Source organism: Boleophthalmus pectinirostris, unplaced genomic scaffold, assembly GCF_026225935.1.
Source record: "Boleophthalmus pectinirostris isolate CB_2022bp ecotype Guang Dong unplaced genomic scaffold, ASM2622593v1 HiC_scaffold_3, whole genome shotgun sequence".
Taxonomy (NCBI): Eukaryota; Metazoa; Chordata; class Actinopteri; order Gobiiformes; family Gobiidae; genus Boleophthalmus; species Boleophthalmus pectinirostris.
In genome coordinates, this window is record NW_026571299.1 from 37,960,124 (window position 1) to 38,032,212 (window position 72,089).

The window sequence follows — 72,089 nt, forward strand, 5'->3', positions numbered from 1 at the left end:
TGTTAGAGTTTGACAGCACCAATCTATCAAACTTCAGGACGTGCTAAAGCGATACTGAGTTTGTTGTTTTGCATTATTCATTTGTCGTCAAGCCAGAGTCGCCTGAAATGTGGTTTCCAATCTTTGCCTATGGTCACAAAGGCATTCAGACATGGCCAACACGGGTGAAGTGTCTTGACAAAGGATCCCCATATACTGCCTAGGTTTGAGCAGCCAGCCTTCAAGTCTGTCCACAGAATGTTTTTAAGGCTTTATATTGACAAACTATTGAATGTTCAAGTGCATTTTTGGAGACATATTTTGAAGCTCTTGGTAACAAATTTGGAAGTGAATTGATTTGACTTTCTGGGAAGCATTAGGCTTAGGTGTCATTCAATAGCACAACAATGATTTTTGGGAATCACAAGCAGTTTATAATTTAAAATGTTCAATAAAAGGCCCCTGCAATTTCCAAGTCTACAATTAAATAACTCACTACAAGTTGCACATTATAGAAGTCAATGCTATATTACATATTACACTATTCCATATTTAGTTTCATTTCCAGCTGTCTTAATGCTGGCTTTTCAAAGATTTGTTGTTTTCTGCTGTAATTTCACCGCCCATGCATATTCTATACACCCCATGCCTTGTAATTGAAGCTGCATATATGGCTGTGGGCGAGGGGCAAGTCCAATAAACAATGTAGTACTGATGTGCCACTGTGCAGCAGCAGACTCCATGCTGCTGGCCAGGGCTAGCCTGACGCTCTTTGTTCCTTCAGTGTGCTATACTTAGGTAACGCTGAAACTTGATCATGGGCTAAATCAAGAAATACTTGTTCTTCATTAAGGATGTATTGTCTGAATGACATTCTAGACTATAAGCAGTCGCTCTCTCTACAGTATGTCTTATTACAAAGCTTTTTGGTTTGTGCATGCTTTACTGACAAGCATAGTACTGTCAAACTCTCACAGTTACATTACTCTTATGAATACTTCTATTGACTGGTATTGTGAGCCCGTTGACAGAAATTTGGGGGCCTAGGGCAAGAAGCCTCACATGTGTCCTCTCTAATATAAATTAATAGGAAGAGGCTACAGTTTTTGTCCCCTAAGGCCCCTGTCAACTCTCCTCTCCTCTGAGTGTAACACATTTAAGACTTTATTGAAATATTAGCATCATATTATGAACAAGAAAGTGTATGTGGTGGTTCTGTGCAGTGATGTCACACATGTAGATGGGGGCAAAGTTCTGTTTTGATTATACTGTATTTTCAAAATTGAATATGAATATGGGGAATGATGATAGCATGATGAAGCAGATCATATATCTTACTATACCAATCATTTCCATATATTTAATGAAAACATTGGTGTAATACTTATATCCTTAGTATCCATTTCCAGATGTTGGGCTAAGCTTGGTCAGGACTACTATACTGGAGGATTTTACCTGCTCATTTACCTGTTCACAGTTTGGATCAGAGGTCAGCAACCTTTTCCTCTCAGAGCTACGCACAAAAATGATGGATAGCTACCCCAGTTAACGACCATAAGAAACTGGCCTAATATAACAGTGACAGATAACCTTGGATGGGTGCAGTTAAATGCCGGTGAAACAAACCATTGTTACAATTGACAGTTGGACATCTAAGTATGGATATACAGTGATAATAGATGATGATATTTATCAAACTTTGATTATTCACTGTACTCTGTAGATTTCCTAAACCATTGGAGCTACAGTTTGAACGCTCTTGGTTTGTGATGATGGAGAAACAACGAGGCCCAAAGGAAACCTACCCAGACACCAAAATAAGCATGCAAACTCAGCACAGAGAGCCCAAACGCCACCTTCGTGCTGTGAGGTGAGAATGTCAACCACTCACCTGCCACTTCTTCTCTACTACACCATCTCAAATATCATCTGGAACACAGCAATGGGCAAACTCAACATCAATTCACTTGTTTTATAGATGACATTTATTTGAACTATTGTGAGATGCCACATTGCCAGCAGGCCAGGGATCGATTTCACTTCCACATAGTTGTGCTCTTTTACTACAGGTGCAGTACAGGGTCTAGCTTGTAGGAAACACTTGGTCTGTTAAATCCACTCTGAGTGTGTCATTCTTTCCAGTGAACAGAGATTTCCACATCAGTACAGCACTAATTAATCTCAGCTCTATACTCAAAAACTCTAGTGCTCTTCAAATGTGGGCTAATTGTGCTCCATTTGCATACTCTATATTGTATTTATAGATACATGCTTTGTAAATCAGGAAACAAGCACAACCATGGGAAAAAAACATATCTGTCAGTACTCTAAAAAGAAAACGTAAACATATGGTGTGTGTAATTGTGAGCTGTTTTAAAATGATGTTACTTCAGAATAATCAATAACATTTGTAATCGTGACATCACCAGAGTTCAAAACAGATTAGCCTAACTCTACAAACAAAAGAAAAAGATAAAAGTTCATTATCCCTTCATATTAAGATGAGTTTTTTTTGTTGTTGTAGTTTTAACTGTTAACTTTACTGTCTTTGATGAAGGGAAATAGCCTACTACTGCAACCCACAACACCACCAGTGCATTATCCCCTATGTAAAGGTTGACTTTGTGGCTATTAATGACCCAGTGTTGTATAAGAGCGCACATTCAAAGGAATAAATGTTTGCACAGATGAATGTCTCCCAGAGTGCAGTGCGGTCTATACTTATTGAGAGAATATCAGATTACCAACAGACTTAAGAGCATGCACCGGTGCTTCCTGAAAGAGCACTAAGCTGCACCATAACTGTGGTGAGTGCATAAGTGTATGGGGAACCTATGGGCTGTAAATCATGTTCAGCTGACTATAGTAGATGTCTCTTAGCGTGGAGCGTTTCCCTGCTATACAGAAGCTTGTAGTATGTATAATAGGCCACTGACTCCCCCTAGTGGAAGAATCATATTTAGCAAGCTGTAGAGATGAATACAGCTGCAATAAAAACAAATAAGAAAAAATTTGGTGACATGATCAAAACAAATAACCTGAATAACAATTATAATGCTTATTTATTCTTAATTCCCAAAAAACACTGGACAGTATGTCCAAGTTTTGTATGTTAGAATTTGGTGTCCAGTTGTTTGGACTCTCTGATCTGAACTGTCACTACCTAAACCCCAGAGCCCCCAAACAATCATTAATCAGTGCTAGTGCAGCCTCTGCAGCTCAGTGAGTGAATTCTGAAAGTTCTTAGCTTTGTCATGTTGCAGAGCCTGTCCGTATACTGAAAATGAGAAAAACATTTATGTGTTCTCTATCTGCAGTTTAAGTCACTATAAACCCAAGATCAGTTGTGATTGTACTTCATTTTGTTTAACTTATAAAAAACCTGATGTTTGCAGCATACATACTGTAAATGCAAAAAATAAAGTCATTCACAGTATAAATTGTATTTTCTATTACGATATGTGGGATTTTAACATGAGTCGTTAGCAACTAAAAATAGTATTCAAAGGTCATTATTTTTTTCAAAAACATATTACAATATTCCCAAATGATGTGCATTTTTGAAATTCAGAAATAAAATATAATGTAGTACTAGTACATCTCCAAGCCTTCTGCATGATGCTACCACCATCTGGAGGATCACAGTGATATTGCAAGTACAGAAGCAAGACAAGAGGTCAGATTTATCAGATGCTATATTTACACCCCCAAATAGAATAACATATTCTATAAACCATGTATCTTCTGAGGCATTATATACAAGACACATATGAGACAGAATGGCTTCATGGTTTCAGTGTAAACAGAACATGGCCATCTGTGTGATGTGCTGTCATCTTGCAGAAGCACACATATATGTTATGAATGTGTTTGTAATTTCAGAGAAGGGGGCATATTTTTGAGTGACTAGTCAAACATAATTATATGTTATTGTATTGTATAGCAGCATGTCTTTAGCCCTGAGGTGGGTGTTCACTCACATTTGATATGAGAGGAGAAGGAGGGGGATTATGGCTGACACCGACCTGCAGGCAACCTCTGCACCCAGGACCTCATGATATAAAGAGCCATAATATGATTGTAACCAAAGCAATAACCACATGAAACAATGTAATCTTCTATTATGTTATGACACAGATGGAGCCAAGCATTTCCCAAAGGAATCATGGATAGTGCAAATGGGAGATAAAGCTGTCTTTGAACAAGTTAAGCTGTCGGATTCTAAAAGTGCTGTCTCTCAGATAGAAATATTTGGTCAATCATGGAGAAATAATGCTCTCTTAAATCAAGAATATTACCAACAGCCCTGCTACCATACACTGTCAAAATGTAGCATAGAACTGCATTTCACATCTCACATGCATGGACATCTGAAGCAAAAAGGCAGTTACCAATAAACATTCTTTATAGTCCGTTTTTTTCTTTTTTTTTACAACTCTCTCCCACTGACACAGTACAGTAACCACATAAAATCTCTGCACCTATTCCCATTATAGTATTATAGTTTATAGTCAAACAAAAACATTTGTGTGGAGGTTCCAGATTGTTAATTTATGATAAATTATAATTGGGAGGTGGCTCTGAGCAATGGGACTAATTAGAAGAAACAGGGACTTACCATCAGCCTTTCAGAATAGAGTCTGCAACTTATTCCTGTCTGCAGACAAGAGGGTGCTCTGACTCATCTATTATAACTGAGTTTGAAAATCCTTTTTCCTACTCTTTACTCATCTAACTGTTCACAATGGCTAATCAGCTGGTAGGTTTTTATAGGGTGCAATATAGCGCCACTTTGGGAAATGTTCACGTTTTAGCTCAGTTCAATAATTGAAATGGACCATTGGAATTTTATTTTCCTTTTGCAACTGTTTCTTTGTCAGGGTCATAGCTACTACATAATGTATGCCTTTTTTGTAGTGTATTCTGTTACATGACTATTTACATTTGTAGGTGCACTGTTTTATTTAGTGCACCTTATTCTGATGTTCCATGAGCCAGGGCATACATAGATGTTAATGGCACTTTGCCAAAAAAATTCACTATTTCTTCTAAAAAGAAAAATAGAAGAATACTGAATGAGTGATTTTCTGAGTGAGTTTCCTGCTTTATTTTTTCTTCCTCTTTTTGAATACCTGCAAAAACGACTGCAGTACCTGTACCATAGTATCTACATGCAGGCCTCCACATGTCCCCATCAGAACACCAGATGGGGGTGTTGTGCTTCACTGAGGTGGAACCAACCACTATTTTCCTCTCTTAATAATTTATGTCCCTCTTTCAGTTTTGCTCCTTCTTCTATGCCTCATGATGCTACATAGTGATGCTGTACATATTTTGGTGTCTCTAAATGAATGAATGCATTCTTTATATTTAATCAGCTGCTAAGTCAATCGGCCTCTTATCCAGCGATGCTGGATTACGCAGCCACCTTTTATACCATATTTAAGCTTGGATTTGTCATGACTAAGTATTGCTCTTCCTTTAGCCACTGGGATCTCTCATTGAGCACTTTATGGACTGTATATTACATTGTGCTTTATATAGTGGGTTAGTGGGAGAAGTTTTTTGTCATCATTATGTCTGCCAAGCTGAAATGAATATATAAAAAAGATCCTACCTTTACCTCAGCAATGACTGTTTCTTTGTGCACTTTTTGCAGTACTGTTCATCAAATCAAGGTCACTTTGGAGAGCTGTTTCAGTATGTATGAATGGGTCTTTGCTCTTGTGAGATTTGACCTAGAGCACAGGTCAAATCTCACAAGAGAGGCAACCACTAATCAATTGTTTCTGTTATTTTTTCACTAGAGCCGTTTTTGGTTTTCATTCGAGAAGCCTTAAGGTACCGACAGTCGAAATCCCAGAATAAATCACACAAATCTGGCACTATTGAGTTGAATTTGCCATCAGAGATATTTTAAGGAACTGGAGGTTTCACTTATTTGAATTCCAGTATTGGCTGAGGTTGAATATGTTAGAGTCTCAGGGTTTATAAAAAAAGAAGGGTCAAAGGATGAAGGAACAAGTATAACGTGGGTAAAGTGGCTTGCTCAAAGACACAACAGCAGTGATACAATATGCCAGTGGTGAGGACAAAACCACCAACCTTTAAGTCAGTGGAGAAATATGCCAACTGACTGAGCCGCTGCTTGCTAACAGTGACTTGCCTGGGGCGCTCAAGACTCTGCTTTTACTTTACTGTACAGAACCATGTCCTGTCTCCATGGTTTCTGATGGGTGTGACTGACAGACTGATTAACTAATCAGAGAAACGCATGATCTGTACTTGCCAAAATGAACATGGAGTGAAAAATAAAGAAAAAAATAAGACAGAAGACAGAGAGGAGATCTTTTCAGCATTTGAGAGACACTAATAAACAGTTGTGATAGGATTGCCCCAAAATTGGTTGATGGTTGGAGAGACTGGTGCCACCTAGTGCCTCTTCTCAGTTTCATTTCTCTCCAGCGACTAGGTCAGGAATTGAATACACTAGACGGTTTGCAAGAACCCCAGAAGTGCGAGTCTGGGCACCAGCCAATCAGCGATGCCATACATTCATGTTGGCAACGATTCCCGAGATCAAGGATTTAAAGTTACAAGAAAGAGAATGTTTGGTGAATTTTATCAAGTGGAAAGATGTTATTGTCCTTCTTCCTATGGGATTTAGGAAAAGCTTAATATACCAGTTAGCCCCGTTAGCGGCGCATTACATACGTCACGACCAAATAGCAGGGATTGGTTAAATAAAAAAAAGTACCCGCCTACCATTAAGCGAATGAATTCTAATGCTGCAAGGTCAGATGTTTTCTACAAAGTGAAACCGACTGATGAATCAGGCTAAGAGACTGCCTCACCATGCAAGAAAAATGAATTTAACGTGTTGACTGTGGCTTGTAATGAGACAAAAATCTTACAGGCTTATTTACTAACATTAGTTTACAAGTAAAAAATCCAAATAGATTTTATACTACAGGAGGAATATAGCTTTTTTTAGAGCTGGTAAAATATAGCGTAACTGAAACAGTAAATACATCTAAAAGCATGGGTAAATGTTTACAATGCAGACTGCACAGATGGAAGATGGGCTGTTTATGAAGCTGTTTCTGATCACAGGTATAATCTGCATAGGAACTCAAAATGTGGATGGTAACTACATATGGAGACAGCTGGGATAAATGGAGGAGAAAATGCTGACATGCTCCAGCTGCTAACAGCATTGACCTAGAGGGAATAAGGCCAGGTCCAAGTGGAGCCCTAGCCAGAATTCACATGGGTCCAGTAGGCCTGTTACAGTACACATGCGTAATAATAATCCGTAGTCACAACTTTTGGAAAATGATAAACTCTGTCAACATTGCACTCAACTTGGTAAACTGGCAGGAGTGCAGTGCAGAGGTCTGCATCCAAATGTTATACAGCTTTACAAACTACCGTGCAGCTCTGACAGTGCTACTCTGGGTGAGAAATTTTTATATGAACCAACATCTGATCCAAGCATATCCATGGATTCCACAATGATGAGAAATAACTACTGTTGCCATAGCCATTAACAATTTAAAACTAAATATAATTTCTGTCTGGGATAAAAATCCTTAAAATCTTGCATGTAACAGTAAGCTGAATCTTATGAATAGAAAGTAACATTTCAATGTTACACACAATGTTACAATGTTAAGTCATATTTGTTGAAGCTGAATTGGATATTTTCTAGCTGATCGCTAAAGTCATTGTGCAAATAACGATGTCCTTGTATTCACTTGATGTTTTTTGCCTTCTCTCACCTTTTGAACAGAGAAAAGTCTATTCAATTATCTTTTTGTTAATCTTTGCTTTTGTTAAAACATCTTTGACTTTGTAATTCCCCACCCGAGATCTGAGAGGAATCCAAATCATTCTCATGTTCGGAAAGATACTCCAGGTTCAAGGCCATCACAAAGTTTCTGTTTGATGTTGTACATATTTCTCCATAATCTATACAACCTGTTTAGGCACTGTATTTATTTCCATGTCTTTAATGTGCAAATTTCAGCATGTCATTCTGTGTATTGAACTTCCGATGAAGCTGAGTTCTGCAGCAATTATTGAGGTCTCTCTCTCTCTTTCTCACTCCTCCCTCAGCGTTTAGTCTGGGCACGTTTGAGTAAGCCACGCTCCTGTATCTGCCGTAAAGGATACACTGAGATGAAAGCCATCACCTGATAGGCAGAAAGGTCATAATCTGTGAAATCCAACTCTCTCTACATTTTCAAAACCCTCACGTAATACCTCGCGGACACACATCTCTCTTGGCCAAGGTCTGCCCGTGTGCGCGAAAACTTCACTGTTGATGGAAATCAGCTGAATACATGAAAGACAATGAGTGTGTGAGCAGCAGGCACGAGGGAGACCGATCTACTGCACATCCCAGGACAGCACTTCCATCAAGGCTCTCCAGGAACAAGCAGACCCACAGCAGAGTGAGTCAACCGAGGAGACTTCAGTGAGACACAATCACACCTGAGGAAGGGCCTATATTACAATATTTTTCTGATCTTTTTTATAATATGAAAGGGCCCATACTACTCTATTTCTGATCTATGTTGTTAAACTGTTCCACCTTGTGATGTCACGTGGTAATACAAAAAGTGCTTCACAGTGTTTTTAAACTCTATGCCCCTACGCTAAAACCATTTGAATAATTTCAGCCCTGGAATTGTCAATCTCTCCTGAACAAAAGGTAAAACGTAGCTGTTAACTCGAAAACTACCACTTCATGACATCACACGGTGGCACACACACAGAGCATTTTGAGATGAAGTCATGTTACTCAGACATGTGTGAATGAAACAAAACACAAGTCCAGGTTTGTTTTTGATGAGGTAACAACATTTTAACATGTCTTAAAGCCAATGTTGGGGAGTAACAGATTACATGTACCGGAGTTACGTAATCAGAGTACAAATTATGAGTAACTGTATTCAGTTACAGTTACTGTTTCCATGAGTGGTAATTGGATTACAGTTACTTTGTTGAAATAAATGGATTACACAGAGGTATTTTCCTGTTTTCACATTTCGGGCTATATCCCCCCCCTTTTTTTTTATCCATTAATTCCACTCATTGCCGGACACTAAACCAAGACTAAACCAGTAGTAAACCAGGACTAAATCAGGTCTAAACCAGGACTAAACCAGGACTAAACTAAACCAGGACTAAACCAGGACTAAACCAGGTAAACTAAACCAGGACTAAACCAGGACTAAACCAGGACTAAACCAGGTCTAAACCAGGAGTCCAGGTAAACCAGGACTAAACCAGGACTAAACCAGGACTAAACCAGGACTAAACTAAACCAGGTCTAAACCAGGACTAAACCAGGACTAAACCAGGACTAAACCAGGTCTAAACCAGGACTAAACCAGGACTAAACCAGGACTAAACCAGGACTAAACCAGGTCTAAACCAGGACCTAAACCAGGTCTAAACCAGGACTAAACCAGGACTAAACCAGGACTAAACCAGGACTAAACCAGGTCTAAACCAGGACTAAACCAGTACTAAACCAGGACTAAAACCAAGTCTAAACTGGGACTAAACAAGGACTAATCCAGGATTAAAACCAGGTCTAAACCAGGACTAAACCGGGACTAAAACAGGATTTAACAGAACCAAACCATGCTGTGTGGACCATGTTTCCTTCTCTTCTATCAGTAATATTTTTAATTTGGTTAAGTAAAGTCTGGGCTTTTTATTTTCTTTGCTTCTCTACAGCAAACCAAGTAATCCAAAGTATTCAGATTACATTACTCACTTTAAGTAATTTAATGGATTCCGTTACAAACTACATTTTGGGGTATGTAATCTGTAATCTGTAGGGGAATACATTTTAAAAGTCACCTTCCCAACACTGCTTAAAGCTCACATGAGTCAAAATAGGACCCTTAAGGATTACAAGAAATATATTGTAGTAATTGATGGATGATAACCTACGACTTGTACTTAGGAAGAGTGGGTTAATGACTTGACGGTGTGGCTTATCAAATCATTTACAGTCCGCAAACAAATTTAATGAACCCTATGAGAACACATCAGTCCTAATTTGTGACACCCTACCCCCCTTTTTTTTTCTACACTAAATCAAAATGTCAAACAAATAATGAACAATTTCATATTTTCGTCAATAATTTGTAGATATTCTCTATTTGGAAACAGCCTGTCACCGTATTTCAGCATTTACTGTTGAAATATTTCATGTTGAAAATGTTTTTAAAAAGTTTCAGTGTATAATGTGTATTAATCATAAACAGAAATAAGTCAAACAAGTCAGTGATTGCATTTCTTAATCTTTCAGAAGGGAGTCAAAAACAGCTATAGATACTAGATTTCCTTGCAGAATTCCAATGTGTAGGAGCACAATACTGGAAAGACATATTTCCTTTTTTTTCTGACATGGTAGACTTTAATGTCATATTGTGGAACATTCCAGGCAGAGCAATGACATATCCCTAGAAACAAGTAAGTGACGTACCCCCAACCAAAAAGTGACATAGTACACCTTTAAACTGTGTCTGAAGTTTGGACCTGGTTTAGTCCCAGGTTATTTCTCATCAAGGCCTGGGTTAGACATGTTTTTATCTGTTGATTGTATTTTTGTCTTTGTTTAGTCGGTTTACCAATCCCTTATAAATAAACTGGTACAAGCCTTCCAACATATCTAAATTACGACTAAATCCAGAGCTAAACCTGGACCAGAACAGGATCAAACCAAGCATACACTGGTACTAAACTGGATTTAAAATAATATAACCTCAGCCTATTTTTGAAGTGGCTCGGAATAAAACAATAGAACAAGAGCATGCTTGGATTGAAGCTGTTGACCCATTAACTCTGTGACAGGCGGACATGCTGTTATAACACAACACAGCTTGAATAGGCAGGTGGACAAGTGATGGACATGACAAATACAAAAAGTTGAAAGTCTAATATCCCTAAGAATGTATTCTGTCGTTTTCTATTACACTCTATTATTGTGTGCTGTTGGCAGTGTCAGGCTATGTGCATTTTTATCCATTACTGTGCTGTCTGCGCGCACACGGAACACAGATTGAAGGGATTGTCACTTTAATTACTTTACAATGAGAGAAAGAGCCGCGCTGTCTGCTGTACGCTGTCACACATGCACCATCAGCACTATGACACATCTATTACCATTAAGAACATCACATTAGTGTCTCCATGTTTTATTCTGCACTGGGTTGGGGGGAGATCAAACTATATTTTCCAATATTTTATCAGGAATGTCAAGATACAAAATGTGCCCAGCTGTGATATCACCCTCAACCAGATGGCAGCCAATCACGATTCATTTGCACGCACTGTGAAAATGTGATGGGCGGATCAATAGCAAAATATTTTCATTTTGTGCAAGTGAACAGGCTGTCTGTCACTTTTCAAGTCTTGGTGCAGTGCTGTGTAACAACAGTTTCTTCAGTTGAACAATTTCTTCATGTGGTCTTCCTGTGACAATGCAGCAGTAGAACTATCACCCCCCTCAGACTCATCAGCCCATGTAAGATTCCCAAACAAATGTGTGTGTGTGCAGTTTTTCTGGTGGAAGGGCTGTTATTGCCCTGCCTGGAATGTCCCACAGAACGGCATTAAACTAAAGCACCTGTAATTGAATAAATGCAAGACTGATTTTAAAGGCCATACTGTAGAATATTCATGGCAAAGTCCAACATCTCCATGGAGACAAGCAGGTAACAAACACTTATTACAAAGAGCCCTCACCAGAATCTCAGACAATCTCTAAAATTGTGACCACAAAATGTCCAGAAAAGTTTTCATGAAATTAAAGATTATACTGTGAACCATGAATTTACTCAAACTAAGAGTATAATATGATGCATCAGTAATACTGAGCTGGTGTTTGACTTTCTGAACTGTATTTGACTTTGGACCCTATCACAACATCAAGAAGTGAAGACCACGAGCCAGAATCTGCGCCAGTGAGCTGCAGACTGTACGCCAAGATTTCCTTCAAACTGGCTCTGGGGTTTCATTAATCTTGCAGTACAGATCCACTTTCACATCAGCTCATTAAACAGCTGCTGTGATTGGGCGTTTGGATTTAACTAACCTCGTCACGGTGGGATATGTAAAAATCTGTTTTAGCTGCTCCCCTGCTTTCGGGGGGAGCTACAGAATCATAGTTATATAAGCTGGCATTTGTGTGCATGTGTTTTAGAGCAAATATAATAGAAATAAATACATAAATACATATATGAATACATTTGTGACATAAATATAAGCAAATGACTGTACTTGGATTTATAGTATGAACACCATCACAGACAAATCTTTTCTTTTACCTTCTTCTTTTGTGGCCATAGGAGCCAAAGGTGTCAAAGCCTGATCCTGTTTTAGCCACTGCCTGTTTTTTATAGAATCAATCATTTTACATTTTACTTGCTCCTTTTAGCTTTTTAGTAAATTTTAATTACAACTTTTAAAATCACGTCTCTGTCCTTTTATTTACAAACTTATCTGTGGCCTTTGACATTTTATGACATTGTATTTTAAACATTATTTATTGAACATTCTGACCTATAAATCTTATTACAATTCACTGATTGTCCCTCCCCACTTTTCACCCAGATTTCCCAGGGGGCCAATTAAAAATAAAAAAATAAAAAATAATAATAATAATACAAAATTGACAAATAAAAATATACTACAAATAATGACTTTAAATGTTTGACTGTTTCTGTATATAGTTACTCCCACATTTTCACAATTTATGATGAGATTGATATTATATATTGTTATTATTGTTATTATGAGTATTAAGATCTTGTGTCACAAAATTACCATCAAGATTATGCACACATAATAAATTTTTTTTAATTTTTTACACACATTTACATTAGGAACGGTCAAAAGGGTTGAGTGTTGGAGAGTTACATTTCTCATAGTTCCAAAGCAGTGCTATGCCCACTAAAATATTAAACACAATTGGGAACTGAATCGCACAATGTATATATTAGAAACTATGTTGAAATCTCACCTTGTCTCATTCTCACAGACACAGTCTTGTTGTCCCACTCCTATAGGATACGCTTTTCTTCTTTTAAAGTGTTTATAAGAAAAATAACAACCAACACTTTATAACTACAGTAAGACTGTGGAGACAGGAAGTTTATGTGTGACAAATACAATGTCAGATTAATGCTCTTTTACCATTTACCTGCAACTGCTCATTTTGTTCAGCAGTGGCCATTCAAGCAGTGCCACTTCTGTAGTTGTTGACATATAGATTTCTTCAATTCTGTGGCTTGTTCTGCAGCTGTAAGTCCACTTTTTTCACAGACAACCTGTGAAATAATCAATAAAAGCCTGACTAATGATGTATGTGTGTTGGTATGAGGGAGGCTTTCTAAGTGGCTCGCCTGGCACATCCCTCTCACCGTAACAGCAGCCATTTTGGAGAGAGCTCAGAAGATTAATGGTCCAATGATTAAAGGACTGGGGTGGGGAGAAGAGGGGTGTGCTAAGAAAGAGCATCAGAGCAACCCATGGAAAATTAACTATGTGTCTATGTTTAAACACTGAGTAACACCTGAGCTATGCAAGAAATACAACCATCAATTTAAAGGAGACATATTATGCAATATTTAAGAGCTTTTAATGTTGTAATTATTTTTCATTCATCATTGGCTGACTTATTGAAGTGGAGTGATCGCTTCTTTTTCATTTTTCTGCCCACAGTCCCATTGCTTTATCTATTTATTTATTTATTTTAGTTTAGTTTAGTCCTCTGAGCTCTAGATTATATATACTGTAGATGGGAATTGTAGGGTCCTCATGATCCGATATGATACTCGATACCTAGCTCACAGTACAGTATTATCATGATATGCCTATGCATTTGATAATCGATATATTGCACATGCTATTGTACAATATATCACAATTTTTAAGAGCCAAATGCATTTTAACAACAGTATTTCTTTGTTAAACCATGACCTATGCAATAAACAAGTTGTAAACATTTAAGTAAGTAAGTCTTTATTTATATAGCGCTTTTTACAGATATTTATTGTCACAAAGACACTTTACAGAGCATTACATTCAGCATTATTCATTCACTCTATACCTGGTGATGGTAAACTACTGTTGTAGCCACAGCTGCCCTGGGGCAGGCTGGCAGAAGCGCAGCTGCCATGCCAATCAGTGCCAACGATCCCTCCGACCACCACTATCACCCACACACACACACCACTTTCATACTAGGCAATGGGGTGAAGTGTTGATTTCCACCCTGGGCAGCTTCATTGATTGATTGTATTTAACTGACCTTGACTATCAACTGTTCTGGAGACCTGTAGTATGTTTTGGGTTGATGGGGGAAAGCGGACCCCCTGGAGGAAACCCATCCAGACACGGGGAGAAACATGCAAACTCCACACAGAAAGGCCCAGGTGACCCAGGGATCCAACCCAGAACCTTCTTGCTGTGAGGCATGAGTGCTAGCCACTCAGCCACCGTGCCGCCATATACATTTAAACAGTGTATGAACAAAATAGTTGCACAGTCACAATATAATTTAGCAAAAGATACCAAAAAAGACTCTTGGCGATATATCAATAGAGCATCCCATGATTCTGTATCACCAAATTTAGCATCACAATATATCGATAATTTAGCTATTTTAGCTCACTCCTCGTTTATACCTTTTCTGCATTGGACTAGGGCACTGGTCCCAGCGTCCAAACCACAATTTATGAATCACATGCCATCACAAAGCTGGAACAGACCTCTGTGAGAGTTTCAATCGCATGTATAGAATTCACCTTGGGGGTACCTTGCCTGCAGACCCCTCATTCCGCAGCCTTGCTTTTCAAATCGATGAGTTTGATTGACATGTCAACCAACCAGGCTCCAGTCAATACAATGTTCCCCTGGGGGACAGGCACTGTACTGTGAATCCATATAGACTTTTTTTCATTATTCCAACTGAATGTAATGGACAACCTGTAGAATTTCAACCAATAAGTTGATTTTGAAAGTCTGATTTTAAACACATGGTCAGGCCAAAACCAAAACCAAATAAAAAGCACACACACAAAGTAAGTGTTGCTTTCAGCTTTATCGCAGTCATAAGGCGTAGAAGTCACTTGTTCTGTCATCTGGTTTCAACTACCTCTTAAAACACAGTCTCATTCTGAACAGTCACAATACATCAAACAACCTTTTGTCATTATATACCCATTCAAACTCTTCAAATGTGACTTTACTTCTTGCCCTAACTACTGTTTTCCCTGCAAACCTGTGAGAGCCTGAACATGCCACATCCTCTGTACTCCCTATATAACACGGTCTTCCTGAGTGTGGCGTGACCACAGTTTTGTCAGTGCTCCGGATGAATCATATGTTGTGTAGGTAACAGCGAGACACTCCATCAGTAACAAAGACACGCAGACACATAGCCAACACGAGGCAATTATGATGCTGCCACGACCAAGGCTACCCTGTCTGATTCATGAGTGCAAAAGTGCTGTGCCCACTTCTCCCACCAATACTTTGGATAACAGCCTCCTGATATCCGTGCATCAACACCATGAGCACTTTTATGACATGGAGTTGTGAAAGAAGAAGAGAACCTGTATCCGTGACTTCAGGAGTTTAGTTTGTCAGATTTTTATCAGTGTTTGTCAGACACCAGATTGTTCGCTTACACTGTGCTACAATTTAACTCACATCAATGACTCACATCAAAATGGCTTGGACACATCCATGGTCTAACACTCTGACCTCATCCTCTTTAAGTAAAGTATTTAGTAAAATCCTGCTTTTGACATTGTGGTTTCTTTAGATCCTCTGCTTTACTATAATATTCCCTGGGTTTCTCTCTGTTTAAATAGGACACGGCTGCTCCTCCTCTGTAGACCTTACCTGTGGGATCCTTTAAAATTTAATTTTAGGCCACTTTGCTCACTGTCTTACTGCCTGTGACTCTACATCAGGAATACAGATAACCTTGCTGCTTCTTTCAGATTAATAAATAGATGTTACATTCCTAGAATGCTTAAAGTCACTCACAAGTCTGCTAACTATGGCCTTAAATCATATCTTCAATCCCGACCTTACCTCTTATGTAAGGATAGAGGTAATAGTGCTGCTCTGTGTTATTCACTTAGAAGACGCATTCATATAACCTTCACAACTTAAGCTGTCTACATCTCACTGCAGTAAAAACACACACTTTACTTTTGACTGCTGTTCCAGGAAGACTATGTGAGCATGTTCAAAGTCTATGAAATATTTGCTGGTTTGTTCTGTTGCCATAGCAATTACCAATAAAAAAAAATCAAATAAGATCAAACTGGTGCATAAAAACAAGTTAAAGTTGAAACTCATGAATGGCAAACAAAAACTACTTGCCTGTTAATATTCCCCAATGCTACATTGTACTACCTGAAGTAGTAGTAGTAGTAGTAGTAGTAGTGGTAGTAGTAGTAGTAGTAGTAGTAGTAGTAGTAGTAGTAGTAGTAGTAGTAGTAGTAGTAGTAGTAGTAGTAGTGATTACGGCCTGTAAAGGACGAAGAGGTTACATTTTGACATTCAAACTTATCACAGAGGCAAATTGTATTTCCAGACCTCAGGGACCAAACACTGTTTTCTCTGCAGCTGGCCATTACGAATGTTATGAATACAGAGGGTATGTAGGGCATATCTGATCAGCTGCAGTGGATGCACTTTGAAACACACCTACAAAAGGTGAGCTTTTAACAAAAAGTCAGCGGATAAAGCAATGACCAGTCACAAATGAAAAGAAACCAAATCTCATAAATGAATCATAATAATAACAACACAAGAAACAGAAGCTTCCAAATGGCATGGAGACCAAAACATTGGAGGATTACAGTACACTTTCTTTTACAATTTAAAACATTAATAACTTTTGTGCTGACAATAAAAAAAAAAGTCTGCATTAAAAATAGCACCTAAAATCCCCTACACAGAAAGTGGGAGGAAATAAAGCAGGAGGATATAAAGCAGTGTTGTTCCTATGGGTCAGTTAGCTAGAGGAGACTGCCAGACTAGTATGCAACTGTTCATCCATGAACATGAAACACATAGAAAGTCTTCCAATGCAACCAGATGCACATATTTATTTCATTGTGTTGGGCCAACTGAGTGCAAATGTAACCAGTGCTGTTCTTTGGGTAAGACATTACATTAGTTTCATGCCATGTGTACTCCCCCTTTGAGCTCAAACCTTATTGTGGTGGGGAAGTTTGAATATTCCAAAAATCCCAGAAGCTGCCCAAGGGCAGTGTGTCCCTGGTCTCCCATGGCAGGTCTTAGATGACATGTCAGACTAGGTGCAGTTCACCATACCATTATGAGCAGTTTGTTATCAAGAACTGTGATGTCACCTGGTACGGCACAGCTGGGGCCCCACCCTGGAGCCAAGCCTGAGGTTGGGCCTCAAACATGAGCCCCAGGAGAAAGGATTACGTGGGTTCTCGCTCCAGTGGGCTCACCACACAAAAAGGGGTTCATAGGGGTCAGGCGAGGACAGGGCAGCAGTTGAGGACATTTTTAAGTGCTCCAGACATGTCCCACTGGATGGAGGCCATGATGAAGACCCAGGACATACTGAGGAATATGTCTGTCTGTGGAGAAATCAGCTCAGACTGCTTCCTCTGTGACCCAGCTCTGGATGATGCAGAAGAAGATGGATGGATGGCTAGCGATGTGTACAATTGAGATTGATCGTGGAGTTGACTTTCTCTGCAATGACATGCAACAGGATAAATAGCTCTTTGATATTAAGTGCAACAAGTGTAAGAAAAAAAAATATGTAATAAAATTAAATACTAAAATAAACAAGTGCAGTGAGTGGTTATCTTTTTCTAAATGTAAGAGCTGTCCTTTTTTTGTACCACTTCTAAAGCTCATAATTACTGAAAGACAATCTCATCTTTGGATGGATGAACACAATTGAAATAATTATGGACAAATACAATGAATGATGAGGACATTTTCAAATCTTTATTCTTCTACAACTTAAAGATGTGAAATGCTTAGTCTACTGTTACAGAACCTGAACAATGATGGGGAAAAAAATCTGAAAAGAATTGTATGAATATAATTAATCATACATTGTCATACACTGGTTAGATAAAACATTGAAATAAATTATATATCTATATAATTATATATTGTAATAATTTATTGTAATAAATGATATATCTGTGTTTACACAGTTAGATGAAAGAAGACAGAGCTATCATCATTAGGGGCAGTGGTAGTATGTCATGTTTTGTCAGGTATAACCAATGGTCACCTTTTCTTGTGTTTGCAGAAGGTCCTCAGTCTAAATGACTCTCCATTGATTGTGGAGGGGCTGTGCCTGGCAGGGATCCAGTTTGAGCATTGTTCTTACATTACTGCATGTGATGTGGAGTGACAAGCTGCCACTGTCGATAAAAGACAGAATTACATGTAGAACAGGGGCAGTATAGAAGGCAGCTGGCTTAAACATATGCACATGTCTGCCTCAGGGCTGTGCTGGTGAGCACAACATTTACTGTGACGACATTTGACACAAGTTCTACTTAACCTTTGTGCTATGTTGAAAAAATAAACACTCAGAATGTTTCATACAAATATTGTAGTTCAACAAAAGATTTAGTTATTATCTTGTGAATGGTTCATTTTAAAATGACATATTCTTAATAAATTACCAAAATGTTTTGGACACCTACCACCTACTCCCACTTTGGACAAAAAAAACCAAAAAATCAATTATAGGTTGATTGCGGTATGCTGTCAGTTGAGTAAATTGAGTAATACACTTTTCTCCCATAGACTTATGAATGCATAATTGTATGTACTTGCATTACTGCATGTGATGTATAGTGACAGGCTGCCACTGTTGATAAAATTCAGAATTACATGTAGGACAGGGGCTCCATAGAAGGCTGCTGATTTAAACACGTCTACCTCAGGGCTGTGTCAATGAGCACAACATTTACTGTGACAACATTTGACTTTATATTCCTTAAAAACTAACAATTACAATAGTTACAGGAACTTGTGCCCCATGAAATGGAATCACAGCAGTACAAGTTATTAGGGCAAAAACTGTGCAGTAACCAACCTTGTTGTGTTTGCCTCATACAAGAATGCACATTAAAACACAGTAACAATTGACGAACATTAGGTTAGACTTCTTTGTGGCATATTAATATCACAAAGAACTCCCACCAATGTGACCTTTTCTAAGGCCAGATGCTAATTGTTTGTTTTCCTTTAGCTGGTCAGCATGTCGCACGCCCTCTGCTACACCGTGTGGACACAGAGATACGGTGCAGTGGTCCGGGTGTTCAAGTGTGGAGAAGCTGACTTTTAGGTTAAATGCTGAGCTCATTATTCACTGTCTTTTAAATAGATAAATTGTTAACCTCTATCCAGTTTGCACTTAAAGCTGAAGATAACGCCCATGCAGCTCTTTCTTCAATACCCACACCATCTCATAATATAGTGTAAATATGACTTATTTTATTATTAAACATGTTGGAATTTACTGACCTCAAATAAAATGTCAAATCTTATCCAGCAGAAACAATTTCAAGTAAATCTCCCGTAAGAAATCCGTGTATATCGAATGAACTGCTCATGCTTAAGTCTGTGATGTATTATCTCCGCCATGCTCCTGCTTCCATGAAGATTTGAATTGGACATCAGGACTGCGTTAAAAGATTCAACAATATCACAGCCCTGAGTGTTTTCTCGAGCGTATTCTTTAAAATGGTGAAACATCTGCTCAATGAAAGTGTAAGAAAGTGGCTATCCCTGTGATGAGTATAATGTCTGCAACACGCCTAAAAATAAGGCTGAGAATCTGGGTTGCCATGTTGTGTAGAATTACATAAACTCACAAGGAAATCTGTGTTCACTATGTCCAAAAAAAAAAAAAAAAAAAAAAAAGATTTAGCTGTGAAATGAAAAATATCACAAATCTCACATTATCTAATTCTGCCCGCTCGCTGTCTACATTTTTTTCTTCAGTGAGTAATCCATTTTGTGTTTTTCTCACAGATTTCTCAGACCCAACGTAATCACTGCAAAACTGATGTGCAGATAGCATCAGTATTGTTTCCAGAGTCAATTACCTCGTAGCATGATAGCATCTTGTCATTATTTAACGGGTGTGTTCCTCCCCATGGCTCCTTGCTATTGATTACTGACTCGGTGAAAAATCTGCATACTTTCTCAGGCAGCACACACCCGGACAGACAGTGGAGAAAAGAAATACAATATTAAAGCCAGGGAGAATTACCTAATCAGATTCAGTCATGGGGGGGGGGTTGCAGACTCAGTAGTTGTTGTGTGTGTCCGTACGCAGAAAGTGGCTGACGTAGCCAGTGTTGGGAAGGTTACTTTTAAAATGTATTCCCCTACAGATTACAGAAATGTAGATTACCAAAATGTAGTTTGTAACGTAATCTGAATACTTTGGATTACTTGATATTGTCATGCTTTTTAAAACAACATGAATGTATCAACCACATCCTGACCATTCTTTGTTCTCTTGTTTTGTCTGTTGAGCCCAAATCTCCATGAATAAGCAACTGTTTACTGTAGAAAAGCAAAGACAAAGATGTTTCATCTACTAAAAGACAACAAAAAGCCCAGTCTTTCCTTAAACATTAAAAATATTGATAGAGAAATTATTACCTCCGCCAAGGAGGTTATGTTTTTGCCGGCGTTTGTCTGTTTGTTTGTTTGTTTGTTTGTTTGTTTGTTTGTTTGTCTGTTAGCAACATAACTCAAAAAGTTATGGACCGATTTTGATGAAATTTTCAGGATTTGTTGGAAATGTGAAAAGGAAGAACTGATTTCATTTTGGGGGTGATCCGGAAGAAATCCTGGATTCTGGATCACTTTGAAATTTTAGTTAACATTGTGGTAAATGGGGCCAAAAATGTTGTTTCTCAATATCTCGGTTAATTATTGACCAAACCCCATGAAATTTGACTCAGGGATGGACAATGGGATCCTCTTTCATATTCCAAAGGCTGATCCGGATCTGATCCAGAAGACTGATTTTATCGCAATTTATATAAAAAATGGGGGTAGTCCTTGGCGGAGGTCTGCGCTCTCTGACTGCTTTTCTAGTTTAGTCCTGGTTTAGTCCTGGTTTTAGACCTGGCTTAGACCTGGTTTAGACCTGATTTAGTCCAGGTTTAGACCTGGTTTAGACCTGGTTTAGTCCTGGTTTAGTCCTGGTTTTAGTCCTGGTTTAGTCCTGGTTTAGTCCTTTAGTCCTGGTTTTAGTCCTGGTTTAGTCCAGTTTAGTCCTGGTTTAGTCCTGGTTTTAGTCCTGGTTTAGTCCTGTTTTAGTCCTGGTTTTAGTCCTGGTTTAGACCTGGTTTAGACCTGGTTTAGTCCAGGTTTAGTCCTGGTTTGGACCTGGTTTAGTCTTGGTTTAGTCCTGGTTTTAGTCCTGGTTTTAGTCCAGGTTTAGTCCTGGTTTAGACCTGGTTTAGTCTTGGTTTAGTCCAGGTTTAGTCCTGGTTTAGTCCTGGTTTAAGTCCTGGTTTTAGTCCTGGTTTAGTCCTGGTTTTGCCCAAAATGTGAAAACAGGAAAATACTGCCGTGTAATCCATTTATTTCAACAAAGTAACTGTAATCTAATTACCACTCATTGAAATGGTAACTGTAACTGAATACAGTTACTCATCAACTGTATTCTGATTACGTAACTCCGGTACATGTAATCCGTTACTCCCCAACACTGGACGTAGCACATAACCTTCCTTGGGGTGGTATGAGTTTGTTGACTCGTGTTGGAAGGGGTCATTGATTCTGAGCAGAACAGAGCACTAGAACATGGTATCTCCTTGCTGCTGCTTTGCCCCACTGACCAGTCAATGACGTCAAGGATACGAAGGCTGCACAAGCTTTATCGGCTATTTCAATCACACAGGAAATGTCAGCGGTCACACTTTACCATGTCATTAATCTGATCAAAATCAAATCAAATCAAATGTATTTATATAGCACATTTAAAACAGTCAAAGCTTGAAGAGAGAAATAATCAGAATCAGAATTTATTTGTCATTTCAGTATAAAAAATACACAAAAACAAAATACTGCACTCAGGTCCAGGTCAACAGCAGCATAGATACGAATAAATAGTTAAAATATTGTATGTCAAATACAGTCTTTAAAAAACACAGCCCCCACCCGCCCCTGTTTTCTAAAGTGCATTCCAAGTCAGTGCTGTTTTGTAAGGTGCATTAGTGTCTGGGCTTTCTGAAAGAATTAATCTGTCTCACGGCATCAGGATAAAAACTGTTCCGTAGTCTCGTGGTCCTGGCCTGTAGGTGGCGCAATCTTCTGCCTGATGGGAGAGCAGTAAAAAGTCCATGTGCTGGATGGTGGAGTCTTCCATGATGCTGTGGGCTTTTGTCCTGCACCTGCTGATGTAAATGTTTTCAATGCAGGGCAGACTACAGCCGCAGATACGCTCCGCAGCTCTAACTACCCTCTACAGAGCTTTCCTCTGTGCCACGGTGCTGCTGCTGAACCATACAGTCATGCTGGAGGTGAGGATGCTCTCCACTGCACATCTGTAAAAAGCCTTCAGGACAGAGGGGCCGAGACCTGCTTTTTTGAGGCGCCTAAGGAAGTATAGGCGTTGGTGTCCCTTTTTCACTATGCAACTGGTGTTGTTAGACCAGCTAAGACTGTTCATGATCTGGACTCCCAGGTATTTAAAACAGGAAACAATCTCCACTGCTTCTCCATTGATGTACAGAGGAGAAGGGGCATTAGGTTCCCTGCAGAAATCCACAGTCATCTCCTTTATTTTCTTTACATTGATGCACAGATTGTTAGTTTTGCACCAGGCCTCCTGTAAACATAATAGACAAATAATAAAACACATAGTAGACAAATCAACCATAATAATAATAAAAAATAATAACAACAAGGTGCCGAGGTGTCTCTTCCTAACTTTAGGCAAATGCCAGGGAGAAAAGGTACATTTTGAGCTGGGATTTAAAGTGCTCCAGTGACTGTGCAGTTCTAATGTGCAACAGCAAAGTGTTCCACAGTCATGGACCAACTCCTGAGAAGGCCCTATCCCCTCTGGTCCTCAGCCTGGTCCTAGAGACAACCAGGAGGTGCTGGTCTGCAGAGCGCAGTCCTCTGGATGGGACATGGGGCTGAAGGAGTTCAAATAAATAGGAAGGTGTCATGCATCATTAAAAATTTGAAAATTAATTCTAAAATGTACAGGGAGTCAGTGCAGGGATTTAAGAATAGGAGTGATGTGGTCCCTCTGCTTCTTTCCAGTTAAAAGGCGAACTGCCGCATACTGGACCCCCTGTAGACAGCAGAGCTGGGCCCGCTCAATGCCAGCATACAAACAGTTACAGTAGTCAGGCCACCAGGTCACAAATGCATGAATGACTTTTGCAGGAGTGGAATGTATGATTTGATGTTGTTTAAAGCCCTTAACTGATGCCAAATAAATTGTTGAGAATGTTCCAGAGGGAAAGTATCATCTGAGAAGAGTGGGCAATTTTAAAGTAAACACCATAAGAACAGAGAACAGTTTTTGTGTCTCTGTGTGAGCTGTCAAAGTGTGGAACAGTCTTGGGAAGCAGCACAAGTATTCCCCAATGCCTAAAACATAAGAACAAACATAAGTAGTGTGCTATAATAGTACTTAACAGTGATTGTTCTCATTCAGTGCTGTATACAAGTGTTTTGGATAATGTAAAATTCCATCTTGTGAATATTAGGAGTTTTGTAAGACTTGGTAATGCATGTGCAGAAAGCATTATAAATGTATATTATATGGCACAAGCCAGACGGGGGTGGGAATAAAGAAATATTACTTCATCTCTCTCCCTTTTAAGCAAACAAGCATTAGTTTCAAGACAATTCTGTAAAATTTATTATAAACATTTCTGCGAAACTTTTTCCCATTCAAAAGATAAAATATTTTGTTTTAAATTGTCACTATGATCAAGTTAACCTAGTTTTTAATCACTCTGAACCCCTTTGGAACTCTTAGTAAACATGTTTGTCTGGTTAAATATTTTAGCCGACCTTTTTGCAGTATGTCAAACTGAATTTCAGTTTAAAGTAGTAGTAGGGCAGAGGAGTAGAGTGACCTTGTTGGTAGGGGTTTAGGCCCAAACATGAGGCGATGCTGTGATTGCCATCTGGACTGTGTTCACCGATTCCTGGGATGTAGTTGGACAGCAAACAGAGTAGAGATGACCGCTGACTAGACACCGCCACCAGAATACGCCTGTCTTTGTTTGTTCCACAGTGTATCACAGGAGACATCTGCCCTCAATGATCTGACCTGGAAACTATTTGTGTTTGGAGACTGTTATGGTATTAGCTTCCAGTATTTACAGTGCAACTCACCAACTACAGACACCATTTCTACTTCTTTTATTTATACATTTTTACAAGTAGATTTGATTCTATGTAGTATAATTAAACACAGATATTAATGGTCTTATATTATGCAAAATTGATTCTTGTGAGCTTTAACCCTCTCCAGGCAGGCGTTGCAGATTTGCAACAGCTAAACGCCAATTACCTACTTCCTCCAAATCCATATTTTATGAGCTTTTTTTTTACTCAGGAGCCTTTTCTCCCATCCATGCTGATAAACGTGGACGATGCAGACTGTACAAGAATGGCTACACACCTACAACCTGCCAGAAGTGCAAAGTACTTTTGTTGTTTACAAAGGATAAAACCTGTTTCTTGGAGAACCACATGAAAAAGTGATGTTGTTCTGCCACTGTAAAGCTGTTACACTGTGCTTTATGTTTTCATTGTTATGAAAAGTGGTAAACACATAAAGTTAGTGTTCATATCATTTTCAGTCTTCAGTGTTAATTTACCACACCGGACCAATGCTGCAAATCTGAAACAACCCAGAACACACTGGATGTGAAGGTCTCTCTCAAACAAAAAAAGTCAGGATTGTATATTACTACCCCATATGATCATTTTCCCCAAATATCAGATTTTTCCTGATACTAAAAATTAATTTGAGCCTGAGAGGGATAAGGCATGTTGTAATGTAGGGTCCTCCTCAAAAATTTACCTAGAGTTCCATTCACATGTGTTTAAATAATCCTTTATTATTAGTCTACATCTCCAAAGCTCAAAATGCTTTGTTCCACCTTGTGATGTCATGAAGTTGTAGTTTTCAAGTCAACAGCTCCTTTTACCTTCAGCTCAGTAGGGCTGAAATGATCCAAATGATTCTTGTGAAGGTGTGATTCTGTGAACATGTGTGAATGAAACAAAACACAACTCCAGGTATTTTTGTGATGAGCAAACACCATTATAATATAGATCAGTAAAAAGTGTAATATCGGCTATTTAAATTCTGAAAAGGTTTGTCTAGTTTGAGGGCAATAGATCTACTGAAAAACAAGTCGGACCCTTCACATGAGACAAAATACACAGCAAAAAGACTAGATCGCTGTTTATATTTGCACCAAAGTCTGTGTTAATCCAGAGTTCCAGTTGGTATCTTTGGCCTAGATGTGCACACACCTCTAATGGCAGAGCTGCATAGTCTTTGTGAGTCCGGAGGCGCCTCACTTTTCACACTGACTTGTCTCTTAGTGCAGCCCCCGACCTTCATTGGACGCATCATTAGCTGACTCTAAAAGGCAGAGCTCTCCCTGGACTCCTGTCACCTCTCTGACATGTGATGGGCCGGACAGTGCTGAAGCAGTTAAAAAGAACTGCAGGCCGGTTAAGGCAGATAAATACGCTAGGTGCCCCGTGGACAATAACTGTATTTCTTTTCACGCCATAAATACCTCTGTAGGAGAAATCGATAGGAGGAGGAGCGGAGAGCGATCCGTCTGGAGGTTCTAGGTGATTGGTACCAACACGGCTGTGTGTTAGGTGTGTGCTCTGGGCAGTGACTGCATGGAGGCTGTCCCTTTGGTGCCTATTACGGAGGATTCTTGTCCAGAAGCTGCTACGAGACACTACAGAGACCATCGACCCCAGTGTCTGTCTACAGCTGAGGGTGAACCAAATTTTACAGTTTGGTTTGCTTACATTTTGATTAATAGCCTTTGTTATTGTTGCCAGCTAGAACATGTAGTCCCACTGCTTGTCAGCTTTCTGAGACTCCACTCATGATTTACAAGATTGTAACTATGTGAATAAAACGTCTGCAGTTCTTCACCATTTCGACATGAGGTCAAAGTGTTCATTTGGACTTTATTAGGTCGTTTTAAGATACTTAAAAGTACAAGGACTGCAACTTAACTGTCCATTACGTCTTGGCTTCCCTCCATCTTCCGACCACTCCCACTGCTCTCCCTCCTGTCTGTCCTTGTAGTTAGGATTCAGCTGTCTTTTCCTGGAAAACCTCCCCTGTCTCTCTGTCTCTGCCTCTTTTCACACAGTTTTTCACCTCCAAGTCATTGATCCGTAGAGACTGTGCCATTACTCTGTCTGGGCACCACACCGAGGAAAGCCAGATGTAGGACAAGGCGGACAAGTTCCAAATGAGAAGAATTTAAGTTAGTAAGAGTAAACAACTGGCAACACATTTACCTTTTAAAAGCTACACATGCAGTTGTAAACATATCAGTATTTCTTCATTTATCCCTTTGTTTACATGTGCGGTTGTGTGTGTAGTTGTGTTTAGTCAACACTTAGGGCATCTTGGGACAGCGTCACCAAGTGTTGATCTCCAGGCTTGCTTCCAGGTCACCTTAGGTTCACCCGTATCGCTGTCTGACCACTACGCCGTGTTGCTTCTCTGTCTCATTGAACTGCACTCATTTGCTTAGTTCACTGCTTACCTGGTGGTGCGCTAAAAGCTGGCTCTTATTCATACGGTTAACAAGCCAACTATTACAGCCAACGATACAGATTCTCATTATGGGCAGTTAAAGCCAAGCATAGCAGTGTGAGTGAAGCAATGCTATGGCCAGCCAACTTTTATGTTAATTAGAGCCTGACGAAGTCACTTTTAAGCCAAAAAAATAAAATAAAAGCATGTTTGTTTATTTTGCTTTAATTTGGACTGTTTTTATCACACAGAACTTTTGGACTTAGTGATGCAAGTGACGTTCCACCTCCAGAAAGTTACATGCCGTCACTTTAACTGAAAAAGCAATTTATAATCCTATTCAGCTAACACAAACACGGAATCCATTGTAACAGGGGAAGGAACTGAACCTGCCACCTGACTAATTATTGAAGATGGGATGCTTACAGTTTTTCTCTCTGTAATGATACAAAGTCAACAGATTGTACGGCTTATCTTATTCTGAGAGGGTAGGGACCTTATTTAATAACAGTTTGTAACACACTTTGGAATCAGCCCAGGTTTGACAATGCTAATTTCTCCAGATAGTTTGCAGGCTTAAACAACAGCTGAGGACTGTGCCTGTGCAAATGGGCCAGAGAATCCCTTCTGGAGTCAGGGGAGTTTGTTTTTCTTCAGTTTAGTTGCGGAAAGAAGAGCAGGCATTTTGGCAGATGGAGACTCGGTATTTGCATTGGGAAATGTTCAGAGTGATATAGCAGTGTAGTAGTATTATTGGACTGTACTTTTTGAAAGCATAGACTACAGGAGAGACCTGCACCTCTTATTCATCCTAATTCGGCTTGTTATGAGTGTGAGAGTGCACTTGGGTCCATTGACTGCATCTTGAAAAATCCATCCAAAGCAGTGAAAATAAGGAAAGGACCCACCATTTGATATCTTCAGTCACAAATTACGTTATACCTTATGAGCTAAAGCATGCCTGGAAGATACATTTGGCAAGGGAAATGTATTTGTATAGCATAGTTCAAATTGCTTTACAAAATAAGAAAGACATTAAAATCACAATACAAACAAATAAAAACTTAATAAAATAATCATTAAAAAAACATTCTAAGAGAAGAGTGCAGAATTAAACCTTTCAGTTTTATGCACAGCTAAACAGAACAGTTTTGAGCTTGAATTTAAACATTGTCAGAGTATAGGCCTGTCTCACTCTTGCAAATTTTACCTGCATAGAACTTAAATGCTGACTCCCCATGTTTAGTCCTGACTCTGAGCACCTGCAGGAGGCTGGTCCCTGAGCTGTGAGATGGTTGTTCAAGTCTTTTCAGCTGCCCATGTACACACAACCGAACCACCACAGATGTACTTATCAAAGCCCTCGCAGGACTGTCCTCAACCTAAGATTTTGATATGCTGTGATCAGTGTTGGGGAGTAACAGATTACATGTACCGGAGTTACGTAATCAGAGTACAAATGATGAGTAACTGTATTCAGTTACAGTTACTGTTTCAGTGAGTGGTAATTGGATTACAGTTACTTTGTTGAAATAAATGGATTACAGGGCAGTATTTTCCTGTTTCCACATTATTTTTATTTTTATTATTATTATTTTTTTTTTTCCAGTAATTCCACTCATTGCTGGAAACTAAACCAGATCTAAACCAGGACTAAATCAGGACTAAAACCAGGTCTAAACTAGATCTAAACCAGAACTAAAATCAGGTCTAAGATAGATCTAAACCAGGACTAAAACCAGGTCTAAGCTAGATCTAAACCAGGTCTAAACGAGATCTAAACCAGGACTAAAACCAGGTCTAAACTAGATCTAAACCAGGTCTAAACGAGATCTAAACCAGGACTAAAACCAGGTCTAAACCAGGACTAAACCAGGTCTAAACTAGATCTAAACTAGGTCTAAACCAGGTCTTAACCAGGACTAAAACCAGGTCTAAACTAGATCTAAACCAGCACTAAAACAGGATTTCACAGGACTAAATCATGCTGCGTGGGCCGTGTCTCCTCCTCCTTTATCAATAATATTTTTAATACGGTTAAGTATCCTCGTCTTTGTTTCTCTGCAGCAAATTAAGTAATCCAAAGTATTCAGATTACGTTACTCACTTTAAGTATTTTAATGGATTACGTTACAAACATTTTTACAAACATTACATTTTGAGGTATGTAATCTGTAATCTGTAGGGGAATACATTTTAAAAGTAACCTTCCCAACACTGGCTGTGATACAGTATAGATTTGAATCCATTATCTTCCACAGACAAGGCAGAGGAAGAGTACTACACAATACTAATACTAATACTACTAATACTAATACTAATACTAATACTAATGCTACTAATAATAATACTTACCTGTTCTGGACCTGAGTTTAGATGGTTTTGCATGGGGAGTTTCTGTTGCTGTCACAGAGGAACCACATGTGAAAATAACCAAAATGCATCTGAACTGAGACAAGACCCATTGGCAGATCAGCCAGTAGTTTGAGACTCACCATCCATCTTCTGCTCCCATACACTGAGGTGAAGAAAGTAGGTCATGGTTACTGCTGTGCAGAGCCAATGGGCTTTTCTGACCTACACAGGAGACATTTAGTTGGATTCTGCATGTTGTCAGGCATCAGGATTCTGCCAATGTGTAAATGAAAAATGAAAGGTTTGCTCTGAGATGAATATTTTTCATAATTGATACAAACCAGTTTTGTCTTTCAAGTTTAGCTATACATGATAAGACAGTTATTCAATAAGTCACTGCTCATTATTAGATATGTACTGCGTGATCAATAGAAACAAGCTCAGTGAAAGGTGGTCAGTGGATTGGCCTTTTGCAATTCTGTTCAATTTACCACATTGAGCTCGGTGTAAATAGTTTAACTTTACAAGGGTAGAATCTGTTTTGGTGAATGTGAAAGAAATGCCCTGAATGTCAGAGTTTCTAATCTTAACATTGGACCTGCAAATCAAACCTCAGAAAATTCCTTGTACAGAGCCACACACTGTTGGCCAGTGGGAAAACAACTGTGACAAGAGTCTACACAGAGTTACAAACATATTTACTAGTATAGACTATATAGTCTTTGGGATCTATGAAGCTGCATGACCATGGTATTGAATGGGTTATGGGTTGACTTTATATCACCCTTTTTATGATTAAAATCCAGATAATTTTATTTGGGTCAACATAAAATAACTAGCTGAATAGCAGAAAGTCAAAATGAGATTCCCTACTATGCCTCATTTTTAAACAAGCACTTAAGTTTTATTTACAATTACTCCAACAGCCTCTGTAAGTTGCCACTTTTTCCCATTCCTTCCAGAGTTGGTTTGAAAATGTGCAAAATACTTATTGAACGTTTTTGTCACTGTGTTGGAGACGACACTCTGGCCTTGCTCTTCAGCCAGCCTGAGACTTTCTCTGAAGAATGAAACACTGTGGGTGCCTCTATAGAGGAAATCAGTGGCAGTGTGGAGGCCACTCTAATGAGCTAAGAACCAGATCTTAACTTGGTTAGAGAACTACATTTTAAACCAAATGATTTTTATTCCAATTGGTGATGTCTTTTGTTGTTTTACTATACACATATTACATACAGTTTGTACTTCTTTTAACCATGTTACTGCATTGCTCCCAGATCAAAAACTTCTTTCATGCAGGTTTCAGAAATCTTCTGTAAAACATCCTTTGTCTCTGAACTTGAGAGAAAATGCATGAATTTTCCCAGGATTGTTTCGTCACTGCACAGTTCATCAATCATCGCCAGACTAGTTCAAGGTATGTTCATTGCAGTTATGTGCTTTCATTTACATGTCAGGACATGTTCATTATTAGCCAAGATTATTTTTTCAACCATGGTCATTTCCTCTGCTGCCAGTAGATGGAGCCATGCACAAGATTCCATGTGTATGTGTGGTTAAGCTAATAATGATTGGTTCAATGTTTGGTCAGTATTTTAAGTTTTAATGAGAAATGTGATGAGGTGCTAAAACAAAGGTACTCAAGAACATGTTTAGAGGTTGATAATACATATTATGTGTCATTTAATATTTATGGAAAGGTGAGTACACCGCTAGTCAAAGTACTTACTGCACATATTACTACACCCATATTTCCTAGTAAGAATGTGGTGTGCACATGAGTGGTGGTCAGAGGGGGCAGTAATGCACTGTAAAGCATCTTTGGGTGTCCAAAGAAGCGTTATATAAATCAAATGAATTATTATTTATTATTATTTGCATTGATGTTGCTATTGATTGTGCATGGCATGAAATGTTCTTGACTTGAGATGAGGTTGCTTGTCACCATGGTCATGACATGTGCTGATTATCACCCAGGATTTAGTTTAGATTTTTTGTTTTGTTTTTTCACTTCAAATTGAATTCCATCCCACCCCAATAAAATGAAATGGACACTGAAGTACACAACGATGAGCTGTTGAGGTCCCACTCTATTTCAAGAAGGAATATATTTATTATATTTATTTATATTTCTTAAATATTCGATTTTTGGGCTGTGGTGTTTCTAGAAGACAGTCACCATTCCTCATTAATTCACTTCTGTGTTTTCTGTGCTTTTTTGAAGTGATGCACTATTTACAGTACTGATACAAATACCAGCTGCATTCACGTGAAGATGAATATAAATAACCTTTACAGCATAACTGATACTATCTGGAGTTCAGATAATAAACTAAAGTGGTTTGCTTTTGGACCTTATCTGTTTTTTTCTGCTGAAACTCTGATCTCTAAGGCTGCCTGTGATTGAATTTCTTGGCTTGGATGTTTTCTGGAGATTTGGTGCAAGTCCTTTCTAAATGTCTGATGGTCAATTATGTCCAGCCAGGATTGATACAACAAATCAATTTAGAGAAGCCTCCACAGCCACAGTTTGACAATGACCATGAATGACAATGAAGGATTATATGGCACGCACACCCATACACACATGCACATGCACACACACATGCACGCACACACACACACACACACGCACACACGCACGCACGCACGCACACTTGGAAATAGTTTCATGCCAAAATTAAATGCAAAGCCAAGTTACTGTTTGGTCCAAATGTTGACACATATTCTTATCACCTTGACACAGAATATTTAGTGAGCAAGAGCTTGTTTAGAAGTTTCAGTGATGAAGAACTAAACAGTTATGAATGCATTACATACTCATTGCATTGGGACCATTTTCATCAAGTCCCTTAAAAAAAAAAAGAAAAAAAAAGGAAATGCATTATAATAGAATTTGTGAAATAAATTCCACGTTTTTGCTATGTCATGTGTTTCACATGTCTGTTTTTAAGTCACAGTTTTTATGAAATCTTTCAGTAGACTTTAGTTTGCTAATGTGTTTTTTTATAAAACACAAAGCCAAAGTACAGAAAACAATAAAAAAAAAAACACCATAAAGACACAATAGAAATCAGGAAGTGTACCCGTAATACATTAAACCAAGACGAGGGGGCCTTCCTGTTTTCTAACACTTGGGAGACTATTTTTAACTAAGTCTGAAGAAATCAAAGTGTCTAGAAGACCACTTGAATTTCTTCTCTAAAATGGCCCTAAACAAATTTGACTTTTGTGTGCACCCACTAACAATCTACCAAGAAATCTACCGTAAAAAGTTCTCTTGCATAGGCTATGTTTATAGGGCCTAATCAAACAGAATGCCCACAGAAAGACATTTCCTCAACTTTCATTAGTCTATTGACAAACAGCTCAATCGAATGAGTAAAAGCAAACCAACCAACGGTGAAATGTGCAGTGCGTTCACAACACTAGAGGGGGAGTGTCGGATTTGTAAACAACTAGGAGGCGGCTCAAAATCTTGGCTTGTACAATATTTGGAATAAAAAGCAATTAGCTTTGTTTGGTTTGCCACAGGGAGGGGTGCACAGTGCATGCTAATCAACTTTCTGCATTCCCTGTTTTATTCTTCATATATCTCGTTACATGTGTAAATACATCTACATGCTGTATTGGAGATGTTTGCTTTCCAAGTTATTCCTTCCTGTTTTCTGAATCGGCCTTGGTGAATGTTGTTTTCTGAATGATTGACAATATGTTTGTTGTGTTTTGTGTCAAACTCGCAGCTAGTAAAATTATAACAAAACAAATTGAACCTTATCTTGAGTACCTGGGCGGGCTGGCTGTAAACACAATGAAGAGTAATTCTCCTGTTCCATTACAAACATAAGGCCAAGAGGCAATCGAAAACCCGCTCACACACGTTTCTGCCAGTTCAAGATTATTTTCCAAAGTCATGTTCTTTTTCTGTGCCGTTTATTTTTCCGGTTGGCTTTGACAGGTACATCAAGTTTTTGTGTTTTACAACCACAGAGACCTATGAATCTGTGGGAACGACGGCTGTTTCATTTCAAATCTATGTCTTTTTGGTGGCCTGTCCACTCTACAGGCTTTCAAAGCGCGGTGAAGGGAAGATTTGTGGCCAACTGGGATCAAGGTGGTGATCATTTATTTCCTGACAAACCACTGTTGGAGCCATATTTCCTCCATCTCAACCAAATTTACTTTGACAAATGGCTGGTAGGTCCTTTATTGCCACCACAGGACCACTGACCACCCTTCTCAGTAAAGCATGAAGAAAAGATATCTGGGTGCTTAAAATGCAGTGCTATGATGGACTTCAAATCTTACTATGCCACTTTGAAAAGTGGAATGAAATTATTACATGCGGTAAAAGCACAAAATTGTAGTGAGACATGGCAGGGTCAGAAAGGGGCAATTGAGTTAGTTTCTCAAATCCTCTGCACGTTCAGTGACATTTTCCTGACTAGTTAAAACGAAACGTGATCCGAGGGCAATGAAATATTCTTGCTCAAAGCTCACATTAAATGTTGTATGGAGGATTTTTTATTTTTTTTAGTTTCAAATTGTCAATGAAAGTTTAAAATACCATTAAAGAGATGCAGCAGCCTTGTAATTATGATGACCAAACAAAAAAGAATGAAAATCTATCAACTGTGGACGTAGTGAGACCAGATAAACATCAGCCATCAGAAAACGAGGCTCCCTCATTTTCTATTGGCTGTTAGGTTGTCAATCCCTACGTTTCTAGTGTAACTGACTCGCGGCGTGCAGGGATTATGTGGTTTATGCAGCGGTTCTTAGAGGCTTTTTCAAACTGTCGCTTCCTCGCAATTCACACAAAGTTTGTTGCGATGGCGGAGGAGAACCCACAACCAGTTCGCCGCAAAAGAAAGTCGATTTTTGAGGTCGCTGAAAGAAGAAGAGAAGGGGAAAAGGAGCAAAGCCAAACTGAGGTGATTTTTGGAGATTTCTTCCAGCGATGACTGACGCGTCAGTTGCTAAATTATTTCTAGACAGGTCACTTCAACAGTAATTCTGAACGCGCACTGGATGTAAACAAGTGTGATTTCTAGAGTAAGGAGGCGGGAGGAGATGTTTCTACTGAAGGGAGCTGTGGAGGAGGAAGGTGGTGTCACGCATGCACAAGATTTGAAAAAGAACTGTCACTGTATTTCACTTCCCTTAAAAAATTCTCTATACAACCTTTAAACCAGTGAAAACAGAATGTGAAGTGTCTTGCCCAAGGACATAGTGTCACAGGCTGTCTCCTTATTAAATGCTTTCAAAATGTTTTAATTGTCTGTAGATAATGCATGTTTTTTATTTGTCTGTCATTACTAATGCTTCTTACCTGCTTGTTTTAATGTTGCTTGTATTCACAGTGCCTCACAAGTCTCACCGTGCTGCTCTGTCTGGACATTTAACATTTGTGTCTCTGTCTGGACTGCCTGATTTGCTGCTGCTGAACAAACTTACCTAAATTTTAATCACTGAAAAGTTTGATTGTTTTATCCTGTTGTGATCCCTCTTTCTATGGTGCCTTTTGTGCACATGGGAAAGGATTACAGATAGAAACTAACCTTTTGACTGACTAGCACATTATGCAGCTGTACTGTTGGTCAATATGCACTGTCCTTGTTATAAATAAATCAATAAATACATAAAAATCAGTCAGGCACCATCCTGGTTAGCAAGTTTTACCAACTGCAAATTGTTGAAAGTTCTTTACAAAGACATTAAAGGTGCATTGTGTAATGTCAAATGCTTTTTCAACCTAGAGATGTTATTGCATTATTGCATTACTAGAATGTTTCACAGTATGGCATTAAACCTTTCTATCTATAGACCAAACCATGTCAAGTTACAGGTCAGATCCCCCTCCTCACAGTCAGAATGTCTGTTTTTCTGGGTCTTTTTGAGCTATAAAACCACCTGTAATTAAATAAATGTAATTCTGTGGAGCAGTCAAAGCAGAGAAATGACATTTCTACAGAAACAAGAAGCTGACTTGACCTCCAACTGAAAAGTTACATAGGCTACGTTCAGACTGCAGGGCTTAACGCTCAATTCCGATTTTTGTGTGAAATCCGATGTTTTTGTGAGGTCGTTCACATTTCCAATTAAATGTGACTTGTATGTGACTCCAGTGTGAACAGTAAACGTCCCGAAAGTGTCCCACATGTGACACTGGAAACACAATGACGTCAACTGCAGCGAGCGTCTCTGTGTTTACAGAACTTGTCCAAACATGGACGCGAGCATTGAGCATCTGGCGATTTTAAAGTTCCTCTCGTACCGGAGCCAGAACATGAACAACTTACTTGTTTTAAGGAAGAGATTGAGAAAGAGAAGGATGAGGTTTTTTGGCCGTGGAGCTTTGTAGGACAGCGGCAGCGACGTCCGTTGAAAGGAACGTGTGGTTGCGGAGACGGAGCCAAGAGTGGTGAGTGGTGATGTGCTTCACTTCAGTGACATGGAGTTCATTAACAATTTTCGCCTACTTCAGTGCAGAATAGTGACGTTTGTGTCTTGTTACTTTGGCCGTTCACATTGAAGTCACATGTCAAAAGATCAGATATGTATCGGTTTCAGGAGCACATATCCAAGTGTCCTGGGTCGCATTTTGAAAAAACTGGATCTGTGCTGTTCAGACTGTCATTAAAAGATCAGATACAGGTCACATAGAAGCCAAAAAATCGGATTTGGGTCACTTCAGGCTGCAGTCTGAACGCAGCCATAGAGCACCTTTAAGGCAAGGCTGTAAGGAATGATAATATACAGACATATTTAGAAACAAATGTTATATATAGATCCGTGAAATTTTGAAGCAGACATTTCAGCGTTGTGCAGCGGGTGTGTGTGACATTTGTATGCTGTGCTGTATGTTCCCTGGTCCCTGTGAAATCCATCGCTTTAAGGTCCAACGACTGATCTGCCGTCTTCATGCTGAGGGCAATCTGACCCACGTGTGACCTGTGAAATTGCCACACATACTGATGTTGTGTCAGGGTGAGAGTAAGTGGAATTGACACCTTGCACATACTATATTGATTTTTGCCTCGTCTAATGCATCAACATACATGGCAAAGAGTGGAGCAAAATCTGATTAAGGTGAATTCTTTGCAGATGATGTCAGATGAAGAAACTATTATAATTAAAAAGTGAAGTGGTCTTTTAAAAGTCCTCTATTACTCCTAGTTCAAAAGTCAATGTAGTATTTTAAGTGGCTGCATTTTTCCAGAGTAGTAATTTCAGTTGGAGGGCCCCTATGTGTCTGTTAAGTGGCTGAAATGTGCAATTTATTTTAACCTAATCAAAGTTAAAGAAAGTAAAAAAAAAATTAAAATCTATGGCAATAGTAAAAGAAGAAGTAAAGATTTTTTCCTGGCCCAGCCCATTGGTACCCACATCTGGGCTAGCCTATAAGAACCAGCAGAACAACGCTAGATCTTAGAAGCACCAGTTTCTCCTCCGTGCTGCATCAGCTTGCATAATGAACCAAGTCAACTGCAGGTCAAGATATTGTGAATTCTAGGAATGTTTTGAATCCACAAGGGAATTTTACTGCATTCAGTTTTCATCCCGAAAGTGTTTTACCACAGAGCTGTGCAGTGTTATTGTCATATCAGTATTTTATTTAAATCACACTGTGGGGTGAACCTGCTAGAATATTCAGAGGTGGTCTAAAAAGGTTGATTCAGCATGTTAGAATTGGGAAAGCTTCATTTGATTTGGATTTTCACTGGTTGATAGCCTAAATAATAATAGTAATACAAATGATGTACAAAATGATGTAAAGTTGTTATTGTTTAAATCTTAATTCTTATTGTTCACCGTTGTACACAGCTCACCTCTGGACTAATTATAAAAAAGCCAGATTGCAAAGACTGCAGGTGGCCTACAATGACGCTTTACGGGTGCTTTTGAGGAGCCACGATGGACGAGTGCGACTGAAATGTTTGTTACTGCTCGAGTGAACACTTTGCAAGCTGCCCTAAGAATTTTAATGTACAGTTTTATCTGCAGACTGAACAAATCAGACAATGAAATAATAATGTCACTCACAAATTTGAGATTCAGTGCAATAAGGTATCAGTCCAACAATGGTATGGCTGTCTTTTAAAAACATGAATGTTTATTGTTTTGTGTTGTCACTGTCCTTGTCTGTTTTTTAAATGGACCATGAGTCCAGAATAAAGATGATGATGATGATAATAATAAAATTAATCTTCAGGCTTATATAAACTCAGGCCTGGTCTTGAGCTAAACTTTATTGATCCACAAGGGAAATAGTTTGGACACAGTCGCTCACACATCACAAAATAATATAATAACAGAAAGCAACAATATAAATGGTAATAATACATTCAAAATAAGTAGCAAAAATAGCAAGAGACTGGTGTCAAGTAATAGCCTGATTCATCAGCTGGTTTCACTCTGTACAAACCGTCTGACCTCACAGCATTAGAAATCGTTCGCTCGATCGTAAGCGGGTACTTTTTTTCATCAGTCGCTGCAATTTGGTTGTGAAGTATGTAATGTGCCGCTAACGGGGCTAACTGGTATATTAAGTTTTTCCCAAATCCCACAGGAAGAAGGGCAATAACGTCCTTCCCCTTGATGAAATTCACCCAACATTCTCTTTGTTCCGGCTTTAAATCCTCAGTCTCAGTCTTGCCAACACACAATGTATGGCTCTTCGCTGATTGGCTGGTGCCTGAACTCGCACTTCTGGGGTTTTTGTGAACTATCTAGCACAGGGGTGCTCACACTTTTTCAGCATGTGAGCTACTTACAAAAAGACCAAGTCAAAATGATCTACCTAATACAAAGCCAAGCAAACTGCACTGAAACACTCTGTGCCCCTTTTTTGGACCCTCACCCACAGTTTGAGAACCTCTTCTTTAAGAGAACTTCCTCTGGCACTTTACACAAAACTGTGAAAAAAGTGAAGGAAGATTTTTAAACCTGTTTTTTTAAAGTTCCAAACTGGAGTTGCATTCTTTTTCTGGTTTTGCAGTGATATTTACCAGCCTCTGCACGTTTACCAAACCAAACGCACATCGTGACAAACACAGATGCATTTGTGCACTTTTGTTAGACAAACTTCAGCCAAATGTGGCAGTAGGTCTGTTCTGTAGATCTGCTCTATGCTGTAGACCTGCTTTGTGCCAACACTGGAACACAAATTTAGACTCGTTTTTGCTTCACGTTTGGTCTTGCTCTTCTAATCAGCCGCACTGTGGGAGGGGCTTGTGTTCGCTGTACGCAGGAAGGAGCGAGAGCGTGAAAAGGCGAGGGGCGGCGTGCTGACGTGAGGCAGATGGACAGGTAGGATGTTTAGGAAGTTGAACCTGCCCTGTGATGCACGCTGGTACACGAGGGCACACGCTGTTGCAGACGAGCCGTGCATAGGGAGCGTGTGTGTTTGTGATGTGCCGTAGAGTCTCCGCGGGTTTCAAATGAGCGCACAGGCTGCACTGAGACGCCCCACACGCTCCTGCACCCCGCTACAAGTTTATTACCAACAGCAGCGGCCGTAATGAAATATGATCACACTTGTTGAGTGTCAGACCTTGAGTGAGAGACAAGACCAAGTCCAAACGCGAGTCCGAGATGAAACACGGCGATCTACCCACACGACCTTGACGATCGACTGGTAGATCGCGATCGACACATTGCGCACCACTGATCTAGTGTATTCTGATTCCTGACCTAGTCACTGGAGAGAAATGAAATTGAGCAGCGGCAGTAGGTGGCACCAGTCTGGCTAGTTAAGTAAGGCATAATTACATAAACGTATTTAGTAAACAATGAATAAACAGAAACATAGTAATCCAAATATATGTATTGTTATGTGTTATTTTTTATCACAGACTCACTGGGGAGTTGTAAGAAACAGTGCAGGGCCAGACCAGAAAGCTAAGAGACATGTTTTTTTGCCATTGAAAATGGTGAAGGGGGCATGAATTGACTTGTCAATCTAAATGCTTCATGCACACTTGGACTCTTTACACTTTGTAGCTGAGGTTTGCCCAAATTTGTCTAGTCACCTTTTGTAATTGAATGCCTGAGTGATACATGTTAAATTTGGCTCCATGAGACATTTGTATTAGCCCAGTGTCGGCTGTTCTACACCTGAATAAGAGAAACTTGGTTATTCCGACAGCGCCAGACAAGAGGCGGGTGTCGGTCAGGGAGACAGCCCGGAGAAAATTCAGTTTTCCCTAGACTGATTTTTCCAATATGGCTTAGCATTATTGAAAGAAAAAAATCTAAATAAAACCTGAAGCAAATCTGGGTGAGTGTGTTTCTCAGACTAACCCCTTGCCACTCCAGCTGCAGGTATACAAGCCCAGTGGGATTCTAGGTTGTGTCGACTTATGTTTACACATTAGTGATGGGCCAGTAGCAGCCTGTTAGATGTGTGTTTGTGTGTGTATGTGTGTGTGATTGCGTGTGTGTGTGCGCCAAACAAAATGGTGAATCTCTCCTGACTGGACCCATCTGCTGCTCAGGACCTGACAGCTGGGAGCCAAGCACATGCAAAGCCAAAACATCGGTACAAGTCTACAGGGTTATACCACTAACAAATCTCTCTCTGATACTGTGCGATGTTTAGGAAAGAACATGTGACTTCCTGTAACTTCTTGTACAGGGCAGATATCACCATCAACTGAAAAATAAACAGATGAATCTATAGAATAATCTGCATGATTCTAGTATAATTACATTTTTTTTACTTTGCTCTGTTTGCCTTTGAGTGTATTGTGCAGAACCAATCAAGCAGTCACCTGTAATATACTGGCTTATAAACATGGAGAAGCCAGAAGGATTTGTTTATTCAAGAGTTATTGCTGATATCTGACTGCAAAGGATCATGGGTGCTTCACTCACCTTGTCTGATATACTGTTTGGTGGTATATTTGAGCATAGTTACTATGTTTACAAGGATACTGGGAAAACTTTTATTTATTTATTTTTTTACAGAATATCTGAATTGTAAACAGGATTAGAATTTCTCTGAGTAGCAAAACTGGTGAATGACAGTTGTTGCTTATATGTAGCGTGGGTTTTACTGAAGTATACACACCTATGACAAAGGTCTCTGGGTTTTGTGTTTTGCTTGTGTTTCTCTGTATTACAATAAATTTAAATTTACATCTTTCATTTCAACCCCGACAAACCTTGCCATAGTATGTAACTTTGTCAAAAAAGTCCAAACAAATATTTTGTTTTTAAATTATTTTATTTTTACTGCACTGAAAAACTTTGAAAAACATGGATACTTACTCTGAGAAGGCATCCCCTCCTTCCTGTTTGCATGGAAATTTTGTTCCTTTGACTATAATGTTCTAGTCAGGCTGGCGCCACCTAGTGCCTCCGCTCAAACTTAATTTCTCTCCAGCGACTAGGTCAGGAGTCAGAATACACTAGATGGTTCGCCAAAACACCGAAGTGCGAGTTCGTGCACCAGCCAATCAGCGATTGGCATATATTCAGTGTTGTCAACGACTCCCCAGATTGAGGATTTAAAGCCGGAACAAAGAGAATGGTGAATTTCATCAAGGGGAAAGACATTATTGCCCTTCTTCCTACAGGATTAGGGAAAAGCTTAATATACCAGTTAGCCCCATTAGTCGCGCATTACCTACCAAACAGACCAAATAGCAGCGACTGGTTAAATGATAAAAAGTACCCACCTACTGTCGAGCAAAGCTGCATGGTCAGACGGTTTCTATGAAGTGGAACGAAGTGAAACTGGCTGATAAATCAGGCTAATAATGTTCCACAGTATGGCATTATTAATTAATTACATATTATTCATCTCCTTGGATAATGTTCATAAGTATGTTTTAATGTATTATTTTTATGGAATCATAAAGGTGACATGCCACCTTCATATGCATATAATGATTTGTTTGGCTCTTAACCTTCCTCCCTTAGTCACATATATTTGTAAAACTTATTATGCATGCTACGAGCTTTTATTAGCAATTATAGGTACAAAACTGTACTGCTAAAGCCAACTTCCTATGCCCCTGAACTTCTCTTGACCCTCTTCGCAGCTGCTGTAGATTTATCTATTCTAAATCAGATTATGTGCTTCTATATTACTTTTGCTTTTTTGTAGTTCTTTTTCTTGCCTCTTTTTCATGCACCATCCCAGACTGTACAGAAGCATTACAAAGTCAACCCCAGCAGCTCACCAGCACAAAGCCGTTAAAGTAGATATCTCCATTATCCTGCAGCCATTTGTCTTCTAAGAGAGCCCACTGCCTGGATCTTCGACAATCCTAATGTTTTATTCCACTTTTTTACCTCTTACTGACCATTGTTCAAAATGTGTTCCACTATTAACAGCATGTTTACACAGCTCTGATTATAATAACACCATTTATATCCATTATTATGTCACTATATCCTAAGGGGCGTAGCCTTTGCTGGACGACTGAGAAGATCAATATTTATGAGAGCTTTGCCTGCCTATGATTCAATACCACATCATGGATACTGACAAATCTTGACTCTGTTTTTTACTGCTGACAAGCCATGCTGTTTGTAAATTCATCTATCTTTTACCATATATACCCTAAGTGCAATGTGGTGTGTTTTTAAAAATTCAACTAGAACAGTGTATTGGATGAATGCATAATGATGGATTGTACCAATATAGATAAACAAAGTTACATTTTATTTAAAGTTGCACCGCCACCTGCTTGTTTCTTTGAAGAAACAAGTCATTGTTCTGCTTTGAATGTTCCACAGTGTGACATTAAACAGCTCTACCTTACATTTATTTGATTACAGGTGGTTTTACAGCTCAAAAATACCTAGAAACACAAACATTTTGACTGTGAGTGGGGTTGCCTGACTTGTAATTTGGTCTGGCTTAGGGTCTGTCCATACAACAAAGTTTTTTGGTCAAAATGGTGAAGTCCATGTGGAGCCGGTGTTCTGGGTGGGCGAAAATGGTGAGTGGAGAAATCTGAGAACGCTGGCATCACATTGTCGTGTGGACAAGCAAACCGCAGCTTTTGGAAAACGATGACGTCGCGACCCCTTCATAAGCAGGGTCCTCCGATGCAGCCAAGGCTGCAGCCCTCGAACTAGCCTCTGTACGTAGCCTCTCCCGTCGCCTAGCAACCGAAACACGCTGTTAGCATTAATGCTAACAACACGCACCTCAGATTACACACACTGTTCAATAACAACGATTACGCTCGAGTAATTCAACTGTTGGATTTTGAGACCAAGTTATTGTAATAATTCTCATCCAAATCTTATGGCTAAAAACGAAAACTTATATTTAACATTTGCAAAACAAAACGGCTATATTTCTGGGATACATCTAAAATCGACTAAATTACCTTAAAGTTTTTTTTGTTTTTTTTTTGATGAGATATGCATTATTAAATATTATTATCATTAACAGCACCACATACAGGTGTGGCATATGTATTACATCGTTTTCACTCCGTGCTCCGTTGTCGTCTGGACGTGAATATTTATTGATCCGACACATGTACGGACACACATTTTTTTCAGCCCGCAAAAGAAAAAAAATCCATGATCGCTGTCGTGATGACGTAGCCTTAGTCTCCATGGAGATGTAAAGTTTAATACCATACTGTGAAACATTCCATGTCAAAGCAATGACATTTCCATGGAGAAAAGCATGTGATGGACCCTGCACCAGAAAAGTTACACAGTGCAGCTTTAATGAACTTCATCACTGCCTTTATTACACCATTTGACTGGATTATAGGAAATAACACAAAAATACAAAAGGCAAATGTAAGTACATGACAACTAAAAGCAATACATTTTATACTAAGGCTGAACAATGTGAGGGAGAAAAAAAATATGTAAATTTTTCTGTCAAGCATTGTGACTCGATTTAATAATAGGATTTTGTTCAAAGTTCACCTTTTAAACTTATGCAAGAGAACTGAAAAAAGAAATACTGACAAAGTAATACATGAATCAAATGTATTTCAGAATCTGTTTGTACAGATTACCAGTTTTTATGCAGAATAAATGAGGGAATTTTATTGTTTGTGGAGGAATTGTGCTTCAAAAATGACAGCCAGTTGTTTTAATCACTTACAGCAAGTTATTAAAATACATCACATACATACAGCATTGAGATATAAAATTCACCACAGAAGTTTCTCCAGTTGGTTCACTTGAATTTGAAAAGTTTTACTGTGAAAGCTACTTTAACACTGTTACCAACGTCCAGTCGTAGTTTTCGCTCCTCGCCTGAATAGTACTGCATATTCTTGTTCTCTTGGCCCCCCATTATTTTGAAGAACACCGAATGGCATTTCAAAGTCTTCCTGGGTAACCTTCAGGTGGCTGCTCGCTTATGCCATGCTTTTACTACGGGCTGTCAGAGAAGTAAAATACACTTTATGAACTGCAGGGATGATTGCTTTCACACTTCCGAATGTGAAGACCTTGGCATTTGCAAAGAAAATGTTAACGGATTCTGGCTTCTTTTGCATCCGTTGCCAGAATATAGGAAAAGCTTCTCGTTTGGACGCACGAGAGGTAGTGTCTCTAGCATGATTTGTTCAAGGGGCATTTCTGTCATAAATATAACATAAAAATAGTCTCCTGAGCTGTGTGTATTTTTGTGATGAAACATAGCACACACACAGACCCTTTTAAATCCTATGTCATCAGAATGTTTATGAAAATTTAGAAATGGAGGCAAGGGGAGCTAAAGTGAAGCAGACACAATGCTTTTTAAACGATTAACTGATCAAAATGTTAATGGTTTTATGACATATAACAAAAAATAAACCACTTTTTTTTTTTTTATTTCCAAGGTACAAATATTTAGCCTGAGTTTCACTTGGTAGAAACTGCCTGACCTCATAGTGTTAGAATTAGTTCACTCAATGGTAGGCCAGTACGTTTTATCATTTAACCAATCGCTGCTATTTGGTAGTCTGGTATGTAACATGCTGCTAACAGGGCTAACTGGTATATTCAGTTTTTCCCAAATCCTGTAGGAAGAAGGGCAATAACGTCTTTCCCCTTGATGAAATTCACCAAACATTCTCTTTGTTCTGGCTTTAAATCCTCAATCTCGGGAATCGTTGACAACATAACAACTGGTTGGGGCCCGAACTCGCACTTCCAGGGTTTTTGCGAACCATCTAGTGTATTCTGATTCCTGACCTAGTTGCTGGAGAGAAATGAAATTGAGTGGAGGCGCTAGGTGGCACCAGCCTGGCTAACAAATTTTTGCTTCTCTGTGAAAAAGCATGTAAAAATACAACCTCAAAATTGTATTTGAGCTTCACAAATTGTATAATTTATGATGCAATGTATAATATATCTGTAGATTTTATGAAAAACTTTAGCAGGCTCAACTTTTGTAATAATTTGTTTAGTAAAATTTTGATTTTTCCTTTGTCAAAAATGCTTAGTGTTCATCATAATCTATTTAACTGCTATAAACAAATAATGTAAAACACAATAGTAAATGTGATTAAACTGGGCTCTGACATCACTTACATGAGGTTTTCATTCTCCAGATTTCCTTTGTATTTTCATATTTTGTGATATTCTGTGATTAATCCCAGTTTTTCCACTGAAATCACTTTATGTTCCACTTTACTTTTGCCTCCAGTTGCCTTCATTCTTGAGTTTAGAATGTCTTGTTTACACAAGAGTCTATACTCCCCAAAACTCCTCATATCGTAGCAGTCAAGCAGCAGATATATCTACAGTGACAGGCCTTTAACAACAGCCGAGGAAGATTAGTGAGGTCGGCATGAAATATGATTAAAGCTTTTCCTACGCTTTGATTTGGGAACGCATGGTGCAAAACAAGCCCTTTCTTCCACCCACACGCACCCCCTTGCACATATGAGCACAAAAGTCCAACACTCTGAAGGGACCGGCGCCTAAAAAGAAGATGGTGCAGGAATAAAATAGCTTCCTCAGCATTTTCACTAAGTTTGTAATGTGCGGGCGGATATTATTTTCAAGTCTTTCTCTTGACACATGGAAAATATCCTGGAGGAACAGCGGATAGCAACAGCCTTGAAGACAATCGTTCAAAAAGCAAACGTGACTTAAGTAGTGGCTAAGTCAACTGAAGAAAAATCTATGAGAAAGTTTGTATTGTAAAGTACTGTACAACTTCACAAGGCCAAAATACTTGTCTAGTGTGTATTGTGCTTTTTTCCAGTAGAGATGAAGTGGCTTAAAAGTGCACTGTGTAACTTTGCTGGTGGAGGGTCCGCTCACTACTTGTCTCCTTGGAAATGTTATCTTGAATATCTTGATTTAAATTGTCCAGAGTTTGGTATCTGTCTTTATTTAGCTACAGATACTCAAAAATATCCATTCTTATTGTGAGTGGGGACGTCTTTCCACAAATCTGACCTGTAATTTGGCTTGCAAGTCTCCGTGGAGATTTATAAGCAAAACAAATCCCTGTATCACCATGTCGGAAACAATCTGTGTCCAGACATGTCGTTTCTGTGTCCACAAGCCTTCCCTATCCACACAGCTTTGAGCATATTTGTTTACGTTTTACAGAAATTAAACTGAAACCCGCATGGGTAATTTGCATAAACATAGTGCTAAAAAAAATCTCGCTGTTGTGCACTGATGCGGTTCAGCTTCTGTCGGACTAAAGGACATGACTCAGTGGATTATATGTGTTCTTTCTGTGACAGAGGGGTGTTCTGCTGATGGTGAGTCTGTTCTGTGCTTCTATCACGTTGAGGATGTTAAATGATGCGCATGTTAAACTCCTTCCGAGATTATACGTCTGCAGGTCGCACACATAGACCGTATATATGAATGTACATATATTCTAGCCTCTCCGAGTTTTGGCGGTGAATTACTTTGCCAAGCATAGACCTACAGCAGCGTATCAGCGTTTTCACACGGTGCTGGATCAGATCCGTACTCAAATGAATCTGTGGGAGCTGGCAGCACCAGATCGCTCTGTCTCTGGAGCCATTTTCAACCGGATTTTTGGGGACGAACACTGCATCCACAACAAAAACGACTCAAATATGTACTAGTGTAGACAGGGCCTAAGTTTCTAACCGTAATGTCGAAGAATTCTAAGCACATTTCCATGGAGACAAGCAAAGTCTCAAGTTACACAATGCAGCTTTAATTTTTGCTTATTGTATTCCTCATGCCTGGAATCAAGAATACACACTTCTTCAATACTTTACGAAGATGTGAGTGATTCGGGTGCATTAGTTAGTCAGGGACATGCATGGTCATTCTGTTTCAAAACAAATATGGCTGCTTCAGAGGAAAAAAGAAAGGAAAAAAAAATCACAAAGCACTGAAAAACAGCATATTTCTGTAGAATGATTGAATAAAGAGCTAAATTCTGAGGTTAATCTTTGGTGAAAGAAGTGTCATATTATTCAGAAGATGATGGGTGACCAATGAGCTTCTTTGCTTCACATTGTTGAAGAAAGATTCCATGTTCATATCTGGTTTGCTGTAGTGGTGTCTTTATTGGTTGGAAGTTGCATGTTGTAAGCAGGCAGATGGTGAGCTTCTGACACACATGGTGTCTGTGGAGCAAGCTGACCATGAGCAAAGGTATAGCAAGCATTTTATACACAAAGAGGTGAGGAAAGTCTGCAGATTAACATTTGGTGCAATTTCACAGCAATAACAAAGAACCCTCATAAAGCCCATTTTGGTAAAACAGTGGTCATTGTTTTAAAAGATTAGCATTTCAAGTACAGCTGAGATCAGGACGGACAGCAGCAGGGGGCAACAGGTGAAGACCCCAGGGCCTCTGATGGTGTTATGAGTAAAGTCTTTAAGTGTAAAACACATCACATGTATTCGTTAACTGGAATGAAATCTAAAACCAGAGAATAATTACTTTTCTTCCACAACATGCGTCACTGAAAAAAACAAAACAAATGTGATAGCACAATCATGTTCAAGGCTCGAGGCACGACTGACAGAAAGGTGATCAGACTGCCTTATTACTATAGTTTGGCTCATTACAGTCTATTCACATTGACATGATGGTGCATTATTGACATACTTTTGAAACTAAATACTACACTAGCTCAGTAGAGAAAGTGTTTGTCTGCTTTTAGAATCTTGCTCTTGACATAAAAACATCTTTGGTATAGCAGTCAGATCCATTGTCCCACAGGTTGGAGGTCTGATTCCATCTCCCACACATGAATGCTGTCGTTGTGTCCTTGAGTAAGACACTTAACCTCGCTTGCCCCAGTGTCTGCTTTATTCACTGCATCTTGCTTGTGCCTCCGACTTTACAATCACAGTCACGATCTTCCAGTCAGATGTCATCAATTTTTTTATCAGCTAGACTGTAAAGGATATTTTTACAGTTTATTTTAGCACCATCATCCTCCAGAGGATATGAGGACAAAAGTCAAGTCTGTACCAAACAGAATCAATAAAGTACTATAAACAGTAAGCACTGCACCTAAACAAAAGCTTTAAGAATAATGTGCAATCCATGGCACTGTTTTAGTAAGTAATTATAAAAATGTCCCTGATTCAGCAGGTTCAAATACCTCAGGCGTCCACCCAAAGCCTGAGGCAGTGGTGAGGAAAAGTCTATCACCATTTGTTATCCGCTAACTCTGGTAAAGACAATGTACACAGATCATTTTAAATATTTTTTTTGGATTAGATGTGAGGTAGAATTAGCATCCACTATGTCCACTTGTTGTAACCTACTTGTCCAAACTTTATTAAGTAAACTTTTGCAGTTTCTCTCTAGCTTGTAAGCCCATACAAGAAAAGGGTTTAGTCAGGGAAGAGAATCTTAAAGGACCCATGTGATGCTATTGTTGCAGAGGGGGGAGGCTAGTACAGGATCCCCACTTTCATATTGAATTATTTAATAACACAGGCAAGTCTGGCCAAAACAAGGGACAAAGGCAGTAAATAGTGGAAAAAAAGTACATTACACATTACTAAACAAATCCTTACAAAAGTTGAGCCTGCTACAGTTTTTCATAAAATGTACAGATATATTATACATTTCATCATAAATTATACAATTTGTGAAGCTCAAATACAATTTTGAGGTTGTATTTTTCCATCCTTTTTAACAGAGAAGCAAATATTTGTTAGCCAGGCTGGTGCCACCTAGTGCCTCCACTCAATTTCATTTCTCTCCAGCAACTAGGTCAGGAATTAAAATACACTAGACTGTTCGCAAAAACCTCGAAAGTGCGAGTTCGGGCCCCAGCCAATCAGTGAAGAGCCATACATTCTGTGTCGTCAACGATTCCCAAGATCGAGGATTTAAAGCCAGAATAAAGAGAATGTTTGGTGAATTTCATCAAGGGGAAAGATGTTATTGCCCTTCTTCCTACAGGATTTGGGAAAAACTTAATATACCAGTTAGCCCCGTTAGCAGCATGTTACATACCAGACTACCAAATAGCAGCGATTGGTTAAATAATAAAACGTACCGACCTACCATTGAGTGAACTAATTCTAACACTACGAGGTCAGGCAGTTTAAACCAAGTGAATCAAACTGAAAACTCAGGCTAAATATTTGTACCTTGGAAATAAAAAAAAAGAAAAGTGTTTATTTATTTATGTATTTATTTATTTATTCATTTTAATGAGACAGGGTCAGTGCACAATTTTTCCACCTGTCGTCCCTGGGCAGATTCATTGATTGATTGTATTTAACTGACCTGAGCTATCAACTGTTCTTCCTGGAGACCTGTAGCATGTTTAGGGTTGATGGGGGAAACCGGAGCACCTAGAGGAAACCCATCCAGGCACAGGGAGAAACATGCAAACTCCACGGGAGACCCAGGGATCAAACCCGGAACCTTCTTGCAGTCTGGCAGTTCACAATAATATTAAAAGAGTTCATTTTACACATTTAACACAACAATTTGAAGCTAGAATCTGGGATCCAACTGAACTAAATCACACAAAAGCTGAAAATTTGTAATGCAAAACTTTAAATATTAATCAAACCAAAACATCCAGCTGAATCCCAGATTTCAGTACCCAAAGTGCTAGGGCAGTGCAAATATAAAAAGGTATGGTAAGTCTGTAGTATTTTCTTTTTAGATGTAAAGTGCTAGGTGTGTGATCTTAAAGTGCTCTGAGAATTTAGATATTTTAAAGTGCAAGGTGCTACTACATTGCACTATCCTATATTGCACAGACTACACCAATACATACTGTATATACACAATATAGCAACTGCACTAACTCTACAGATAAAATGGGTGAACTTTGAGATCAGAACTTTTAGAATTCATAAGGATTTAAGAGAATTTGAAAGAATTTGAGAACAGAAAAACACAGCAACAGTGTAATCTGCCACATAAAAATATACTGATTACCACACAAACGCCATCAAATATACACCACTGAGAGCCTCTACCTGGATTCTAGAAGGAGAGTACCCTACATGAGGCCTGGAGCACGTTAGGAGCAGCCCCCGTCACCACCGGCCGCTCCGCTTCTACAAACCATTAAGAGAAACAACTCCCGATACTTACACGTGCCGCCTTCACTAGCCACCGAAAGCCCCGACTGCCTCCCCACAGTGTGCGCACCCTTTTGTAATTGCTAATCAGTAACGCCGGGAGCCACGCACAGCGGCGCAACAAACACTAGTCCCCGCTAATCACTCAGTTACACTATTTTTTGATTTATGTTATAATCTTGTTTCCTCTTTAAAAACATACCTGGAGCTGAGTTTTGTTTTTGTGTTTTTCTGTGTTTTGTGTTTTGATTCACACACAAACCCTGCATATTTAGGCTGAGTCTTTCTCTCAAACTGAAAACACGCTGATCCACCTTGTGATGTTGCAATACAGGAAGTGCTCCACTGCGATTTTAAACCTCACAGACCTTCACTAGAATCATTTTGCTCTTTTCAGCCTGGAATTGCCAGTCTCCACAAATCAAAAGGTAAAAGGTAAAAACTGTTCTCTTGAAAACAGCAGCTTCACGGCATAAGGTGGATAAGCTTGGGAAAAGCAGACAGACTAAAGGATGACTCAAACATATGTGAATGAAACCAAACACAACTCCAGGTATGTTTTTGGTGCGGTAACACTATTCTAACATGGTTTAAAGCTCACACAAGTCAATGTTATGTAATATAGGACCTTTAAATAACCTTTAGCAGTTTCTCCATATAGCTTTGTAAGCCCATACAAGAAAAGGTTTTAGTCAGGGAAGAGCACCTTAAGTAAAAGCAATGTCAGACCTCTGCAATCCTTCAAAGGTGATGATATGCTGGTGAAAGAATGCCTGAAATTCTCTTTTATCTGCAGAATGCAATCATCACATATGCCATTTGGAGATACACAATGTAAATTATTCATCGGGAGTAATGGAGTCAGGAGAAATAAAATCATGACAATTTCTGTTGATCTGATTGACTGTGGCTGGCTTTTATATCAGTAATAACACTGAATGTCTAACTGCATTATCACTCTGACTTTCTATTTCGCTGAATGGTACAGTGTAAATCTTTCCATGAACTTAACTTAAACTTAAATAAACTGTATAGAAACTGCACACCTCTTTAACTAGATGATAGAAAGTTTGTTGTGCTATACTGTGAAAACAAATGAATCATTTATTAACCTATATCATACACCAGCACTTCCATACATATCAATTATGCAGTGGAACCATTCTAACCATATATCTTCATTTCCTGGTTTCTGGTTTCCTGTACAAGCTTTGGCCAATGCACATTATTTACATCCCTAGCCACTCTTTGTGCCGTTTCCTTGACACACTCATTGTGAAAGATTTCCACCCTAAATGGATTATCCAAAGTGGTGCATTGCTACACTGCAGATGTTTCCACTATTCTTATTTTCCGTGACATTACGCTCCCCGTGTGCGGCCTGTGCGCTCCGCTTTTCCTTGCTATTGTCAATTTGCGCCGGTAATTCATCTTAATCTGATCCAGTGCCACAGGTAGGCATTCATGCTTACAGCGAATGCCGAGTGGATGATTGTACTTTGACTATTTCCTACTTCCCCTGCAGTTTGTGCCATTTCTATGTGTGTGTGTCACTGTGGAGGCATGAATGGGAAGCCACAGGGAGCGGTTCTCTAAAACATGATCTCTACAGGAGCATGTGCAGTGTTAGTGTATTTAACCTCATACAGCGAGCTTTGTAAATGACGATCGCTCTCACGGATATTGGTTGATGAAAAAATCTGAAATGAGTCAGATCAAAAAACGCAGCTGGTCCTTTCTGTGTAATGTACAGTACAGACCGAGGCTTGGTTTCATAAGAAAATGTGCTTTAGTCAAATACTTAATTGTGTGCTGGCATTATGTATCTCCATAATCTAAAACCAACTGAATGTGTCAGATGCCATCTAGATTATATTATCAATGCAATCGCACATGGGACTATAGGGGCTGAGACCATGTGGAGCTTCCAGTACAATTGCTTTGTTCTCGTTCACAGGCTTCAGTTGCCACCACCAAACTATCAAACATTTCCCCTTTGCTTCTCTCCATTCTCCGTTGCTACTCTTGACTAACAGTGTGGTTTACAGTGGATATATCTTGAATTTTCGGTCACCTTGACAATTCAATTTCATGTTTTTAGAAAAGCACTTTCTGCTGACAGCAATAGGTATGAATCATTTAAAAAATCCTTTCAGCAGCCATTTAGCAGCGCGGCCGTCACGCTTTTCCTGCGTTCACAGTTTGAATGCAGACTGTTGATGGTTCACACTTAAACTGTGCAGACTACGATTTCTGGTCTGCATTCTGCTAATGAAACAAATTTACAGCTCATCAGATTTGTGAAGTTGTAGTGTATGGTTTTGTTTATATGTGTATCACTTGGAGGATCCACAGGTAACTTTAATAACAAAGCAAGCCAGTCAGTGTGTGGATCTAACAGCCATACGGCAGCTTTTATTTACAAAACAAAACGTTAAAGTTGCTTTTAACAGGTGAGGATGCCAGTGCAGGGGTGGGGCTCCACCCTAAAGCTGGGGTGATGGAGATTTGCTATAAGTGAAAAACAAACAAGATAAATGCAAAGAAAACCATTAGCACAACTGAAAACCCCCCATTTACAAGTGCCACCACCTCCATTAATTATAAATAAGGTCTCCCTCCACACCCAGCAACCTCCATCCCACACCCACTGCAGAGCTGTAATAAACTGACAATAATCAACTCAAACTAAAACTCAAAAACGGCAACCAGCACTGAACCTGTGAACACAGTGCGGTTAACAAAATACATCAATTAAAATTAAAAAAATAAGATAAAAGGGTCAGTGGTAACGGAGGGAAACGGGCAGATTTTTGACATTCAAATAGCTCTTATTCAGAAGTCACCTGGGTCTCCTCTGACCTTTATAGTCTCTGCCACGTGACACCGGTGTCACATGGCAGAGACCACATGATCAGGTACCTTGCCACATGTTTTGTATACACTTCTATTGGAAATTGCAAAGCAGGAGCATGGATAAGAGGCTTGTGGAGTGAGCACTGGAAGAGTTGTACTGCAAACCGTAAGGAGGGAAAGGACACTAGGAAGGTTTGAATAGTGCCCGGTAAAGATCACTAGATTACTCAAACATGAATGGATGAAATCTAAAACCTCTTCAGATGTGTTTTTGATGAGGGAACAACATTACAACATGGCAGAGAGCTCCAAAAGCCGATTTTTCATGAACACCCCTCTTTAACTTCATTACTATGAGTAGTGGCTGGGTGTAATCATCATAGGTGGGCTAATGAGGTAACGAGCTTTAGGCTGAGGTTTGTCCTTGAAGTGAAAATAGTTCAAGATAACATTTGGTTTTATTTTATAATATAAAATTGTAAAGGGCCTCATTAAAATATATTAGGACCTATAAAAAGTATTGCCTAAATTGTAAAAAATGAAAAAAGGCTTTAAACCTCATCATAACACTTCAGAGACACACTCATTTTATCTTTTATAGCAGGATAATTCTTTTTAACATCTCTAGATTTTTTTTTTTTTTTATTGTTTTACTTTTTATTAAACTAGTTTCAACTTTTAACTTTTCTGTTTATTTTCCTCAGCTTTCGAACAATTCTTTTGTGTTTTCCCACTGGTGCTTTCCCCTTAATTACCCGATACATTAGGACTTTATGCCACTTGTAAAGGTATTAAATAGCAAAATAAACAGTTGAACAGAAGAGTTGTTCTCCAACACGCAATATGGGATTTGCTCATAATCTTTTAGGAAAAGAGGAGAAGACATATGTTTTTTGGTGACAGACTGTTACCAATGGTGGATGAAGTACTCGAAAAAATGTACTTAAATAAACTGTTTAAAAATGTACTTTAAGCGTAAAAAGTAGAAGGATTTTGCTCAGATTGAATTGAATTGAAATGAATTCAGCAGATTTTAAGTGATTCAGTTGATTTCTTATTTTTTTCTTGGCAATTTGGTGTATTTGGTTTGCTCAAATTTGGAATGTTAATGTAGGACCAATAGTATTAAGCAGGCACAGTAATGATAATGAAGTAGAAAGCACCCCGCACCTCATTTTATTTTTTTTATTAGAAAAGGGGGGGGGGCTTACAGGTCCTAATTGTAAAGTGTGCCTGGACATGAATAGCCCGATCATAATCATGTGTCTCTTGTGTTTCAGTGCATACGGCATTAAATGACGAAGTAAATATACACTCTCAGAAGCCTCTTTATCCGACCACAAGTGCTACATTAACACTCAAATGAAATGTGCTAAAAAAAGTAATTTTTACTTTTCAGTCAAGATTTAAAATGTAGTGAAGTAGAAAGTACAGATACATGCTCTCAACTGTACTTAAGTAAAACACAGATACCTAAAGGGTATACTTCAGTATTGTACTTTTACTTTTGTACACTTCACCACTGACTATTACATGCAGTTCATAGAAACATTATTTCACTGTAAGCCACAATATAGACTGAATCAAAACTGACTTGATAAAAAAAATGGGGTTATGTTTTAAAAATGATCACTTAACTCAATCCTGAATTTCTTAAAAAAATACTTTCCTGATCACTCAGTCCCTATTCAGTTCAAATGGAATCAGCAGAAATCAATATTGTTTCTCATCTTTGGGAGGCAGAACACAATTGCAGATCCATAAATCTTTATAAAATACTGTTAAACCTTGTGGTTTTGGCTGGCCAGGCAAAAACAATGCGGCATTGCACAAGCCTGTTTAGATTCTTTTGAATCCAGCAAAGATAAAACTAATGGCGAGTGAAAACCATTGTAACGTGGTTATAAGGTCACAGAAATATTTTTTGTGTGTTTTGCTCCTGTAATTTAAAAGTTAGTCTGTGAAAATTATATAACTCATTTAACCGTCTCCAGGCAGGCGTTGCAGATTTCCAACAGCTAAATGCCAATTACCTATTTACTCCACATCCATGTTTTATGAGCTTTTTTTACTCAGGAGCCTTTTCTCCCATCCATGCTGATAAACGTGGACGATGCAGACTGTACAAGAATGGTTACACACAAACGACCTGCCAGAAGTGCAAAGTACTTTTGTTGTTTACAAAGGATAAAAATTGTTTCTTGGAGAACCACATGAAAAAGTGATGTTGTTCTGTCACTGTAAAGCTGTTACACTGAGCTTTATGTTTTCATTGTTATGAAAAGTGGTATACAAATAAAGTTAATGTTTATATCATTTTCAGTCTTCAGTGTTAATTTACCACACTGGACCAATGCTGCAAATCTGCAACATCCCAGAACACACTGGATGTGAAGGTCTCTCTCCAAAAAAAAAGTCAAGATTGTATCTTACTACCCCATATGATCATTTTCCCCAAATATCAGATTTTTCCTGATACTAAACATTTATTTGAGCCTGAGAGGGTTAACTGAGTAATAGTGAAACTTAATAAATACACATACTAAAAATATACTTTTCCTCAGTTGCATCATCCTCCAGTAAAGTTAGAGCACGCATAAGAAAAGCACAGAGCCACTGAACTAAAAAAAAAAAGTCTCTATGTTTTTTCCCTATTCTATTTCTATTTCACATTTGTCTGTCCACTGCTCATCATCCGTGCCAACTGTCAGTCTGCTCTTCCTCCCTATTCCCTCTGGGCTCCTCCCTGGACACTATACATGCAGTTCTATCCATTCACCTCAGTGTTTTTCTCAGTCCCCAAAGCACTCAGGTTTGTGTGCAGATCATGTCCAGAGAGGCTAACTCAACTTCTGGAGCATTTTTTTAAGCAATCTGAACTGAAAATTGAGACTGTTGTGTCCAGTTCACACAGAAAGCAAGTATAGATGATTTATTTAAAAACTAATTTGAAGGTTCAATAGAGGCTTTGCACCGTCACGTGACCCCTATAGCAACGGTACCTACACCGCCATGACACTGGGCACACTATGCCATGACTTCAGCAGCATCGGAGAAACATGGGCAGGTTTTGTTGTGTATTTGGTTGTTCTAGACGCTCTGAAAGGGATAAAATTAATAATTTCTTCACTGTTCCTCTGGAAATGACTCATCAGGAGCTCAAACAAGGGAATTATTGAAAAAAAGACGCGAATTATGGCTAGAGAACATAAACCGCAAAGAGATTTCCTATTGTACCATCAAGACATCCAAAGTTTCATCAAGGTATTTGCTATTTAAATTGTTTCATATCTTATTTAATGAAAGAAGCACATTTACTGAACTAAAATGTCATTAATTTATCCAGGAAAAATTACGATAGTTTACGATTCAACGAACCCACACTGGGCTCCTATGATCAACATGGAGCACGAGTCGAAGAGTCTGTGAGCCGAACCTTGAAAGAATTGGCCATGAAAAGATTCTCGCGAAAGTTAGAGAGATCCGCTTGCAAAAAGCGATTCATTCTAGAAGGCATAGTTGTGGTTAAGCAAGGCAATAAAGAAAACATCGATCCTACGATGAGTGACATGTTTATATGTGCGTTGGAAGATACAGTTTCTACTGCCACTCACACTGCAAATGTTTTCTTCTTAAACTTTAGTTCAGTAAATGTGCTTCTCTCATTAAATAAGCTATGAAACAATTTAAAGAGCAAATACCTTGATGAAAGTGACGTGAGTGTGTCTTGATGGTACCATAGGAAATGTCTTTGCGGTTTATGTTCTCTAGCTATAATTCCCGTCTTTTTTCGATAATTCCCTTGTTTGAGCTTCTGATGAGTCATTTCCAGAGGAACAGTGAAGAAACGATTCGTTTTATCCCTTTCAGAGCGTCTAGAACAACCAAATACACAACAAAACCTGCCCATGTTTCTCCAATGCTGCTGAGGTCAATGACATAGTGTGCCCGGTGTCATGGCGGCATAGGTACTGTTGCTATAAGGGTCACATGACGGTGCAAAGCCTCTATATTGTGCAAAAATACTTGAAGCTTGAAGCCATGTTATAATGTTGTTACCTCATCAAAAACATACCTGAAGTAGTGCTGTGTTTCATTCAGACATGTTTGAGTAATCCTGCTTTATTAGTCTGTGTATTAGCCTGATTCATCAGTCGGTTTCACTTCGTAGAAACTGTCTGACCTCACGTTAGGATTTGTTCGCTCAACGGTAGGCAGGTACTTTTTTTCATTTAACCAGTCGCTGCTATTTGGTCATGACGTATGTAATGCTCTGCTAACAGGGGTAACTGGTATATTAAGCTTTTCCCAAATCCCGTAGGAAGAAGGGCAATAACGTCTTTCCCCTTGATAAAATTCAGGAACCGTTGCCAACACAGAATATACGGCTCTTCGCTGATTGGCTGGTGCTCGAACTCGCACTTCCGGGGTTTCTGCGAACCGTCTAGTATATTCCAATTCCTGACCTAGTCGCTGGAGAGAAATGAATTGAGCGAAGGCACTAGGTGGCGCCAGTCTGACTATCTGTATGCATCTGTAAAGCTCAAAATCCTCTGTTCAACCTTGTGATGCCATGAAGAGGTAGTTTTCAAGTTAACACCTATGTTTTACCTTTAATTCAGTAGAGATAGGCAATTCCAGGACTTAAATTGTCCAAACCATTCTAATGAAGCTGTATGACGTTTAAAAACACAGTGGAGCACTTCTTACATTACCACATCACAAGGTGGAAGTGTTTTCAGTTTCAGAGAGAAATCGGTCTAAATATGCAGCGTTTGTGTGTTAAACATGTGTGAATGTAACAAGACACAACTCCAGGTATGTTTGTGAGGAGAAAACAGCATTATAACATAGATTATAAAATAACATAATACGGGCCCTTTAAACATCTTTTGTCTTATTAACCAGTGCAAAAGAAAACTTAATTCTGTCAATGGACAAAAGATTTTGTAACTCGTCCAAGTAGCTTCTTTGGTTCTGAAAGGGAAACGCAAATCCTATTTTGCATAATTGTTCCTGCCCCTAATGTCTGCCTACCTCCATGTAGTCTGTTTTAATCCACAACAAGTCACTCTGTTCTCAAGCTACAAAGTTTTCCCCATTATCTCAGTTTCTGTCCTATTAGTTATCTGTATAGTTGAAGACAAAACTTTTGCTGGACTAGCGGACTTCTTTCCTCCCACCTCCCACTCATGCGTCTGCCTTCATGTGGCTCTTTTTTATCTGACTATATCAGTAACACTGTCCCAATCCTCACACGAGGCTCCTCACTCTGCTCTAACAAGTCTGACCTGTCCACCTACACTTCTGTCATTAAATTCTAATCACCGCTCATTCTTCTTTCACATTTTCATTTGTCCGAAACTTATCTCACTATCTTCTAAATGTTGCAGGCTCTACGTAAAGCTTGGCATTCGTTGTCTGGCAGGGGAGTTAGATACAGAATATTTTATAGATCATGAACCAGCATAAGGAGGTAACAGCATTGTGTTGCTGTTAGGGGTTAGTTAAAGGAACTATATTATGCAAAAATGACTCTTGTGAGCTTTAAACCACATTACAATACTGTTCCCTCATCAAAAAACATCCCTGTTTTTCTTTCATTCAAACATTTCAGTAACCCTTTATTATCAGTCTGTCTACATCTCCAAAGCTCAAAATGCTCTGTTCCATTTTGTGATGTCATGTAGTGATACTTTTCAAGTTAACATTTAGTTTAGCAGAGATTATTATCACCTATTCCAGGGATGAAACTGAATGATTCTGGTGAAGGTGTATGGAGTTTAAAACACAGTGGAGCACTTCCTGTATTACCACATAAGATCACAAGGTGGAGCGGAGTGTTTTCTCTTTGAGTGTGTGTGTGTTAAACATGAATGGAACAAAACACAACTCCAGATATGTTTGTGATGAGGGAACAACATTATAAAATAGATCATAAAATTGTGTAATATGGGCCCTATAAATTAGCCTGATTCATCAGCCGATTTCACTTCGTGGAAACCGTCTGACCTCGCAGCATTAGGGTTCGTTCATTCGACGATAGGAGGGCAATTATTACGTTTCGTGGCCAAATCAACATACTTCCAATACATAGCACCATTTACCGACAGAAAGAGGGGTTTGCAATGGGAGATCCACTATCCGCAATAATGAGCAGTTTTTTCATGGAGGACTTGGAACAGAAAGCTTTCAACACTGCACCACCACAATGCCGTTTAACATTTTGGAAACGCTATGTAGATGACATCCTAGAAAAAATACAGCAAGGACACACTCAAGAACTCACAGACCATCTCAACACACAAGACCACACAGGAAACATTCAGTTCACTCACGAGGAGGAAAAAGACGGAGCAATACCTTTTCTGGACATTAAAATCCAACACATCGCAGATGGCAGCATTAAAATCACAATATACCGGAAACCTACACACACTGACCAATATCTACTCTGGACATCCGAACACCCCACTGCACACAAACTTTCAGTGGTAAGAACATTATTCGAACGGGCCACACTCATCACAGACCGACAGGGAGGAAGAGGAGAGACACATCATACAAGCACTCAAACAATGTCAGTATCCCAGCTGGGCCATAAACAAAGGCAGACAACAAGTTATCAATAAAACCAACAAACCCCGGAAAAAAACACAACAATCCAACACAGGGCAGCAGGACAAAAACATAGTCACACTACTGAACATCAGAGGAATAACCGAACCCATCCAGAGAGCCATGAAAAAACACAACGTTAGGACTGTAGTAAAACCATACACAAAACTCCGTCAACAGCTCGTACACCCCAAGGACAAAATCCCACAAGAACAAAAATGCAATGCCATCTACGAAATTCAATGCAAATCATGCAATAAATCATACATAGGGGAAACAGGCCGGGCATTTCACATCCGAAAAAAGGAACACCAAAAGGAATGCGAGAAGGAAACGTCAGGGAGACTCACCAGAACACAAAAAGATAAAGCAGAACAGGAAAACCTAAAATCCGCCACATCAGACACTGTAAAAGGAACAACCACATTATGGATCAGGACGGGGCTCGGGTCATTGGATCGGAAAACAACAAGTTCAAACGCTGGATCAAGGAGGCCATTGAAATCAGGAAACGAGGCACGGACAGCATTAACCGTGATGACGGAGCGTTCCTCCTTTCACACACCTGGGACACCCTCCTCCAGAGACACCGGGCGACGGGAGGCGTGGTCAGTCTGAGTGACCTGCAGGTCCATCAGGCTGACCACGCCTACAGGAAGTAACAACAGCTGATATACGACACGTCACCACCAACACCGGTGACAGTTCTGAAGATGGCTTGCAGCTAGCAGCCGAAACATGTCAACAAGGTAAATACACTTTACTGCATTGTCTTTAAAAAGAACCCAAGAAGTTAAAGTATATAAGAAGACAAAATGAACATCTTTTGCTTACCAAGAAGTTAAAGATAGGTGGGTACTTTCCATCTCGACCGCTTTGTTTACTGTTGTGTTGTACCACAAAAGGGACCTAGTCATGGCTTCAGAGCTCTTCGCTGATTGGCTGGTGCATGGCCTACAACTCCCGGGGTTCTTGCAAACCATCTGGTGTATTCTGATTCCTGACCTAGTCGCTGGAGAGAAATGAAATTGAGTGGAGGCACTAGGTGGCTCCAGCCTGGCTACCTTTAAATACGGCAGCAATGAAAAAGTGGAACATTCTCAAAATAAGTAGGACATGGGACATAAATGCTGTGAAGGACCACCAATGAAAGGATTGATGACATGGCTTCATACACAGATTCTGATTGAAAAAGTACATATCTCGCACATCATTTTCTTGAATACAGATAATGCATTAGTCCTGAAACAGATATGCTCTCAACTACTCTGTCACCAGACCTTGCTCATCAGATCGTCACAGAGCCAAACCAGATCTTCTGCTCCAATCAAAAAAAAAAAAACTGATTTTCTCATCCAATCAGAAATCTCCCACACCTGCTCCTATTCATGGTGGAACATGTCTCACACTCACACTGGTCTGAGGCGGCTGATCCACTGGCTCATGCCCCTCACGTAACACTGGTGCACACTGTCGCCTCCTTGTGCCGCTTCTCTCCTGGTTTTACCCGTGGGAGAGTTTGCGGTGAACTGAGGATGATTGAGATGGATGTCCCGGTGCTTAAGTGAAGGACAGACACGAGATAGGGCCAGTTGGGGTTCTCATGATAGTCAGCGCAGAGTCAGGGCCCGGCTAGGCAGCTTGATGTCAAATGGAGTGCTGATTGATGCTGTTTGGCAAAAAGGGGTTGGATACAAGAGGGCTGTTTTGTTTTGTTGTTCGCTGAGACATAATTATGGTTAGGATTTATGAGGGTGTGAAGCTCTTGTAAAAGCCATCTTCAGCAAGTTAAGCAAGGTATACATTTTGAATTATTGTTATAGGGAGAATATTGTTCCACAGTAAAATTAGTCCACAAAAGGTGCCTCAAAGCCATTTAATATCTATAATCTGATAGCTATGATACTGCTAAAACTCTGAAAAGTCTATCACATCATAATATAAAGCTTAGACACAGAACTTTTTAAAAATCACTGATAGCCACTGCCATCGATACGTCAAATTTTGGGGTCAGGCCCATGGAGTAATCAATGAGTTTTGTCATGTTGTTACTATGTTTACAATTTACTTCATTTTAAACAAGGGAGGCCTCTTTCAGTGATGTGTACTATTGTAAAAAAAAATAAAAAAAATAGCTATGCAATATTTTTGAATCTTATATGTATGTACTGTATGTAAGTAACAGGGAAGTGGGAGGGGACAGGTGAAAACAGACCTTTTCTGAGCACTCAGCAGGATTACTCAAACATCAAAATACAACTCAGAGTAAGCTGCATGTTTCATTTAAAAGCTGATGAAAGTCGATTTTACTTAACATGCCCCATTTAATGTCAGACCGTGCCCAAAAACATATAGTTTTGAAGGATTTTGCACACACCACGAGCACGTCTTCTGACAGCCCAAAGCCTCACCATTCCGCACACTGGCCCATGTGTCAGGCGTGGGTAATTGCAGAGTGGTGCTGAGGCTGAGCACAGCTCTTATTGATGGAGGTGCAGCTGCTGCTAATGTGCTGCTGACATACTGCTTCTGTTGTATCCACAAGGTCCTGGGATTACGCTCTTTGCCCTGTATTTATCTTGTTCCTGCTGATTAATCTATTTTCAGAGCGCCATCTCAAGTAATCTGTTGTTTAGGGACAACTTCTTTACAATGTCAGCAGATTTTAGGAAAACCTCAAGTATTAAACCGCAAAATGTAATTATAGGAATAACAGTTTCTTCCGTTGTTTGTGACATCTGTGAAACTGTACTACTTTTTATGATGATGATTATTATTATTACTATTGTATTATGATTTTTGCAAACATTACATAGAATGGTTATATTTTGTAACCTCTTTCAAGCTGTGATCTAAGTACAAGAGAAATCCTTTACTCCTTTACATGTCTTGAAGCCGATATTGTTTATTAGGTGGTCTAACAGTAGGTTTCAAGAACATTTTGTTTTACACAATAGCTGCAGGTGAAGTGTGCGATGTCATTACAATACCCTAGATTTAACAGTGCATATTTTCTGTCAGCAACATGTAATCCACCTTACAATGAGTCACCAGGAGTGCCCTTGGATACGCGACTTTTTACTGCAGAAGGGAGTACAAAAGACCAAAATACATGGCTGCGTCAACAAGCAAAATATGTAGTAGAAGAAGAAGATAACAGATTGTAGCTTTCGTCTAAGATTTCTTTTGCACCGTCATCCCATATTCATGTAGCAGCTTAAACAAGTATCGAACTTCACTAGAGTTGCACGTTGCCTCAAACCAATTTCAAGCCGTGATAGACTTTTAGTTAGACTGCGGTGTGACATTTAGCCATATTTGATTTGATTTATGTTTGTTGTTTTACAGAACTAGATTAACAACGCGCTTTTAAAGACGGGGGCTATTTCACTCCTCGCTGGCTTTTATCTATCTGCTGCTCATTGTCCTGCCTTCCTCATAATCACTTTTTGATGAATGCTTAAAAACCCACCACAAGGTTAAGTTTGGGTCCCGCTGTATTTTAGTTCATTAAAAACAAGTCTTAATTCATGTGCTGCTGATTCAAAACTATGTGATTATAACCAGCAGAAGAAAACAATGTGCTCAATTATTATTTTCTATTTAATTTCAAACAATTTGGCCACTTTTGCTTGTTCCATCAGTTACCTTCAATATAAAACGGACAGTCAAATCAGTCACGAAAGTAAAATGAAGAATGCCAACAAAAAAGAAAAGCCCCTGTAAATGGACGAAAACTATATATTCAGAGATGAGTCAGTACTTATAGTGTTTTCCTGATAGAAGAAGGTACCACAAATGTGAATAAAATTGGCCACAGCGTATAGAAAGCCTTAGTTGGTGTTTGTTCATGCATAATATAAAATCATTGCCACCACAGACAAAAATATTACAAGAAAATTATTGTTTACATTGCCTGCAGGAATAAAAACACACGGACAATCTGTTCTTTGTTGTTTTTATTTCCCGTTCTACTTGTGACACAAAATGATTTTCTGAGAATTGAAGGATGTTTGTTTGACTTTCTCAGAGTTCATGGTGTTTTTTTTTGTTTGGCGCAAACTGCATAGAAAAGTTGGGTTCGCTTGGGTTCAGAGAAAATGAGGGCTTATTAGCAACTCTTGTACTAGTAGCTTTTATTGATCAGTGATGTTGAAAGATGTTGCATGACATTTCTCCCTCCGCGTATATAAACCAGTGGAAGCAACCACTTTAATCAGATGCTCACTTTGTTCCTGTAGCTTTACATTTGTGTTCTGATGTAGGCTGTACGCAGGTGGTAGACGACATCTCTCACATTTGTGCTATCTGTGCTCTTAAGGTGATGTGGCTTTAATGATTGATCTGCAGGTGGCTTCATTATTACACCGTGATGGGCTTCCATACAGGAAATGGACTTTGATGTGAGAACAGCGGGTGGGCAGGTGGGCTCAGTGCCTTCTCAGCGGGGAAGCGTCGGGTTCCAACTAGCCCAGGATCACAACAAAAACATTTAGGAAGAAATATAATAAGACGTAACATCTCACAACATAACATCTCTCATCATCGATGCGTTTAAAGCAATCATGGTCTCATGGCTCCAAGATATACGTTGTTACCTTCTTCTCTTGATTTTTTTCTTCATTTATGAAATCACAGTGACACCGCTAGACGGAAGTGGGGACTTGCGAGTCGTGACTTGGGGCACTATTTTTAGGACTTGAGACTTGACATGAAAAAATGGACTAAGACTTGGGACTTGACTTGGACTTGAAGGTCAGTGACTTGGGACTTGACTTGGACTTGAAGGTCAATGACTTGGGACTTGACTTGGACTTGAGAAGGCTTGAAGCTTATGCTAAAAAAATATGTTTTTAGAAAATACTTCTGTTTACAGTTGATAAATGTGGTGCTGAATTTTACAAGAACAAACTGGAACATGTCCCTCCCACTTCATGTGTATTGTGATACTCAAATATACTACAGTATATTAGTATATACTGTAGTATACTACAGTAATAGACAGTACAGTGCAGTACAATACAGTAATATGCAGTAAAACAGAGGGAACTACACAGAACATGATCCTTCCATTTCAGCACAGACCACACGCTTAATACATAACTGTTATCAAGAACTTTTAAATCTTAATTCTTTCTATTCTGATCGTAATGATTCACACTAAAATCTTGTCAAGACATTTAAAAAGGAAAAATTAACATTTCTACTATTATTATATAAATACTCATAAATATACTATGACTTTTTAAGTACAATTTACCTTAAAATTCATATAAATTGCAAAAATCTAAGCTACATTTTGTACTTCGGTTTAAAGATCTGAAATGACTTGAATCTCAAAGCAGACGACTTAGACTTGACTTGGACTTATGAGCTCGTGACTTGAGACTCGACTTGGACTTGAGGTCAAAGATTTGAGATTTACTTGAGACTTGCAAAAAAAAACCCGACTTGGTCCCACCTCTGCCCCTAGAGAGACTGGTCTATAAAAAACAGTAGATCTAGTTTGATATTAGTGATGATGAATACAGCTTGTTTTTTGTAGTGCTTTACACCAAATACCAAGTAAAACACACTGAAATAATTATCCTCCACTGGATAATTTTACCTTGAATTCCAAGCTTAAAGAAGAGGTGACATATTTATTTGCACTCCAACCCTAATATTGAATAAAATTTGTTTGTTTCTTGTTTGCTTCTTGTTAAACAGTATTCTGGTATTCTGCAGTTTGGTAATTATATCATTATGTTTGGTTTTCTTCCCCTGCCTGGCAAAGTTTTTTCTACAAATTTCAATAAAGCTCTAATGGAGAAGCAAAGACTGACTGTAGTTTGTTTCTTCATTGCTTTGCATATTTGCAGTTGTTGTGCTGCTTGGAATAGGCTGGAGGTTCAGAATGGTGGCTTCATCTGTTAGGAAGTCAAAATTCAATTGCAGTAGGAGAACTTTGCGCATTTGAATGCAGAGTAGAATGATCATGGAGAAATGTAAATTGCTTGTGGATAGTGGAACACACAATGTAAATTCAATTCACTACAAAATAATCTCATTGCTCAAGAGACTTTTATGTTGGGTATATCTCTCAAAAGTTATGGGGAAGCAAAGTTTTATATTTGTAGTACTGCTGTTTGCCTGACGAAGGCCTAGTGCCGAAACGTTGCACGGTTTGTCTTAATAAATTTCACAGTTTGCAAGTAAGACGGTGTGCAGGATTTTTCTGTATATTTGTAGTACACCACAGTGCGCTTTCTTATTCTAGCTTCTCAGGCCAGCAACTTCAGTAGGAAAAAGATGGCAGTCGAAACGTCTAGATTTCAAAAACAGTGACCACATGACTGACTTTGAAACCTTTTCTTCCACAAGTGACCTTATGAAAAAGAAGACAACACAGAAATAACAGGGCTTTCATGTTTGTGTAGTCCAGCATATTGGATTCCAGACACCTAATGTTTACATGATAACAAAGATACTCTCTGTGTGCCAATCTCTACCAATCTCCCATTGTCTCAGTTGGGTGCTTCCTCGCTGTGATCACATGACCAGCGAATATGCTTCAGATGATGGCTGTGGAAAAAGATGCGCGCCCATAGAAATACAGCCTTTTGACAAATCCTCCACAGCCGTAATCCTCTTGCTCCTACCTGCCGGTGAATCGAGGAGGCGTGAGAATCTGTTTCACTGTCACACTGCGGGCTTTCTCAGATAACACTGCACACTCTGCGCTCGTGTCTTGGGTGTAATTGTGGATTTACTAATAGAGTATAAAGAAAATAAGTCAGCGGGAAAGTCAGATAAGGTGTGTGTGATAAACTGCAGGAAGTGGAGTGGCTCAGTAAATCTGTGATTATCAGATGTGCCAAATGGGAATATGTATTGTATTCATGTTCCTCTGGCTGCTTTCCTGCTTTGGTAATTCTACTTTTTTGATTCATGAGAGAAGGAAGGCAGAGAATCATTCTGCTCACAGAAAGCAGCTGCTTTATAGATACAAATGGGCAGATAGGTGCAGGTTTATAATTTAATATGGGTGAAAAATAGGAGTATAGGAGCTTAGATGCTGCATTACTGAAATGGTGTGTATCAGACCAGAGTGAACAAACAGAGAATTTGGAACTCAGAAACTTTTAATCTTAAATAAACGGCATAATCTGATCCAAAAGTCTAATGCCGTAAAATGGAACATCACAAACATTAATACAGTTTATGGATTAAGATTATACTTTCAAAACATGCTATATTCCAGTATAGATTATGTTGGTTATGAGCCTGGTCTATTACACCAGTGATGTGTACATTTCATAATCCTTCTATGTGCATCAAACCACCCCACACATTCTCTATATTATCATAACATTTTTGCCTATTGAAAGTAAATAATGAAATTGCCATCGTAACAGAAATCATAAACTACATTTGCCTCTTTTATTTTGCAATATAAATCATTTTCATACATTGGTAGGAGCTGGTTGTGTAGAGCTGTGATGTTTCCGTCCCAGCACACAGCTGCCTGAGTCCTGCTGAGAGGATGAGAGGCTGGGAGAGCACAGGCGCTCGCTCTGTGTGTCCTGCAGCAGAGGACATCTGACCCACGTGAGGGGGGTCACTGCTCTGATGGCCACAGACCACACACAAACAAGCCTCCATACAAACACAACAGGAGTCTACCCACTGCGCCATTTCTGCTGCTTTTCTGTTCGAGCGCCATCTCTTATGGCACAGTGTAGTGTGACGAGAAAGCAAGTAGCAACTTTTCTGAGAATGTTTTCAATGGCTTGAATCAATATAAAAGATAAAGAAGATAAAAGATTAATAATATAAAACATATAAACATATTTTTAAAGGTACTTTAAAGGTGGACAATGTAACTTTCTGAGGCAGATGACCCACCACCTGCTTGTCACAATGAATATGTTTTTCCTTTGCCTTGATTCCACAGTGACACTTGTCTGTCTTTATTCACTCAGAGGCATTTTTAATAGCTTCCGTGCAAGAGTAGAGTCTCCCTTCCACAGATCAGAGCTATAACTTGGACCTGTAATGCTTGTCTCCATGGAAATAGACAAGTTAAATGCTGTCCTATAGAACAATGTTTCCCAGAGTCGCCTTGTCACGATCTGCATGTAGGTCTGCAATATACAGTTCTGACACATGAGAGAGTGAGTGAATATCTTGTCCTCAGTAAAGCCAGTATTTCTATGCTTATTCCTTTCACTACTACATATATGTGTGAATTGGGATTTTCTGTGTTCACAAAAATGAAGACAAAGCAGAGAAACAGACTGAATAATGCACCTGCTCTGCCGTTGTGCTCTCCTCCGACACCCGGACTGGAACATACTACAAAAACACAGACAGGTCGACATATCTAATTAGAAATGCTGAAATGTTAAGACATGTTTTGTATCATTTCTAATCTTTTTGTAATTATTTTATTAACTGTTTTGTTCCAATATTGTTGGTTCAATTGAATGTTGAAAAGAAAAAGAAATGGGGTACATTTAATGTCCAAATACAATTAATGTTTTTCATTGTTTAAAACTTGAGTAATACTAATTGTTCAGAGAGACACGATCACTAATGGTTAATCCACATTTATTTTGTGAATTACGAATAATGTTTATTGACTCGGGCCATATAGGTTTGTAACTTTTAAAATATGGTTCCCCAGAAAAAAGTTTGGGAAACACTGCTGTAGTACATCTCCACAGAGACATGCAGATCCCAGAAAAGTTTCATAGTGCACCTTTGGATTTGTTTCCAATTTCAACGAAACAAATGAGGGGAGAGTGAAGCATCAAATGTAGTATGAACTGTAACAACGGCCGATCCCATATAAATAGTTTGTCAGCTGACAGCGTAACTGTCAGTATGTCCACAAATAAATATCTCAGAGGGACCACAACATCCATAGATGTCAAGCCTAAATATACATAAAGGTTTTCATTCAGAATGTAACAGTGATTTGGCTTTTTGTATGCAAATGACTACAGGCTAGAAGACAGATTTGAAGAAGCATTTCTATTTTGTATTATTATTATTCATCAGGAAAAGAGAATTAACAGAAAACACGGTTATAATTGTACTATAAGCCAATTTATGTGTATGTGATCAAGTCTTAACAATAGTGCAAGACATATTACAAATCTTGATCTCAATTAAAAACACTGATTACTTTCATTATCGTACAACATTTTAAATTGGATACAGGGGAACTATTCAACAAAACCTTGTGTGGTAAGAAAATCATCCACAATGGAACAAACAGCAATCTATTTGTTGATCATGAACATGTTTTAATGAATTTCAAATGATGCTATTATAGAAAAAGTACCAAGGGGTTTGTCGATTACTGTAATACCATGCCCCCTTTATGCCTTGCAGTTTAGATCACTGCTTTGATATGTCTTATTTAGTTTTAAATATAAACACGTCAAAGTGCACTCAAGGCAACAACAGCTGCGGAGCCAAATCTGTGTCGAATTAGAGACGCAACACCTTCTCAGCCATGAAATTGTGTCTGTGGGAGATGAGACTGAAGGAAATCTTTAGCAGATGATCAGGGCAGGACCCCTTTAGGTCATGATGAGCCACTAATTATCTTAAACAGCAAGCAATTTTCTATAGACTCTAAATACATGCTTTGTGCCCAGAGGTGTACGGGGCAGGTATTAGAATCACTTAGCGGTGTAACATAATGGTTTTTATTGTCTGGGGGTTTCACAGTCATAGTCACTAAAGACTAACAGAATGGGCCGGAAGCTTGAAAAGTGATACATGGGCACTTCATGCTGTAACCAAAAGACAAAAGAAGCTTAGTTCAAAACATTGGACTAACAGACAATTAGCAATATTCCTCAGTCACTTTTGGCCAGGAAAATGTGGTAGTAATTATATCAACCACCAACACAGTCTTTATATTTATATGCATCTCAGAAAAACAGAATTTTGTAAAACTACAGCAGGTATACTCCCACAGCGCTACCCATATGGAAAAGATATAGACAAATCATACACCATTTTAACATGTTTTATCTAAATCTTACAAGATTTGTATATGACGGTGAAAACAGTTATAAGATTATATAAGATAAGACATATAAAACTCTGTAACCTACAAGGCCTGTATATGACACTAATCCCACCTACAATATCCTCACAAGTGTTGGACAAAGGTCATGTGTTGTGTGTGTATGAGAGTGAGAAAGAAAATTATCAGTGTGTGTCTGTGTGTGTTTGTGTGTGTGTTTTACGTGTGTGTGTGTGTTTCTGTGTGTGTTTTTGTGTGTGGGGGTGTATTTGTATGTGTGTGTGTGTGTGTGTGTGTGTTGGGCAGCATGGGTGTAAATACTGTAATGAAAATCTTGCATTACAACCTTAAAAAACATAAGACACACACTCTTCCACTGATATCACAGTGAACATACATCAGGCTGTGAAAAGATTTTTACTCTGCCAAATCCTGTAGCTCCTTTCCTTGTTGCCTCTTCAAGGATGTCATTTGCACAGTACTTGTAATTGTCTTCAACATCTGCTATAGTTGCCTCCATAGGTAGTGGCTGATTAACTCAACTGGTAAGGCTCTGGACTATCACATGGGTAATCTGGGTTCAAATCCCCCTTCTGACTCAGATTTTGTTTTGTTTTTTTAACTACAACATATAATTAAAGAATACAAACATTTCATGGAACATACAAAGAAAATGTAGTTGATCATGCACATTACCTGTAAATGTCATGCAAAATGTTCACTTTATCTTTACTAGTTTTTCATAATATAGTTGTATGAGAAAAATGCAAAAGGGGGACACTTTCAGGAGTAAACCACACATGACACATATAAACCTTATATAAACATTTACTACAAAGACAGTTGTCAAATTTTTTTTTTTCCTGTTTTTTTCCATATGGGTAAGAGTGGCATTCAGCTGCACTGAGCAAAATCTCTCTTATTCCACCTTTTGTAGTTATTTTGGAACCTGCATATAGACTGGGACAAGAGTTTGGTTCTCAGGAGAAATTATACATACGTTCGACATGACCGTAGCCTCACTTTGCTCGTGGCCAAGGCAGACCAAGATGCTGTACTGCCCTGGAAAGAGTGCACAGTCCTGTCACATGCTACATAAGGCAGAGCTCGATCCCACACCGTGACAAGAACGTGCTGAAAAAACATGCTTTTTGTGTGTCTGTGCGCTGTGACTGGTGTTAAGGAGTTGAGGAGAGGAACTAAGAGAAGGCAAATGTCATGAAAATGAAGATAGCTTGAAGTCTTTTTTTTCCTTGATCAAAACATAACCAAGTATAAATGTCAGTGTTACAATATGGAGCATTACTTTTGACCTGCAAGTCTGATATTATAAGTTCTTCCTATTGAGCAAGTTCTCTTATGTTAATATTAAGTAGTTCTCTAAGTAGTTCTAAAATAAAAAAGAATCCAACACTCTTCTGAAAAGCTTTTGAGCTCATCGGCACAAGGCAGAAGAAAACCATCTTCTTTTATACTTACTGACAGCTAAATTGCCATTTTTTCAATACATCTTGCAGGAGCATTGAAATGCAGTTCTCATGATGGAGCTACAAGTTTATTCATACAGTTTAGATGCCCACAGCTTTCAGTATTTCTTTAAGACTAAAAGTAAGTTGTCCTTGTCTTCTTTCTGTGTACTGGGCTTTCTTTCTCCATTCAAATCCATGCATAAAGCAGCAGAATGTTGGACCTCACTCCAATAGTGTATGGATTTACAATTTAACAGGTATTTTTTTTGTTAATCTCTAGTGCATTCTTAAGTCTGTTTTAATGATTCTCTGTATGAGCACTAGGCATCAGCAGGAAATCCTCTTCTTTGCAGTTTCTGTGCACCAGTTGCTGTGAGAAGCCCATATAGACCTGCTAGATCATTTAAACCCATTCACTTCAACTGTGACCTCAAGTGTCAATTTGCCTTAAGCACTTCCCATCCAATAACGTGCAGGCTTCTTGACTTTTCCTTTGTATTTAGAACACATATTACACTTTTCATATAGATTTATCCAGCTGGGAAACCCTGTTGTCTTGGGAAAGCCCTGATTTGTAGTCAGAACATGAGGATGCAGAGGATCAAAGCCCAGCCTCAGATACATACACTATAGCTGCACAGTATGGCTCTATAATGGTGCTGTCGGGAAAGACTTGTTTACACTCCATGGACCGCAAACTGGATGAAGAGAGGAATTTCCATTGTCTAAACATGGCCTGACAGTATAGAGAGGTGAACCCTGAGTTAGAGCTGGGCGATATGGATCAAAAAATATATCTCGATATATTTTGCTATATCTCGATATACAATATATATCTCGATATCTGTACAGGAAAAAATAACGCCCTAAAATAGAAAACTGCATAAACAAATATGCCAAATTCCACAAGGTCCTTTTTTAAAAAATTAAAGTGTAAGAGGTCGGCAGTTCATATAGGAACATTTAAGATTACAAAAAACCCTAATTACATAAATAATAATTTAACTGTCAAATAAAAGAAATAAAACATATTTCCTTTGTTTCATTCATAAATAAAACAACTCAACTCAAGCTCATCTTTGCATTAACTCTGTTATCCAGACCATAATCATAACTATGAACTCTTTTAACAGAAGAAGCTCAGGATGTTCCTTATTTTAATAGATCCATGTTCCAGCAGTAAGGAGCTCTGAGGTTTCCCACAATCCACTGCAGATCAAACCCAATGTTTCCAAACACTTTTGTACAAGTGACACTGCAACAGATTATTAATTAAAATCTTCTGCATAAATAGAATTTACATTAATAAACTTTACAAGATATATAGCATAATGACTCAAGAGCCACATCAGCCCGTTTGAGATTATAGTGTTAATTAATTATATTTTATTTTATGTTTGTTTGTTTTTTTTGTTTTTTTGCAGCTTTG